Source organism: Balaenoptera musculus, chromosome 17 (genome assembly GCF_009873245.2).
Source record: "Balaenoptera musculus isolate JJ_BM4_2016_0621 chromosome 17, mBalMus1.pri.v3, whole genome shotgun sequence".
Lineage (NCBI taxonomy): Eukaryota > Metazoa > Chordata > Mammalia > Artiodactyla > Balaenopteridae > Balaenoptera > Balaenoptera musculus.
Genome location: NC_045801.1, coordinates 46,188,540 through 46,260,628, shown reverse-complemented (window position 1 = coordinate 46,260,628; position 72,089 = coordinate 46,188,540).

Sequence of the window (72,089 nt, the reverse complement as noted above, 5' to 3'; positions counted from 1 at the left end):
CCAATCTTCTCTTTAGTTATTTGAGCATCTTTATGATTAGTACCTTGAACTCTTTATTGGGTAGATTGCTTATCTCCACTTTGTTTAGTTCTTTTCTGAGGTTTTGTCTGGTTCCTTTGTTTGTCTGTGTCCTCATTTTGTTTAATTCTCTATGTTTATTTCTATGTATTAGGTAGGTTGGTTATGTTTCCTAATCTTGGAGAAGTGGCCTTAAGTAGGAGATGTCCTATGGAGGCCAACAGCGCACTCCTCTCTGGTCACCAGAGCCATATGCTCTAGGGGTGCCCCCTATGTGGGCAGTGTGAGCCCTCCTGTTGTGATGGGATCAACTCCTGTGGGCATGCTGGATTGCAGGACTGGCCCCAGGTGTGTTGGCTACCATGCTCTGTCTTGTGTGGAGGCTGCCAGGCTACTGATGGACAAGGCCAAGTCCTGGATGACTGGCTGCACAGCCTGAGGGTCCTGGTGCTGGTGCTGTCCTGCTGTTGGGTGAAGCCACATCCCAGAGCAGCTGACTGTGGGGCCCTGGAAGTTCTGGTGCTTGTACTGGCCCACTAGTGGCAGGGCTTGGTCTCCATGAGGCAGGCTGCTCAGCCTGGGGGAGGGATCCTAGGACTGGTGCCCACTGGCTCGTAGGTGGGTAAGCTCACAGCATTAACAGGCTCTAGGGAGGACTCCAAAATGGCTCTAGCCAGCACCAGTGTCCTTGTGGTAAAATAAGCTACCCCAAATTGCTGCTCTCAGCATCCTTATCCCCATGGGGAGTCCAAGCTGCTTCCTGCTTCTCTGGGAGCCTCTCCAGGATCAGCAATAGGGTCTAACCTAGACTCCGTTCAAATTACAGCTAGTGTGTTGGGTCTTGGAGCATGTGAGATTTTGCATGAGCCCTTTAAGAGTGAAGTCTCCATTTTCTACAGCCCACCAGCTCTCCTGTATGCAAGCTGCACTGACCTTCGAAGCCAAAATTTCTAAGGCCTCATCTTCCTGTTTCAGAACCCCTCGGCTGGACATTGCAATGTGGTGCTTGTGTTCTTGGCCAGCAGTGAGTGGTGGCTTGAAGCAAGATCGTATTTCCCTGCCCAGGAATTGAACCTAAGTAGACTGGACGAAAACCAGGAGTCTTAGATTCCAGTCCACCAGGGGCTAGAAATTAGCAGCAAAGTAGCTCTGACTCTTGCCCCCTTGTAACGAGAATGTTTCAAGGAGGCAAAAACTGCAAAAACAGGTGCAAAGTTTATTATTAGAGACACAGCACAATGTATGGGAGAGCACACAGATAAACAGTTTATTTAAGACAAATTCAAGGCAGAAATACCCAGAAAGAAAGGATGTGGGCATCCTCCCTAATGAGGAGGAGTTCAGTAAAGAGACAGTTAAATCATTTATATAAGAGCAGTTCTTCTGAGTCTTTGTTCTTCACTGGCCAATTATTTCACTTCTTTTTCCACATCTGACCTGCCTTAGGGCTCTCCCCAATATGTGTGTGCACTTTTTTTTTTTTTTGCCAAGATAGATTCCAGAGCAGATGCTAATGGGGGTTTGACAACACCTATCACGGGATGACACCCCCCTCCCATTTTGACCCCCAGGAGCCTTTCTGCAAGTGGGCAGTCAGGGAAGTTTCCTTGACCTGAGGAGTGATAGATGTGGTAGCCTTATCTCTTTACTCTAGCAGAGCTCAGCTCCCGCCATTAATTTTGTCCTTGGAGTTTCTAGGGAAAACAAATTTCCAATTTACTCTGCCTGACAAACTCCAGCTGCTCAGCCCAGGGGACCATCTACCTCCTACCTGACTTGGACCGCCCTTGCCTTGGGGAGAACTCTGCAATTGTGATTATCCTCCCATTTGTGGGTTGCCTACCTGAGAGTGTGGGTCTTAACTATACTGTGTCTCCACCCCTCTTGCCCATCTTGTTGTGGTTCTTTCTTTACGCCTTTAGTTGTGAAAAATCTTTTCTGCTTGTGTTCAGGTGGTTCTCATCGATAGCTGCTCTGTAAATTGTTGTAATCTTGGCATGCAGGGGTGGAAGTGAGTTCAGGGTCTTCTTACTTGGCCATCTTGGCCAAACCTGGGGTGGGGGCAAGTTTTATATATAGAGCTAAGTTCAATGCTTAGTGCTTTTCACACTCAGAAATCCAGGTTTTACCCTTTGATAGCCAGTTACAACCACGGAGAATCAGATTCCATATCTAAAATTAAGTGTCAAGACTGAAAAGACTTGTTTTTTGCTAAGAAACCCAGATTCACTATTTCATACCTATATGAACAGATTCCACAGCTGATGGATTAGATATGACCATCCCTTTAGGTTTAAGTTTCACTCTCAGAAGGCTGTGTTGCAAGCCTGAAAAAGGAGATATCATACAGTCATGATTTTCCTGGAAGGCTTAGTTCTATGGCTAAAGGGCACTGATCCACATATAGAAGCCCAAATTCTAGACCTAGAGGGAGTGACTCCATGTCTGGAAAGGCAGGGTCCACATTTAGATTAACTTTTCATGCCTATAAAGTCAAATTCCATTTTGGAGGGTCAGGATCCAATTTTAAATAGCTATATCAAAGCTTAAAGGGCTAATATTCATCTTTTGAGGGGTAAGTTCCACCCCAGAAACTTCAGACTCCAAGACTGTAAGGCTGAGTCTCATGTGCAGAACCAACTTTTATGCCTGGAAATGCAGAATTTACACCTAGAAATAAATTAATGACTGAAAGTCTAGATTTCACACAAGAGGCAGCAGATTCCAAGCCTGGGAGACCTAGGTCCTTGAAGTGTCAACTCCTATGTCTCAAACCCTGGGTAAAAAGTCTGGATTGCCACGTGCCAGGCTTGTAAGACCATGTTTCATGCTTGGGAAATCAGATTCCACACAGGGAGCACGAAGTTCCATTCTTTTAAGGCCAGGCTTAATGCTTGGAGATGGAGACTTCAAAGATGGAGTACCAAGTTTGCTACCCAGAAATCCAGTTTCCATGTCTTGGGGAGCCAATATGATGGCAAATTCTATGTCTAAAGTGCCAGGTTTGTCACATTAAGGTAGTGTTCCATGCTTGGACTTTCAAACATGGAATATCAGAATTGATGTTTGTAAGACTGAGTTCCATTCTTAGAGATTGAGATTTCACATATGCAGTGTCACATTCCATGTTTAAAGGGTTAGGTTCTATGCTTAGAGACAGAGTTTCCACCCATGGGATGCCATGTTCCTTGTTTATATGGCAAATATCTGTGCTTAGGATTTGAAATTCTACATATGAATTGTCAGCTTCCTTGCTCATAGGGTTGGGTTCTATGCCTGGAGATCGAGATTCCATACATGATGTGATAGGCCACTTAGGAAATCAGGTTTTGTGACGTGACAAGCTGAGTCTTTGATTAAAATACAAAGTTCCATTGTAAGGATTATAAGGCCAAGTTCCATATTAGCAGATTGAGATTCTAACATGATGCACGTATTGCATGATGGATTTAGTGTTTCCCTATAGGGAATGAGTGTCCATGACTGTTCAGTTTCCATTTTTGAAGACTGAGATTTCATGCATATAGAATCAGATTCTCTGCTTGTAGTTCCAGGTTTCATGCTTGGAGATTAAATGCCACAAGTGGAATGCAGTTTCCATGCTTGCAGGTTCAGGTTCATGCTTAAAGATGGATATTTCAAGTGTGGTGTTCCAGGTCTTATGTATTTAGAGCTAGGCTCCATGCACAGAGATTGAAATTCCACAAATGGAGGGTCAGATTCCATGGAGATTGAGATTCCATATTTGGTGTGCCAGGTATGATGCCTGAAAATCTATGTTCTATCTTTGGTAGAGGCAAGGTCTGTGATTAAATACCAGTTCCCATGACTGGAGTTCCAATTTACACACATATCAAGTCCTGTTCTATGCTTGTAGTTTGAGATTCCACACATTAATATCCAGTTTCCCTGTTTGAATCACAGAGAACATGGAGATTCCACACTTGGTGTGTCCAATCTCCATGCTTGGAGATTGAGATCCTATGTCAATGAGTGACAAGCAACTTTCTACGCCTAGATGCCATAATCTACACTTCTTTGGACAAGTTTTATATCTGGAGATTTAAAATACATACATGGCGTGCCATGTACCATCATTGTTGGTCCACATTCCATATGTGAATTTTATATTCCACACCTAGTGAGAAAGATTCCATGCTCATAGCGAGGCAGGAGATAGATGGACCCCTGGCTGAACAGTTTCTCCCCTGTAGACAGAAACTCCATAAAAGCTGGGCCCTGCCCAGATAAGAGATAAAAGACCACATATACTTCATCCTTGAAGTCAAGGAGACCTCCCCAACTACACATGCACAGAAAGGCTCCTTGGAGGTCAAAAAATGAGGGTGCCCTACCTCATAGTAAGTGATGTCAACTACCCATAGGCCTCTTCACTAGAATCCATCTTGGCTAAGTGATGCACATGCACACAAGGGAGGATCCTGAGATATACCAAACACAGACTCAGAACTAGGCAAAACAAGATGATTGGTCAAAGGGAAGAAATGCCCCATAAAAATGATTCAAACTACCACAAAGGTGTGACTCTCTCTCTGAGTCTACCTGTGTGTCTATCCACACATACTCTTTTTCCTTCTAATAAACACTTTACTTGCTTCACTACTTTCCATCTCTATGTGGAAATTCATTTTTACACAGCTGATGGGCCAGGGCCTTGTCACTGGCCACTGGTCCCTGGTGGTCTAGTGGCTAAGATTCAGTGCTCTCAGTGCTGTTGCCTGACCTCAGTCTCGGGCTGGGAACCAAAAGCCTGCTTCAAGCTGCTGCAGGACGGGGCCACCTGAGACCAATAAGTCCATATTCCATCTAAAGACCTAAATCGTTAGAATCCATTTGGGTAGTACCAAGTTCCATTCTTGAGACAAGTTTGCATATCTTGGAAAGCCAAATTCTAATAGCAAAAGCCTATGTTCTTTGTCTGGACTGACAGATTTCAAACATATGAAGGCAAGTTAAATGTTTGCAGGTAAAGATTCCAAACATTGAATGTCAAATTGAATGCTTTTAGGGACAGATTCTAGCTTGAAGATTGAAATTTCTCACATGGAATGCCAGGTTCCATTGTTTTGGGGGCCAGATTCCATGTCTAGTGATTGATAGTCCATATGTGAGGTTCCAGCTTCCATGTTTGTAAGGTCACGTTCCATGTTTGGTGATTGAAATTCTATATACAGAATGCTATTTTTCCTGTTTTTGGGGCCAAATTCGTGTTTGGATGTTGAGAATACATATGTGTATTTAATGCTCCATGCCTGGGAGCGAAGGTTCCTTGTCTTAGAAAGCCAACAGCTATAACTCACATCAATGTCCAGTACCTAGAGTGCCAGGTTTCACCCATATAAGACATGTTCCATGCTTTTAGTCTGAGATTATATATACTGAGTGCCTGACTCCACACTATTGCAACCAGGTGAAATTCTTGTAGATATAGTTTCCACATATAAAATGCTAGTTTCCATTCTAATTGGACAAATTTCCATGCATAAAATTTGAGATTTCAGACATGGAATGCCAGGTAGCACACATATGGAACCTAGTTCTTGCTTGGAGATTGAGATTCCTCACATAGTTTGTCAGTATCATGCTTATAGGGTCTGGTGTCATGTTTAATGATTGAGATTCCACACTTGGAGAGCCAGGTTGCATGATTTTAAGGCTAGGTTACACACTTGGAGATTAAAAATTCACATAGAATAACAGGTTTAATTCTCATTGGGCCAGAATCCATGTGTGAAGATTGAGATTCCACATATGGTGGGAGGTGCTAAGCTTGTAGAGCCAATCTAAATGTTTGGAAATTGAGATATTATATATGTACTGTGTAGAGGAGCAAAATTTGTCACCCTAAAATGTGTCTCTTTGGCATATTCTTTTAAGCTGTTTATTTTCTAAGAAATAGCAGACATGGGAAAAACTCTGAAAACCAAATAGGATTTACACTTCTGTAAGAAACATTTGCATTTATAACGGAAATCTTCATTTGTAAGGACGTCTCCCTCCTTGTACCAGGAAGAAGAGGATGATCAAATCTCTAGAAACTCTTATCAGTGGAGAAGACAATGACTTAAATCTGCATAAAAACCTTACCTTTTTTTGCTGTGTTTTTCCTGGTAGCTTCCACCACCGACTCTCCCCACCCTCAACATCCTCTTTTGTCTTTAGTTAAGGATGGTATTTAAGGTGAGGGCTTCAGCCATTCTAGCAAGATACTCAGTTATCCTGGGTCTCTCCCATGTATACATGCTATTAAACTTTTGCTTGATTTGCTCCTGTTAATCTGTCATGTCAATTCAATTCTTAGGCAAGCCAGAAGAACCTAAATGGATAGAGGATAATTTCTTCCTCCCCAACACTACAAATATTATGCATAGTTTCAAGTATTGTAGAGCCAGTCTCTATGACCTACACGCCAGGTTCCATATCTTCAGGACAAGGTTCAGTACACCCAAGGCTGTGCTGTGTCTCATGCACGGAGATTGAGATTCCACACATGGAATGCTAGGTTCCATGCTTGGGGGTCCATGTTTGATCCCTGAATTTGAGATTCCACTTTGAGAACCTGGAGTACCAGTTTCCATGTTCATAAGTCCAGGTTCCATGCTCAGAGACTGAGATTCCTCAAGTCCTTTGTAGTGTAGGTTTCATGCTCAGAGATTCAAATTCCATAAATAGTGTAGTGTGCCAGCTTCTATGCTTATAGTGTGGAGATTTAAATTCCTTATGGTGTATGTCTGTTTGGGTTGCCATAACAAAATACCATAGACTGAGTGCCTTAAACAACAGAAAGGTATTTTCTCATAGTTCTGGAGGCTAGAAGTCTAAGATCAACATGGCAAAAATTCACATTCTGTTGAGAGTTTTCTCCCTGGCTTGCAAATAGCCACCTTCTCACTGTATCTTCACATGATCTTTCCTCTGTACACACACAGAAAGAGAATGAACTCTGGAGTCTCTTCTTCTTATAAGGACATCAGTCCTATAGGATTAGGACCTCATCATTATGACCTCGTTTAACCTTAATTATCTCCTTAAAGTCCTATCTCCAAAACCAATGACATTGGGGGTTAGGGCTTCAAAATATGAATTTGCAAGGGGATAAAATTCAGTCAATAACACATAGTGTGGCAGGTATGATACCTCAAAGAATAGTTTCCATGTTTAGGAGAGCCAATGTTTATGATTCAAATATCAATTTCCTATGTCTGAAATGAGAGGTTTTAAACATGCCTAGTCATGTTTCTTTTTTATAGTCCACACCTGGAATGGAATCCATGCCAAGTTCCATGCTTGTAGGTCCAGGCTCCACACTTGGAAATTGAGATTCCATACATGGAATGCCAGTTTCTGTACTTAGATTGCCATATTCCATCCCTGGATGTTGAGATTTCATACATGGAGTTCCAGTTTCCTTGCCAGGAAGACCAAATTCCATATGTGGTAAGCCAAAATCTATGAAAGAAATACAGGTTTCTATACATTGGATATCAAGATTCACACTCTGAAGTGGTCCATGTTTGGAGATTGAGAATCCACACATGTGGTGCCATTATCCATGATTATAATGCTAGGACCCCTGCATGGACATTGAGATTACATACATGGAGTTCTAGGATCCATGACTAGCAGACCAGTTTCCAAGTTTTGGCAAGCCCATGTGTATGACTAAAATATAATGCTATATATCTGTAGCATGCTCCACACTTGAGCCAAGTTCCATGCTTTGAGAGTGATAATCCATACATGAAATGCCAAATTCCAAAACTGTAAAGCCTAGTTTTTATACATGGAATTCACAAGTCTATACATACCAGACTAGATTCTATGCTTGTTGAATCAGTTTTCATGTTTGGTTGTTGAGCATGCATGCATGGAAAGTGAAGTTCCACACTGGCAAGACATGGGACCATGTCTTGCTAGGACAACTTCTGTGACTCAGATACCAGATTCCAAGTCTGGGATACCACATTCACCAAGGTAAGTCCAGGGAGATTCAGATTACACACATGGAATGCCATACGGCATGTTTGTAAGGCCAGGACCATAATTGGAGATTGTATTTTTACATATGGAATGGCAGGTCCATGCTTGTAGAGCTAAGTTTCATATTTTGAGATTGAGATTCCATACATGAGTATCAGTTTTCATGTTTGTAGTGCTAAATTCCACATTTGGAAATTGAGATTATACATGTGTTGCAAAGTTCCATGACAGCGTGACAGGTATTATTGTATTGAGTAGTCAACATCTATGCCATACCTAAATGTCCAGTAGCGACATGTAGAAGTCAAGGTTCCACACCTAGAGGATCAAATTCTATGCTTAGAGAGGCAGGAGTCACATTTTAAACTAGTTTCCATTTCTGGAAAGTCAAATTCCATAGTTAAAGATTTAAGTTCCATGATTAAAGGGCCATATTCCATACGTGGAGAGACAAGTTTCATACTTAGGGGGCTAGTTTCCTGTCCTGGAGATCTAAGTGCATACCTGTTAGGCTGGGCCTCATTTTAAAAACCACGATTTATGCCTGGAAAAACAGAATTAACATCTAAAAGTTTTAAATCAATGTCTGAAAGATCAGATTCCATAATTGGTTGGTTAGACTCCATTTCTCTGGGCTCATGTTCTACACAGAAAGTCCTAAGGTCTTTATTTATTGGGTCCAATTCTATGTTTAGGGTAAGGTTCTACAGCTTGACTGTGAGGTTTCACACCTGATGGCCAAGTTTTACAACTGGATGATGGTGCTTCATGCCAGATAGTTTGGGTTATGTGTTTGGAAGTACAGGTTCCATGCCTGGTGTGCCAAGTTCCATAATGTACTATAGTTCCATGGTACAAAGGCAGGTTACAAGGCTGTAGCAGCTGAAGTGTTTCTTTCCATGTCTGAAAGGCCAGATTTCATGATGAAAGGACAGAATTCATGCCTGTAGGGGTTGAAGCCCTGTGTGGAAGACATGTTCCATGACTGCATGCAACCTACCATGCTTAGAGAGTTCATTTCCACACTGGAGAGTCACATTCAATGCAGGGGGCCAGGTTTCATACCTGAAGGTGAAGGGAAGGGAAAGTCTATTCCATGTCTGCAGGGCCAAATTCCATGTTTTGAGAACCAGGTTCCTATGAGTGGGAGACTATTTCCAGGCCTAAAGAACCAGGTCTGGAGCCTGGGTTGCCTAGTTTCATAACTGGAAGTTCAGAGTCCATATGCTAAAAGCAGGTAGCCCAGACACAGCTGTGCTTTAGCGAGGAAAGATTTACCTTCAAATTTATTATTCCAGAAATGACCTAGATTGCCAAATTGAAGCTGTGTTGTGATATGTTACCCAAGAATAAACAGAAAAATTATAAAACTTGCCAGGAGTTTTATTTAGTGACACAGTAAAACAAAACAAAACAGACAAACAAGAATCAACAACAAAATAAACAATGCTTCTACTGAATAAATTTATTTGAAGGGGACAGTGGGAGACAGAAATCAAATATTGTGGTTACACACAATAGTTGTAACTGTTCAACTTAGTAGTGACACCAGCAATTACTGAGCACTATTTTAGTCTATACTGGCATTGCTAAGTCTATACAAGAACTGTATCTTTTAGGTCCGTAGAATAAGTCCTACCTATTATCTGACAGATAAGAAAACTTTGGCACAGAGTTTTACTGAATTTCCCGGAGTCTCCTAACTGGTATACAGTAGAGGGAGAATATGAACTCTGCTAAATTTTATGTATTTTAAATGATAATCGTGTATGTCTGAAGTCTTGAATCAACCCAAAATGAGAAGTAGTTAGTGCTATTTCCCTGGCTGCACAACCAGACTCAGCTATACCTGTGGTATGAGACACAAAATCTACGTTTTGAACTGCAAAATAATTTTGCATAGTATAAGAAAGAAATGGTATATCAAGTCCAAAAGCTCTTTCTTATAACAATAAAAAACAAATTCCATTCAACTTTAGAGGTGTGAATTTATGGCATGCACATGGTGTGATTGTCATAATTAATTCTTATAAAGCAATTTTCATCCCTGAAGCATTTTATAAAATTAAGTAATTAGTCTTCACCACATCCTTTAGAGAGAGATAATTGTACTCTGTCTGCAAAGAACCTCTGTCATGGGACTCAAAATACTTTATGAGTATTATGTATAGTGAACAGCAGACTTCAAGCACTTCAGATACATACAAGCTGACACTGAGGATATTAGAATTCATTCATTCACTAAGCAAATGTTTATTTAGTGTCATTACTAGAAATCTATAACTGTGTGGCTGATGTCCCCAGGAGGTACGACATTGTCTGCCTGGCTGAATGCAGTGGAGATTATGAGGGTGGGGTGTTCTCTTTAGAAAAGACAACAAATCCCTCTTGAATTCTTTGTCCCAGATAAAGAACTGATATTATGAGGGCAGTTCACCAAATGGCATGGTCTTCCCCTTCCTTCTGTTCACATTTTCCAAACTGTAGAGCTTATTTCTGACTTGGCTAAAGATTATGGATTGCCTCAAACTTGTAGCACAGACTCCCAATGTTTTCATTCCTCTACTCATCATAACTAGCAACACTTCCCACTGCCACATGTCCCCCTTTATTTTCAACCCGGTGTAAGTCTCTAGCACCACTCTCAACTATAGTCTGAAAGGATTTCTAGCCCATAAATCTGAGGTTTAGTGAAAATTCAATCATCATTTAGTCTAATAACACTTTCTGAAAGCTAGGTTTTTGTCTTGTCTTAGGTGAGATTCCCTAGAAACAGAGTCTAAAAGGGGATATTTGTGCAAATGAATTATACGGGAGAAACCAGAGAGTGAGAAAATCAGTATATCAGAAAATCACAAATTCCCCAAGAAGTTCACTGAAAATGATGGTGATTGGGGCCATTTCTGCTTCTGCACCTTAGTTTGCAGACCCATGCGTTCTATCTGTTGGGGACACAATAGCATGTAATCGATGTTAATAGAGGGCATATACTGCATCCTTAAGAAAAATGTCCCCAAATCACAGATCCTTTGTATTTGTAAGATGGTATGTTGTAGGAGCAGTGGATCTCTTCATCATGTACCCAAGGCTATATCTACTTTTCTATAAAGTGAGTCTTTTGTCCCAAGACAATGTTATATAGGATCCCATAAAGAAAAGTCCATTACTCTGATTATGGTACTAGTTCAGACACTGTGGGAAGAAAAAGTAAATCCCTACTGCTACCTCAGGAAGAATTGCTGTCTTTCTTAGGGTAGAAGAGGTCCATATAATTAACTTGCATTACGGTCTCAGTTTGCAATTGAGTATCATTTTCAAGCAGGTTTTGTTCCTGTCACAAGAAATGATAAATTTGTATATTTGGAACTGCAAATTTAGTTGTTCATACTTTATGTAAGCAAATTAAATTCTTCTTTGAGATTATTAGCAATTTTTAATACTATGAATTCTACTGAGATTTGAAGAATAATTTAAATGATTACAATAAGTTATATAATAGGTTCATTGATCAGAGGACATTACCAAGAAGAGGTAACACATGAACTGAGACTTGAAGGATGACTTCAAGTTCCCCAGGTGGAGATATGGGATTGGGGAGAGCAGATACTTGGATATGTTGGAGCTAAGGTGTGGAAAAGGGAAAGAACAGGGTTAGTGTGAAGAATACCTACTGTCTAGTTTGACACAGGTAAAACAAATGGTTATAAAGATAGTATGGTGACACATGTATAGAAGGACATGAATAGAATAGTGGGCTTCAGAGTTAAATCTTCATTAAATGAATTCATATATGATAATAATATCATAGGTGATGATATTGTTTATTGATATACATACCAAACCTTTTGAGGTTAGAGTCACAGTAGACCTACCAGAGCATGGCAGACTCAGAATGGAAATTCTCCTGTTCTTATTTATCATGAGTGCCAGGGTATTATTATTTAAACATTTCTCTTAATATGAACTGTCTAAAAACTATAAATAACTTTGCAATATTTCTGATTATTGGATCTATAAATTGGATCTATATAGATTCACGCTGTATATTTATTGTAACATGATTACAATAACATACAATCATTATAGTTTTTTAAATATAAGAAAATATTAAGAAAAAAAACTTAAAAAGTTACTTGAACTATTACCCAGATAAAATAGCCACTAATATTTTGTATTTTGGTAACTTTTCTTCCCAATATCTCTGGGCTTACACAGACACATGCACACACACAGTCTCACTCTCTTTACATGCTTGTATACATTATATCATACATTAAATATCTTTTTAAAACTGACTTGATGCAGTTTTGAATATATCAAAATTTATTGGACCAATCCTCTATTCATGGACATTTGGGGGGACATGATCTACATGGTGGAGTCGTAGGATGTGAAACTCACCTCCTCCTACAAATGCAACAAAAATACATCTACATGAGGAACGATTCTCACAGAATATCTACTGAATGCTGGCAGAAGACCTCAGACTTCTGAAAAGCCAAGAAAATCTCCACGTAAACAGGCAGGACAAAAGAAAAAAGAAGAAAACAAAGTGAGAAAGGAATCAGGGTGGTACCTGCACCCCTGGGAGGGAGCTGTGAAAGAAGAAATGTTCCCACACCCTGGGAAGTCCCCTCACCAGTGAGGAGATCAGGTGGGACAAAGGGAGAGCTTCAGAACCTTGGAGGAGAATGCAGCAACAGTATTGCAGCAGCCAGAATAGAGAGACCACAAATGGTCAGTGCCAACGTCCTGCACTCCTCAGCCTGGCATGCATGTCCACGGGTGTGTGCAGGGTGCTGGAACCTAAAGCTCGAGCTTCAGATATCAGACCCAGAGAGAGGGCTGGGGTTGGCTGCACAGAAACAGGCTGAAGGGGTGGAGTCTGGTATGACTGCAACTGAGGGTGTATATGGGGGAAGTCTGGGTCGCCTTAGAGGCCAGGTGCCATTGTTTGGAGGGGGTGCATGACTGGGGGAGCAGGATCCACCATTGCAGCTTCTTTCCCTGTGCATGCTCTCATGCAGCAGGACACCACGTACACAAGCCCCAGGAGCATTTGTGAGCCATTGCCGCTACCCTCACAGACTCCAGGAGTTGTTGCAAGCCACCTCCACTCCCATCACATGCCCCAGGGGTGTGTGTGAACCACCACTGTCACTGAAAACCCAGGACCAGGCACCAACCAGTGCATCTGCATACCCCTTATCAAGAGGATAACAACCAGCACATGGTGAGGAAAGAGGCAACAGGCATCTATGCAAAACAGCCCTCACACCAAAAATTTTAAACCCACACAAGCAACACAGGGCTGCTTCCACATATAAATAGCCCACCAAGACCACAGTAGATAATTGTTTCTTCTAAATCACAGACTATGAGAAATGTAAGTAAAATGAAGCAGAGGATCCACTCCCAGTTAAAAGACCAAGAGCATTCCCCTGAGAAAACAATGAAACAGACCACTTCAGTCTAATAGGCACTGATTTCAAAAAGGAGATAATGAGAATACTGAAGGAATTAAGAAAGGTTTTCAATAGAAATGCAGAGTACTATAAAAAGAAACTAGAAACTATAAAGAAGAACCAAGAAAAATTAGAAAACACATTTGCTGAGAAGACAGCTGAGCCAAAGGCAATGAATAGCATAATGAATAATGTAAAAGAATGAATAAGTGAGCTGGAAGATAGAATAATGGAAATCACCCAATCAGGACAGAAGTTGGAAAGCCAAATGAAAAGAAAATGAAAGCAATATAAGAGACCTATGTGATAATATAAATCATGCCAATATACACATAATAGGGATTCCAGAAGGGAAGAAGGAGAAAAGGGGATCAAAAATGTATTTCAAGAAATTATGGCTGAAAACTTCTCAAACCTAAAGAAGGAAACAGATATCCAGGTACAGGAAGCACAGAGGGTCCCAAATAAGATAAATCCAAACAGACTTACACCAAGACATCTTATAATGAAAATGGCAAAAGTTAAAGATAAAGAGAGGATTTTAAAGACAGCAAGATAAAGCAAAGAGTTAATTACAAGGAACCCCCATAAGGCAATCAGCTGATTTCTCTACAGAAAATTTGCAGACCCAAGGGAGTGACAAGATATATTCAAAGTCCTGAAAAGGAAAAATCTGCGGCCTAGGATACTCTACCCAGCAAGATTATCATTTAGAATAGAAGGAGAGATAAAGAATTTCTCAGACAAACAAAAACTAAAAGAATACAGCAGTACTAAACTTATCCTAAAGTAAACATTGAAAGATCTTTTCTAAATAGAAAAGAAGTAAGAATCTATAGAGAAAAGAGAAATCACAATTGGGAAATAAATCACTTAAATAAGCTAGTACACAGATTTTTAAAAAATCAAAAAATTTTTCTGTGAAAGTGTTGATAACCACAATGAACAGCCAAAGGATGAACATGACGATGTAAAAGAGGACATCAAAATCACAAAATGTCAGGGAGTAGAGTAAGAAAATGTGGATTTTTTTTTCCTAGAATGTGGTTAAGCCTATATAACTACCAGTCTGAGGAAAGTAGATATAAGAAGGGGTTAATATGCTTGAAAAACAAGGTAGCCACAAATTAAAAACATACAATAGATCCACAAAAACCAAAAAGAAGATAACATAAGTATAACACAAAAGAAAATAAACTACAAAAGGAAAAACAAAAAGAAAAAGAAAGGGACAAAGAAGAAATATAAAATCAATGGGAAAACAAGGTTTAAATTGGCAATAAATACATATCTATCAATAATTACCTTAAATGTTAATGGACTAAATGCTCCAATAAAAAGACACAGAGTGGCAGATTGGATGAAAAACAAGAGTGTACAATATGATGCCTACAAGAGACCCACTTTAGGGCAAAGAACACACATAGATTGAAAGTGAGGGTATGGAAAAAGATGTTTCATGCACATGGAAATAGCAAAAAGGTGGGGGTCGCAATACTCAGACAAAATAGACTTTAAAACAAAGGTCATAAAGAGAGATAAGAAGGACACGGTATAATGATAAAAGGATCAACACAAGAAGAAGATTTTACACTCATCAACATATATACACCTGATATAGGAGCACCCAAATACATAAAGCAAATACTAACAGACATAGAGGGAGAAATTGACAGGGATACAATAATAGTAGGAGACTTCAACACCTCACTCACATCAATGGGCAGACTTTCCTAGACAGAAAATCAATAAGGCAACAGAGATCATAAACGATACAATAGAACAGTTAGACTTAATTGATATTTTCACAATATTACATCCAAAAAAAACCCCCAGAATACACATTCTTTTTAAGTACACATGGAACATTCTGTAGGATTGACCACATACTAGGGCACAAAAGAAGCCTCAACAAATTTAAGACTATAGAAATTATCTCAAGCCTCTTTTCTGACCACAGCAGCATGATACTAGAAATCAACCACAGAAAGAGAAACAAGAAAAAAACTATTACATGGAGACGAAATGACATGCTACTAAAAAACCAATGAGTCAATGATGAAATCAAAGGGGAAATTTAAAAATACCTTGAAATAAATGACAATGAAAACAGAACTGTACAAAATATATGCGATACAGCAAAAGCAGTTATTAGAGGGAAGTTTATATAGAGGGTGGGGATGAAATGGGGAGGCAAACTGATGAGGGACATATGAAAGATGGAAAGGAGATGACAGATGAATTCACCACCCCTCTTCCTCTGTCCCAGGAGAGTTCCCAGGTACAGTGGGTCTACACAGCCGGACCAGAGAAATCTGGCATGAGCCAGTGACTAGGTGTATTTTCTTGTGAAACTGTGGCCACCTCACTAAGTATCATTTTTTATTCTTTCTCCTTCCTTTTTTGCCTGGCTTCCCTTTTCCATCACTTTTGCTGCCCGAGTATTGTAGCTCCCAATAAAGTTTACCCAAGTAAACTTTGCCTCAGACTCTATTTTTAGATAATCTGTGCTAAGATATTTTCTTTATGATATTGTCTGCTCCTTAGAGGGAAGTGCCTAGAAGTAGAAGTACTGGACTAAATGGATCAACATTTTAACTTTAATACAAATTGCCTAACTACCTTCCACAGAAGTTGAATTAGTTTACCCACCTCATGAAATGAATGCTGATTTCTTTTTGAGGCTGAAAATGATGGACTGTGAAATGAATTCATTTTGCTCACCTTTAATCTTTCTTGTCTTTTCCTAAATTAACACTAAAGTCATACTGTTTCTGAAAGAAAAGTTCAATAAGTTCAAAAGTTCAATAACTTTAATATGCAGTCAGCCTGGGGAAAAGTGTTCCATGGTAAACTGCATTTTACTTGTTTACCAGTTGTCCTCATGCATTTTTCCCATGAAAGAAACTGATATATAACTCATCTAATTTAAATATTCCTTTTTATATGAGGTACTGATTTGCTGAATTTACTTATTTATTTAATTTATTTATTTTGCCAATATCCCATTTTATTTAATATTCATAACCATTTTCTCTTTTCAAGGTTTGTGTGTTTTCATCAGGTGTGTATATATATATATATATATGAATGAACATGGCAGTTTATCATGTAACAGATTTTATTCAATAATACTTGCTAAGGCACTCTGAAGCATTAGGTGCTTAATACACAGTGGAAATAAAGCAAGGTAACAGATCTCCACTTTTTTTGAGTTTACAATCCACAGACACAACAACAGACAGGTTGCACGGTTTGAGTGTCCACATTGGAAAAGTATTGAGTCATTGAAAGGCTGCCTAAAGCTTCCGAAGGGAAGTGAGCTCTAAACTGAAACCTAAGGAATGAATAGGAGTTGAGGAGGCAAAAGCATGGAGATGAGGAACTGAAGCAAACGCGTGTGAGTTTGTGTGTACACACAAATACATGTGTATGTGTGCGTCTGTAAATGCATGTATAAGTGCATGTGTGTGTGTCTAGAAGGTGGGCTCCTAGGGAGAGATGAAACTGGATTTTTCAGGATCTTGAGAATATCACAAAGGCCAAAAATATTGAATCCTAAGGTTTATGGTGGCCACTGAATATTTGTGAACAGGGAAATAATTAAGATCATATATTCCAGATCATTGCTCTGACATTGGTTGAAGTATTAATAGGTGAAGGAAATATGAGAGATATGGAGTTCCAGAAAGAGGCTCTAGCTCCAGAGGGAGGATGTCCCTGGGGACAGAAATGTAGACAAAGGTAGGGCTATATATTCCAGAACTCTTTTTGTGTTAGAATTCATAAGCCCTGGTGAATGCCTGGATTTCTGAGGGGTTAGGGAAGGCAAAGATGATTCCCATTCTTCTTTAAAAAGATTAATATTTTCCATCAAAGTGTGTCCTGTTCTTTTGGTTGTATCAACAGGAACCATGAAGAGATTTATGTAACTGCTTGTTACCTAAATTAATGATTAACTTTTGTTGAGTAACTATTTTGAGCCAGGCATGGGATATTCCATTTAGTCCTCATAACTTTCCATGAGGTAAGTGTTATCATCAGCCCACCTTCAGATGAAGAAACTGAGGCACAAATAGGCTAAATAATTTGCCTAAAGTCACACAGGTCAAAAGTGGAAGAGCCTGTGCATGACCCAGTGCTCTCTACTTCTCTTTCTCTCTGTCTCAATACCTCACATTATTATGATGACTTCTGTTAGAGAGGTAGAGAACCCAATAAAATTAGAAAAATATTTTAAACCTAAAGCAAGTTTGCCCATTGGAAGATGAGCAGTTCATTCAAAAGAATGTTAAAGGCCCAATATCTTAGAAATTGTCAATTAATGTAAGTAGGGCAGAACTTTAGAATTACATATCAGTTTTTGTTTTTTCTTCTTTTTGAAATGTGACTGGAATTGCCAATTTTTAAAGTGTTATTCCTTTAAGCCAAATCCTTCCCATTCCATATTTTTTCTAACAGACAAATTTGAAGCTGGGAAGGAAATTTGAAGGAGGAAGTCATTGCTGTTGTTAAGCTCTGAGAATTTTCCCAAGTGTAATTCAGTTTGCAAATTGCTTTAGTAAATTAGACTGTTTTGAAAAATTTTCCTGATGTAAATAAAATGGTGTATTTTATATGGTATTTAATAGAATTGAATCTACTTACCTCAAGGATGTACTACAGTCCAAAAGGACTAGTTTTCTTCATAAAAAGTTATAAGAGTTGTATGTTGTGGATTCTGAAACATGTACAAGAAGAAGAGCTGTATAATTGGAATATGGTTTCCAACTTTTCTACAGTGAAAAGTAGTTTAATAATTTAAAAATCACTTTCAAACAATTGTTTCAAACAACCTTGGCTCATCTACAATCTAGGCAACATATTTCAGTTTGTGGGGCTCTGTTCTGAAGAAATTGTTGAGTAATCAGTCTGTTTTTACATATTTCCCTAATTAGAGGCTTATCTATTTTTAAGGGGAAACATCAAATGCATTTTGGAAGCCCCTATCATATGAGGGAGCAACAAAGAAGTGAAAATGCTAAAAAGTGTGAAACCGGGCACTTTTCATCTTCTACATGACTGTGGACATATGATTACTAGGACAGTGCTTACAAGGTGAAGAATGGGTGCATTCACAGTGTTCACATTCTCTATTTACACCTCATTGAGGTTAGTAAAATTCACAGTGTTGCACACGTAATGAAGCCCCTACTGTCCGCTGGTTACTGGCTTACTCAACCAGTGTGACTGATCACTTCTTCTGCTTCAAGAACAATGCTAAGTGCTGGGAACACAGTGATGAACAAAAAATTCAGGGTTTGCCCACAAAGTGCTCACAGACAGATTTATGTCCTTTCTCATTAATCCCACAAAAATCTTACAAAATGGCCATTAAGATTCAGACAGATTAAGTTCCTTGCTCATGACTCCAGAGTTGGATTTGGATCCCCCATTCCCACCCCTACTACACTACCTAATACTGGTTCCTCTGGGTTTAGTGACACATCACTAGGAATTCATTGTGAGATCCCTAAATGTCCACACTTGTAGAGTCCGAATCACAGGGGGATGAAGCCTGTTTCTAGGGCCTGGTTAAAGCCTTTGGGGCATCTACACAGAGTTGTCAGGTCCTCTTTCCCACCTCCCTACAAGCCTGAATTTTTTAAATGTATAGATGCTTATTAAAATTATAATTATAATTTCCTATATTTTCTGATTGTGAAATGGTAGCTAAATTGATCAATGTTTAACCTTTCTCTTTTTGGGGGGTTAAGGTGCCCCTGCTGTGTTTCCCTAAGCACACTCTTAGTCTGCCACTGATGACCCAGCACCAGTCCTGCCCAGCTTTAGCAGCTTATGCTTACAATGCTTCCTTCAGATATTGAGGCCCTTCTGCTTTGTCTCGGTATCTTTTTATCATCAACTCATGTAATTGGATATTATGACAAGGAAGCAACTAAGATCCTTCATTCTTTTAATCTGATTCCTATATTCAGTGTAAGAGTCATTTCATCTTTCTTTCTTTTTTTCATTCATTTCACTTTTATTGAGTGCCTGCCATGTGTTTAGCAATTTGCCAGATATAAGATATAAATGAAAAATGCAATTCTTACTCTCTAGCATTTCAGAGTTTAGACAGGCAGGTAGAGAGGATACTAAAAAAAATATTTTTTTAAAAATATAAGACACATGAAAAGGGTATGTAAGAGTGCTATGGAAAGGAGGAGGGAAAACCAATCCAGCTCTGGGGATTGCTGGGGGCACTGGGAGAAGAAGACTCTTCTGAAGAGGAAATGATGTCTTCTTAAAACCCACTGTTAGTGGGAATGTAAATTGATACAGCCACTATGGAGAACAGTATGGAAGTCCCTTAAAAAACTAAAACTAGAACTACCATATGACCCAGCAATCCCACTACTGGGCATATACCCTGAGAAAACCATAATTCAAAAAGAGACATGTACCACAATGTTCATTGCAGCAGTATTTACAATAGCCAGAACATGGAAACAACCTAAATGTCCATCGACAGATGAATGGATAAAGAAGAAGTGGCACATATATACAATGGAATATTACTCAGTCATAAAAAGAAACAAAACTGAACTATTTGTAGTGAGGTGCATGGATCTAGAGTCTGTCATACAGAGTTAAGTAAGTCAGAAAGAGTTAAACAAATACCATATGCTAACACACAAAAAAAGATTCTGAAGAACCTAAGGGCAGGACAGGAATAAAAATGCAGTCATAGAGAATGGACTTGAGGACACGGGGAGGGGGAAGGGTAAGCTGGGACAAAGTGAGAGAGTAGCGTTGACATATATACACTACCAAACGTAAAATAGGTAACTAGTGGGAAGCAGCTGCATCACACAGGGAGATCAGCTCCGTGGTGCTTTATGACCACCTAGAGGGGTGGGTTAGGGAGGGTTGGAGGGAGATGCAAGAGGGAGGGAATATGGGGATATATGTGTGCATATAGCTGATTCACTTTGTTATACAGCAGAAACTAACACAACATTGTAAAGCAATTATGCTCCAATAAAGATGTTAAAAAAAAAAAAAATTAAGTAAGGAACAGGCCAGTTAAGGAAAACTGTATTCTAGGCAGAGAATGCCAAGGCAACAGCCCAGGAGCATGGGATAATGGCTATTTTTTGGCCCAATGGCACTTACTACTCTCAAGTCCTAATTTTGTGATCTACAGTTACATAAATGGCCATGCAGAATAGGTGCTAATGGGGAGCTGTGCTGTCCTGTGTCTTCTCTCAGCATTTACTGCAAGTCTCTGGTGATACTCTTGTCTCACTGTATTAAAGTTATCTATTAAAATAGTGTCTCTTTAAGTCACACATGTTCTGCAAGAGCGAGGACCAGTCTTTTTCATCATTTCCTCAGCTATGTGTGTCAGTTGGTGGCATGAAGCAGGCACTTAACAGAGAGCCAAATAGAATTAATTTTTCTAACCAATTTTTTCCCCAATGACTTACCAAATGGTTCTCTTTAACAGGAGAAATTTAGACTGAACTTATCAGAGTTAAAGCATCAAAAACTAACTTTCACTAACTTTTCAGAGTTTTCTAACTAACTTTTCCATAGTGTAGCTACCACAAAAAATGGAGGTTCCTGAAAAAATTAGAACTAGAACTACCATATGATCTAGCCATCCGACTTCTGGGTATATATCCAAAGAAATGAAAACAGGATCTTGAAGAGATATTTGCATCCACATGTTCATTGCAGCATTATTCACAATAGCCAAGATATGGAAACAGCCTAAGTGTCCACTGATGGAAGAATGAATAAAGAAGATGTGGTTTATATATACAATTTAATATTATTCAGCCATGAGAAAGAAGGAAATCCTGCTGCTTGTGACAATATAAATGGACCTTGAGGGCATTATGCTGAGTGAAATAAGCCAAACAGAGAAAGACAAATATTCTGTATTTTGGATGGATACCAAGTCACTCAGAAAGTCGATAGGAAGGCTGGAGATTAAGCTTGGAGGACAAGACTGCTGAAATCACAGCCAAAGTTCCCTTATTATATCAGTTAACTTGTCTTCAGGGGTTCCATTGGCTTTGTGGCCACTTGACACTACACTGCTTTTGCCCACTGATATTAATGTTTCCTTTCATGTACCTTGATACAGATTTAAAGTCCCAAGTGAAACATCCTAGATCTCAGACTCTGCTCCAGCTGCCAGGGGAAAGGGAGAGGGACCATCTTCCCTCCTTGGAAGAGGTGAGTCCTGCCCCTGAACAGGATCCATACCATGGAACAGGTGCCTAGATGAGGAAGACGGTTTGATCTTAGGCTGCCAAAGCAACACAAATGTCCACCAAACTGCCTGAAAGTATTCTGAGTCATCGTTCCAAACGATGGCCTTCTGTAAAATTTTAAAAATGTAAATAAGATAGATTCCTGGCTGTCTGATATGGTTTAGATAATAGTTCCTCCATGAAGCAGAGACGGATTGAAATACAATACGTCCTCACATGGCTATCATCTCCTGAAATGCTAGAAATACCTTCGTGTCAAAGTCTTATAAGAAGCCCAAGAGTTGGAATTTAGAATGACATTACTCTCCACCCACTCCGCCCCGCCAACCCCCCAACCAAGATTTTGCTACAAGAAGTTGGTCAGAAGATGCATTTCCTCTCTCAAGTTGGTTGTCTCTTGTTTGTGATTGATACTATACACAGTGAAGCATCTGTGTTTCAGAAAAATGATGTGTGAAAACAGTTTTCAAAAATGCACACTGTCTGTATAAAAAGAAAACCAAAAGTATGGTTACCACATTGTAGTGCCTATTGAATTTGTCTGTGAATGGAAATCTAATTGCTATCCATTTCTACTGAAGCCTTCTACTAACATTACATTTCCATTAAATAAAGAACTCAGCTATAGCAATATGGTGTTCATGTTGAAACAGTAAAAAACATTAATGACTAGTTGGTTGTTTAAAAATTTATATTTCCTCTTGACAGATCATTAGAGGAAATAACAGAAAATATCATTCGTGTCAGCAAAGGTAAAAGGAACATATTTTCTGAAATGTTACAAATAGCTCCCTGGTTTTGAATGATGACTACTGATTATTCTCCTATTCTTCATTTATAATCACAGAAACTCTTCTTCAACACCTGCTGTTATTACCATGGGATTGGCATAAAAATATTATCACTTGCAGGGCTGAATTTAAGGACTGAGGGACCCACAGCTTGGGTTAGAGGGATCAGACCTAAACTGCACTTGTTGCAGAAAAGTCTATTCAACACTCCATCCAATGGCAGGAACAAATAATATTGTATTTTTATAAACTTGGTAACAATGGTCATGATTAGTTCCCCTCCTCCTTCTCCTTCTGGTTTTTCTTCTTCAGTGATGTGAATGACCAGTATCCTTTTGATGAGTTGGTCAGTCCGTTTTTTAATGATTTTGTATTTTCTTTTGATGAATATTTGGCAAAAGAAAGGGGCAGTTCAGATAATGAGATTTGCAGTTAATAAGGTAAAATCACAAAAAGATGTTAGATTAATATTTCTAAAGTACAGCTCTAATCAATATCTGCCCTTAGTCTGAAGTCTTTCACATCTCTAACTAATTAAGTCCAGAGTTCTGGACTTCAAATGTCTTCAAGCCTGTCTTCTGATATTTTATTCTGTCCTGTATGTATAGTACAGATCAGTTCAGTGGTTCTTAATCTTGGCTGTACATCATAATCACCTGGGAAGCTTTTCTTTTTTAAACACTGATGCCCAGGTGCAGCTGCATGCTAATTGAATATGAACCTGGAGGTGAAGCTCAGGCATCAATTTGTTTTTTCTGTGTTTTTTTTGTAAAGCTCCTTATGTTTGTTATCTATTGTCACAAAACAAACCCATACCAAGACTTATTTGTATAAAACAGTAACCATTTTATTATGCTCCTGAATTCTGTGGGTCAAGAATTTAGACAAGGCACAGCATTGATGGTGTGTCTCTGCTCTACAATATTTGAGATCTTGGCTGAGACAACACAAATGGCTAGGTGTGTCTCAAACAGCTATGTGCTGGAATCATCTAGAGGCTTCTTTATTCACTTTTCTGCCACTTAGGCTGGGATGACTCAAAGGCTGAGCTCAGATAGTACTGTCAGCCAGGGTGTCTACTCTGCTCCTGCATACAGCTTGGGCTTCCTCAAAGCATGGTGGCTCAAGGTAGTTGGATTTCCTATAGGAATCTCAGGACTCCAGGAGCAAATATCCCCCTGAAAATGGTGGAATTGTGAGGCTTTTTATATACCTAGACTCAGAAAGCATAGCATCACTTTTGCTGCATTTTCTTCATTGAAGCAGTCACAATTCTTCAGATTCAAGGGGAGGGGACTCACGTCTCTACAGGAAGAGTGTCAATGAAATTGTGGCCATAACAAAAGTTGCCATACACCCCCTGGTTAATTCCAATGTACAGCCAAAGTTGAGAAGAGCTGGATCCATTTCTTGCAAACACTGATCTACAGAGCAGGGCTGGGACTTGGGTGAGGTGAATGAGATACCTAGGGTGCAAAGGCAGTCACTCTCAGGATCATGCAAGTGCAGGGTAACACCTCCTTACATTTTGTGCCCAAGGCAATTTATCGGTTTAACCCTAGTCTTGCCCCTGCTACAGAACACCAGTGTATGAATCATGGGTGAAAGAAGGACTTAGATTCTTGGGTCTCATACTTTGATATTCTGATTCAGTAAGCCTGTGATGTAGACTGGAATTCTGTATGTTTTCAGAGATTCCAGTAGACTAATTACAGATTTCCATGTACTTTCCTCGGTACCATGCCTTTGCTCATGCTGTTCCCTCTACCTGGAATGTTTTTTCCTTCTATTTCTATCAACTATGGAATATCTACCAATTTTTAAGATCTAAGATCAGGAGTATTTCAAATACTACCTCTTTTATCGAGCCTCTCTTGGTCCCATAAGCTAAATTATAAACTGTTCGTCCTAAGAAACCCATAGCACTTTTTTATATGCCTTAAGGAGCTCACATTTTGTCCTGGTAGTTTGTGCACTTGTCTTATAGAAAGAACATATTCTCTTTTCTTGGAGGCCACCAAATGCAGATCTGGATCCACCCCATCAATTCTCACAGGCAGAGTCTTGTTTGAAAAAAGTGCTATTTTCTTTGACTCATCTTGCTCTGAGACAGTTCAACTTTGTAACCCACACAGCAACTGGCATGTGCTGTGCACATTTTAGAAGCCCAATAAACAGTGGATATCTATCCTGATAAAAGGTGAGATTACCATTTTTGCAGACCTCAAATGTTGAATAATTCTTAAGCATAGATAGGTATTGCATCCTTTATTGTGACTTCACCTTTGGAAAATTTGCTTGAACATTACCTGACAATCTTTTCTCTATAGAAAACTTTTTTTTTTTTTTTTTTTGATGCTCACTGTATGCAGAGTTCATACCCTTGACCATGGCACTACCACATTTAAGCCACAGAACCCTTTGAGGTAAGCACTGCTATTGTGATTCATTTTCCTGATGAGGAAAACCGAGGCTAAACGATTTAGTAACTTGCTAGATCACAAAATGGCAAATAAACCAGGGCAGGTTCTGAACCCGGGCATCCAAGATTCCAAAAATGTGTGATTTTATCCTCACACTAATCCAGCCCTTCTTTGGTTAGTGGTATCCATTTATTGGTCTTTGGGGAGGGTAGGAAAGACAGGTGCACTTGTTCAAAAGCAAAGTTGGCAAAACCTCTTGGAATCGCTCTAACTCATACGGTTTCCACCCAGGGTGAGCTTGGGGACGTCAGTACTTTGTGCTCTTGCTGCTCAGGACACCTTTCCATCTGTTCCCCATCTCTGTCTGGGCTACCTCCTTTCTCGCTGCATGTGGGACTGTTATGGAGTGGGCAGATACCTCAGTGTTACATTCAGCCAAGGCCGACGGCGGTGCAGGAAGGGGAGGATGTTCAGAGTCCACTCCCCCACAAAGTGGAGCAGCGCTTTGCTACGTGAAGGGATGAGACTGATCCAGGCGCTGCAGCCAAGGGAAGTGGGGGAGGCGCGAGTTAGAGCGCGTGGGAGCGCGGGGGGACAGAGGTAAGGAGGGGGAGAGCAAGCCAGAGAGAGACAGGAGTGAGGCTCGCCGGGAAGCGAACACCAGCTCCGGATCCCGAGCCCAGCAGCAGGCGGGGCAGAGACGGCAGTGCGGCATCCTTTGCCTGAGCCTGTGCAGCCGCCAAGACCCACTCCCGCTCCCGGTCATCAGGGCTCCCAAGAATGGAGGATTCCCGGGAGACGTCGCCGTCCTCCAACAACTCCTCGGAAGAGCTCAGCTCTGCGCTGCAGCTGTCAAAGGGCATGTCGATCTTCCTCGACGTAAGTACAGAGGGAAGGTATTAGATCAGTGCCCCCCCGCCCCCACCCACCGCCAGCGTCTTTTTTCTTACTCGGGAGGAGGGGTGTCGGCCCAGGAGCTGATCAGCCAGTGTTTTGCCCCCAGAACACCGGAGAGAACTACTTCCTACTTCGCTTCCCTCTCTCCCTGGTAAACCACCCAGGCAAATGCTGGAGAAATGACCACCACTCAACTTGTAAAAAGGGCTGTCCCAGACCTAAAACCTGGGGCTTAACAACCCTTAATAAATTCCAAAAGTTAAATTTCTCAACAGCCTGGATTCCAATAGGGACTAGGTTTGTAAATACAACAGTCTCCATAGGGGTGGGGGGCGTTGTACCAACTCATCTCTAATGTGCTCTATTTGCAGCACCCACCTCGCAGATTCTCTATGGTGACCGAGGGAATCGGTAGAAGTGGCAATGCCCCGCCTCCTCCTCCAGCCCCCTAGAAAACACTTTGAAAACATATTTGTTTTTCATTTTTACCAGCGGTGGCCAAGAGCTCTTTCATAATGATTCTTATTTCACCGTCATCTCCTATTTTTCCATTTTCCTGCTCTGTTATTGGCCTTCTGTACCTCTCCAAGTTGTAATTACTGTCATTATCTTCATCAATTCAAGCATTTAGCTGTTCTTCTTTTGGTCCTCTCCCTGGCTTCGGTATTGATTCTCTTCCTCCATTTCCCTGCTGTTGATGATCAGTTTTGTTCATTCTTTATTTCCCTTTCTCTGATATTTTTCTGCCTTCATGTTGTGGTTTCTATCTCTATAGCAGTTTTATTTCTTATTTGTTTCTCGATTTTGCTTTACTCTCCTTCCTGCTGGTCTCTATATTTCTCACCCTTTTTTTCAGCTCTTTTCTTTGTCTTTAGGTTTTGTGGTTTTCCTATCCCTCAGTTGCCTGCGGGGCACCCAGCTCTCTCAGCCCCTCAGTTGTCACATTCATGCTGTCCCCTGAGGTAGTTTCTGGCTCAGTGGGGACAATTCTGGCATGAAAAAAGATGGGCAAAGGGCATTGAAGAGTGATTCGTGCTCTTCGCTCTAACTTCCTCTGAGTTATCATTTCTTATTAAAATCAAGGTGAGGGGGCCAGAGGCCAAATACATTTATTTATTTGTGGAGCAATGAAAATATGAGGAAACCAAATTATTAGTATCATGATGGTGAAGCAGAAATGATGAATATAAGGGAGAGGAGGCAAGGAGCCCTCCCAAGTTTATTTTGAATGGATTAGCTTGAATTTTTTAACTGGGAGAGAAACCCCTATCAATAATTAAACCTAGTGTAAGGCAAAAATATAGATAAGGTTCAACTTTGTTTCCTGGCAGCCTTCTCTTCTCATCACCATGCAGCTGCAATTGGGGATACAGGCACTCTGGGCAGGTCATCTCCTTCCCATCAATACACATGTGGGATTCCAATTTCTTCCACTCAATAGGATTGTTAATACCTCATTCTTAATGAGGTATTAACAATGCTAATGAGCACTCATCTCTGCTTAGTTTGGGTCAATCAGATGATGTTATTGGTGCTAATGGTTAAACTGGCTGATATTATTCCTTTTAAGTCTTGCCATTCAAGGTAAAAAAGCCCCTGAGGAATTAAGCAGGTAGAGGAGGAGGCACACAGCACATCAGAGAAGGAAATCCTCAGGGATAGAGAGTCAGGACCCCTGAAAATCATCTCAGTTATAAGGTTGATGGCTAAACTGCCATGAAGTTGATTCAGAGAGAGAAAGAGGGGCTTCCATTCATTCTGAGCTGATCTCCAGCCTGTCCCTGAAGGATAACAAGTGCTTCCCTAAGACTTTTATTTTTCTGGAAAAAAGTGTATTTAATTTATTTAATTAATTAATTTATTAGTTATTTATTTTTCTTCCAGTTTTATTGAGATATAATTGACTTACAGCACTGTATAAGTTTAAGGTGTACAGCATAATGTACACTTTAATATATCCATAATGTGCACTTACATACATCATGAAATGATTACCGCAATAAGTTTAGTGAACATCCATCATCTCGTATACATACAAAATTTAAAAAATTGAAAGAAATTTTCCCTTGTGATGAAAACTCTTAGGATTTCCTCTTTTAACAACTTTCTCATATAACATACAGTGTTGTTGATTATATTTATCATGTTGTTCATCACATCCCTAGTACTTATGTATCTTATAACTGGAAATTTGTACCTTTTGACCACCTCCTCCAATTTCTTCTCCTCCACCCCTGCCTCTGGTGATCACAAATCTGATCTCTTTTTCTATGAATTTGTTTGTTTGTCTGTTTTTGAATATAATTGACTTATACCACTATGTTAGTTCCTATTTAACAACACAGTGAACTGATATTTCCATACATTTCAAAATGATCACCATGATAAGTCTAGTTAAGATCTGTCATACAAAGATATTACATAGTTATTGACTATTTCCCCACATTTTAGATTTCATACCTGTGACTCATTTATTTTGCAAATGAAAGTTTGTACCTCTTAAACTCCCTCAGTTATTTTTCCCCCACCCCTTTCTCCTCTGTCAACCACCTTTTTGTTCTCTGTATCTATAACTCTGTTTCTCTTTTGTTATGCTTGATCATTTGCTTTGTTTTTAGATTCTACATATAAGTGATATCATACAGTATTAATCTTTCTCTGCCTGACTTATTTCACTTAGCATAATACCTTCTAGGTCCATCCATGTTGTCACAAATGGCAAGATTTCATTCTTTTTTTATGGCATATATTTTTATATTGCATATATATACCAATTCTTCTTTATCTATTCATCTATTAATGGCCACTTAGGTTGCTTCCACATGTTGGCTATTGTAAATAATGCTGCAATGAACATAAGGGGGCATATATATTTTCTAATTAGTGTTTTCTTTTTCTTCAGATAAATATAGGAGTAGAATTTCTGGATCATATGATAATTCTATTTTTAATTTTTTGAGGAATCTTCATACTGTTTTCCATAGTGGCTGCACCAATTTACATTGTCACCAATAGTACATGAGTGTTCCCTTTTCTCCACATCCTCTCCAATACTTGTATTTGTTGTCTTTTTTGATAATAGCCATCCTAACAGGTGTGAGGTGATGTTTCATGGTGGTATTGATTTGCATTTCCCTGATGATGAGTGATGTTGAGCATCTTTCCATGTGCCTGTTGATCATCTATATGTGTTCCTTGGAAAAAAGTCTATTAAGATCTTCTGCCCAGTTTTTAATTGGGTAATTGGTTTTTTTGATGTTGAGTTGTACAACTTCCTTGTATATTTTGCATATTAACCACTTATCAGATATGTCATTTGCAAATATCTTCTCCCATTCAGTAGATGGACTTTTCGTTTTGTCAATAGTTTCCTTCACAGTGTAAAAGCTTTTAAGTGTGTAGTCCCATTTGTTTACTTTTGCTTTTGTTTCCCTTTACTGAGTAGACATATTCAAAAATGTATTACTAATAATGATGTTAAAGTGTGTACTGCCTATATTATCTTCTAGAATTTATATAGTTTCAGTCTTACATTTAAGCCTTTAATTCATTTTGAATTTATTTTTGTGCATGGTATGAAAGAATAGTCCAGTTTGATTCTTTTGTATGTAGCTGTCCAGTTTTCTCAACACTATTTTTTTTTTTTTTTTTTTTTTGGCCACACCATGCAGCTTGTGGGATCTTATTTCCCTGACCAGGGATCAAACCCGGGCCCCAGCAGTGAAAGCACTGAGTATTAACCACTAGACCACCAGGGAATTCCCTTCAACACCATTTATTGAAGAGGCTTTTTCCTCATATATATTCTTGCTTCCTTTGTGGTAGATTAATTGGCCATATAAGTGTGGGTTCATTTCTGGACTCTATTCTGTTCCATTGATCTATGTGTTTGTTTTTGTGCCAGTACAATACTGTTTTGATTACTGTGATTTTGCAGTATAGTTTAAAATCAGGAAGCATGATACCTCTAGCTTTGTTCTTTCTCAAGATTGTTTTGGTTATTTGTGGTCTTTTATGTTTCCATACAAATTTTAGAATTATTTTTTCTAGTTCTATGAACGCCATTGGTATTTTGATAGGGATTACACTGAATCTGTAGATTGCCTTTGGTTTTAACAATATTAATTGTTAATATTGTTAACATTAATTGTTAACATTTTAACAATATTAATTTTTCTAACCCATGTTTCTAACATGTTGAAATGTTTTTCATTTGTTTATGTTGTTCTCAATTTCTTTCATCAGTGTTTTATAGTTTTCTGAGTACAGGTTTCTTACCTCCTTAGGTTTATTCCTAGGTAATTTATTCTTTTTGATGTCACTGTAAATGGGATTGTTTTCTTACCTTCTCTTTTAGATAGTTCACTGTTAGTGTATAGATATGCAACAGATTTCTATATATTAATTTTGTATCCTGGAACTTTGCCAAACCCATAATGAGTTCTAGTAGTTTTTTTGTGATATATTTAGGATTTCCTATATATAGTATCATGTCATCTGTGAACAATGACAATTTTACTTCTTCCTTTTTTGTGTCAGCCTGCTGGTGGGCAGGGCGAGGGCCCAGGGTGCCCTGGGGTTGGTGCTAGCCTGCTGGTGCATGGGGTTGGTGGACACTTAGGTCACTTCTGTATCTTGGGAATTGTAAATAATGTTTCTATGAACATTGAGCTGCATGTATCTTTTTTAATTAGTGTTTTTGTTTTTTTCAGATATATACCCAGGAGTGGAATTGCTGGGTCATGTGATAGTTCTACTTTTAGTTTTTTGAGAAATCTCCATACTATTTTTCACAGTGGCTGCACCAATTTATATTCCCACCAACAGTGTACAAGTGTTCCCTTTTCTCCATATCCTTGCCAGTATTTATTTGTGTCCTTTTGGATAATAGCCATTCTGATGGGTGATATCTCATTGTAGTTTTGATTTGCATTTCCTTGATGATTAACAATGTTGAGCATTTTTTCATGTGCCTGTTGGCCATCTGCATTTCCTCTTTGGAATAATGTCTATTCAGTTCTTCTGCCCATTTTTAATTTTTTTTTTGATGTTGACTTGTATGAGCTGTTTATATATATTGGTATTAATCTTTTATCAGTCATATCATTTGCAAATATATTCTCCCAGTGAGTAGATTGTCTTCTCATTTTGTCAATGTGTGGTTCCTTCTTTATATTTTTGGTGTATAAGATCTTTTCTGCTAGATTCCAGCCTTTCTCATCAATTGTTTCTCTGTAAATAGTTGTAATTTTGGTGCCCGTAGGAAGAAGTAAGCTCAGGGTCTTCCTACTCTGTCATCACGGTCATACCACTTCTCTGTGACTGTTCAAAAGCAGTGTACAAATCCTAGTGATACTGAAGAGATGAATGGATTGAGTTATGTAAATAGAAAGTCATCATCTCTGACATAAACACCTACTTGGCCCAAGTGTTCAAACTGCTACTTAAAAAGAAGAAAAAAGAAGAGATTAAAATCTCATTTATTATTATTTGCATATGTATGATTGTTCCCAAGTTCTGTAAATAAATAGTATCAAGTTTCTGTTCCGAAGGAGTGCATACTCTATAAATAGGACAGCCTTGTCTTCGTGTATTTATTTCTATAATTAAAAAATAAAATTATAAAACTGATTTCACATGACAGGTGTTGACATGCTTTGTTGCCAGTAAAATGGTTGAGTCTACAAAAAAACTGCCACTGGATTTTATCTTGAATAGAAAAAATTTTGTTTACACTTTTCTTTGAGATATTTTGTGAAAAATCTAGCACTCTGGTGAAATAGGTGATTGAAAAAGAATTTGTTATTTAGGGATTTTTGAATTATTTATTTCTGGATCATATTGCTTTTAGCAGAAATAAAATGTGGAATATAAATACATAATTTTATTTGATCAGTTTTAATGTATTCTAGTAGCACTGCTATGAAAGATTGCTTTTTGAATTCTACTCACGTTATACTAAGTAGGTGATATATATTCCCTTTTCCAAAGAGGAACAGAAATGAAATTGATTAGACGCTTCTGCATCACACAGACTAATTTCTAAATTTGAGGAAAACTTTGATTTTCAGTGTTTATATTCCAGTGTCACTGCAATAATCATTCCTCTAAGAAATGATTTAAACTGCTTTTGAGGATACTGTTACTGACATGACTGTATATGTCCAACTGGTTAGAAACTAGACATAGATCAGAAAATCCAGGAGAGATTTACCACAACTGTTGGCTTTTGCTTCATTTTCCTTATCTCCAATTCAGCAATAATAATGAGTATGATATTTAATGTAAATGTTATTGTGAGTATGAACTAACAGTTCATAGTAGAGAAAACTGAGAAAAAAAGGATATGTGCTATGTAAATTCGAACTACTCTTGTTACATCAGTATTCCATGTTGAATGTGTAAATAACAGTAGCAAAACCCACAAGCTAATACAGGCAAAATTTTGTAAATCTAATTTGTATGATTTTCTTTCCAAAAAATGTCAGAATTAAGTATCAGTTCATCATAAATACTCTTTAATATCTTATTGGGGGGCTTAGAAAACCTAGTGCTGGTACCAACTCATGGCTGTGCACTGAGGCTGCTGCAGTGCATTTGCATAGGGCACAACTGCCAGCCACTGGACGGGGCTGAACTGGTTCCAGTGTGCAGCAACACGGAAGGACATGGAGGATTACAATTATTTTCCTTTTTACATCCATATGCTATCTTTTTTTAAGGTTGCTGCATTCCAGATAACAGAGAGTAAACTCTAATTTAGAATACTAGTCTGTATAGCATGTGGGCCCTCTTTTGAGTCATCAATCAACTCTACTACTGTGCAAAGGGAGAAAAACTAACCTTCAGCTAATCCCCGAAAGCAAGATGAATCCCAAATGAAGTTAGTTGCAGTTTCACCCATTTGATGCTGCTGCCTTCTCCCAAACAGATTTCGATTTTTAACTGGAAGGGAAGTGGTGAGGTAGAAGTGGGGTCTTGAATGTTGTGAAGGAGAGAGATGACTTTATTGTTTGTCTTCCCTTCCTTCCTCTAAGCAAGCATGCACATCCATGAACACCCAGAACAAAAGGCACATTCCTTTGATGGTCAGAGACTTTGTGCAAAAGAGTAATCTTTTCTGCTTGCAAAGATACTTAATCCCAATGTCCTGTATATATTCATCTGTAGAGAGGACTGTCAGAGCAGAAACAGTTTTCCAGGTACAGTGGTTCTGTGACTGAATTCTGTTACAGTTACACCTCCTATCTTGCCTAACGCACACTTGTTTATTTGAGTGAGATTAATAACATGCACAATTTTTAATTTGATATTGTCCAGTTGGGACAATGGAAATTAACACATCACTGTCTACTTTAATGGCAATGTCACTCTACTAGTTTCAGGAAGCAGCAGAAATAAGGAAAACTTAGTTTTACTGTTATCATACATTATAAATTATAAATTACTTTCCTACGTGGCCTACATTAGGCAAAATTGAGAAGACAGTGCCCACTTACCTGCATCTTATCTCAGGGTGACTAATCTCCTGGTAGCAAAACTACCTGCAAGATGTCCAGGCCCACACACTATGACTCACCTACTAGGTCTTCCTTTCTGGATGGTACTCCATGTTCTGGATGAGTCCCTACTCCCTGCCCTATGTCTCAGTTTCTCAGGAGTCCACTAAGTGACTGATAGCTCATCTCATTACCTAATTAACCTGGTATATGAGAGGAGGCACTTAGCAAACATTAGTTCAGTGAATGGTGATGATGTTAGTGTTTTATGCCTCCAAGACAACATTTGCATTTTAATACCTACCTTCGATAACTTAAAATGAAAAGTGAAGAACTTCAGTCAAGGCCATTAAAGAATATCTTTCAAGGTAAAAGATGCTATTTGATAAAACTAAAAGGGTTTCAAAAACATAGCACCACCTGCATTAAGCTTTAAGTTTGGTCATGATATTTAAATCTATTTACTATCTTGTGATAGCAACTAGTAAGATTAGCTGACCCAGAGTACTATGGTAGCATAAGATGATGAACTCAATTCTCATTCGCAGTACATTTTTTATTAGTCTGAGAGCTCAGAGGAAAAATCTGCAGCAGAGACACTGCCGTTCATATTCAATTAATTACAAAGAACTGTCTTAATAATGAGTGTCTATCTTAATTTCATCTATAAGAAGCTGAATGCTATTTAAGATTGTTCTTTATGAAATGAAATGTTGGAAGTCCTGGGTCTGAGTCTCTGGTGTTTTGTTATTCCTATTTTAATCACTTCAAACTCATAAGGGTACAATAGAACTTGAAACAGAATCTTAGAGTATATCACAGGTAAGAAATAGACTGTGTTTTATGTCTCCCCAACTCTATGCCTTCATGTTTCAGAGGAGAGAAAGAAACTGGTTATGATGGAGAGATGGATTCACAAAATCTCCACTAGAAATTACTTCCAGCATGGTAAAAAAGAATCTGTGTCTCATTTTGCTCTAAACATAGAAGCTCTTACTATTGAAAGCAGTCTTCCTGCAATAATTAAATAAATTTAGTTTAAAAAAGTGCACTTTTTATGCACTCAAGTCAGGGTGATACATATCTGTTATTGGAAATTTTTCACGGGAGAGGGTTTTAGTAATAATATTAGTATTTTATAATAAAAATACATTGTAATAATGATTAGATTTATCCATACTTCATTTCCATGAAATCAACAGAAGGCAAGGAGGATCAAGTCTGTAGTGGAAAGCAGTAAAACAGAAAATTTTGGTAATAAAAATTATTGCTCATGTTTCAAGCTAGCCACCAAGAAATGATGACCCAAATATAAGAGTAGCTCTTGTTACTTAAGCATAACTATAAATTTCTCAGGAAAAAAATCATCCTTAAGTGCTCCTTCACTTAATTAAAACTTGTCTTTGCAATATGGTAAAGTGACATTTTCTTTGGTACTGTGTATAACATAGCTGTGTATTATATTATCCAGATTTTTTTCTAGCAGTATACAGTATCAATTAGGGCTAATTTGATTGCTGTTAATAGAAAAAAATAACCCAAACTATCAAGATTTTAAAAAATAACAATTTATTGACTCTTGTAATGAAAAGCAGAGATCATCTTTTCAGGATGGCTTGATCAGGGGCTCAGAGAGTGTCATCAAGATCCAGTTTCTCTCAGCCTCTGGATGCTCCTTTCTTGAATGTTAGTTATTTCCAGGTTGTATATTATATTAACTTCCTAGGGCTTTTATAATAAAGTACTAAACAAATGGTGGTTTAAACGACAAAATTTACTCTCTCAGTTCTGGAGGTTAGAGGGGTGAAATCAAGGTGTGGGTAGGACCATACTCCCTTTGAAGGCTCTAGGGGAGAATCTGTTCCATGCCTGTCTCCTAGCTTCTAGTGGTGACCATCAGCCCTTGGCATTCCTTGGCTTGCAGCTGTATCACTCCAATATCTGCCCGTTATCACATAACCTTCTTCTTTGTGTCTCTGCATCTCTGAATTGCTCTCCTTATAAAGTCACCAACCATTGGATTTAGGGCCCAATCCAGTAAGGTCTTAGTTTGATTACAACAAAGACTGTATTTCCAAACAAGGTCACATTCACAGTTACTAGGGATTAGGACTCCAACATTTGTTTTGGGGCAATGCAATTCAACCCGTGACATATACAATTACAAAAAATCAGCTCCTTACCTATATTTTCCTAGGTTCAAAGTCAACAGAAGATAATATGTTTCTCTCTTGACCACTCAAGGAAAACCAAGTCTTCATTGGCTTTATTGTGCTAATGCCTGAGTAATCACTGTGGCCAGAGGAGTATGATGCTCTGTTTACTAGGCTTGAGTACTCTGCCCAACCCTGGAACACATGGGCCAAGAGTGGAGGAAAGATTGGTTTCCCAGAAGAAAATTAGAAATCTTTACTAAAGATACTGGATGGTCAAACAGTTCATATCCATCAAAGACAATTTAAGATAGTTCCAGATAATAAATTAACTCATAAAAGTAAGATGTACTATAGATGCAAGAGCTCTTATTTATCCACAATTTATTATTTTTGTTCCTGTTTATTCCCCATGTTATTATATGATTGACTTACATTAAATAGCACATATTTAAAGTGAAAAGTTGATGAGTTTTCACATATTTATATACCTATGAAACTTTTACCACAATCAAGAAAATAATTATATCTACCATCCTAAAAAATTTCCTCATGCCCTCTTGTAATCCAGCCCTCTCTGCCCTTGCATTCCTACACAACCCTTAATCTGCTTTCTGTTACTATTTGCATTTTCTGGAATTTTATATAAATGGAATAATATATCTTCTTTTGTGTCTAGGTTTTTTACTCAGCATAATTGCTTTGAGATCTATCCAAGTTATTGTATGCATCAAGAGCTCATTCCTTTTTATTGCTCAGGAGTATTCATTGTATGGATACACTATGGCTTGTTTGTCCATTCACTTGTTTATGGACATTTGGGTATTTTTAATTTTTTACTATTGTAAAGAAATATTTCAACTGGGAAAACTTTATTTTAAATTGGAATTTCTTTCATTTAATAATGGGTAAATTATGTGTGGGAGTATAATGTCCACTGCAATATTTACAAAAATGGTGATAAAATATTTCCTTTTTCTTTTCCAGATACTGAGGAGAGCAGACAAAAATGGTAAGAGCAAAAATCTAAAGTTTCTATTTATTAATCTATTACTGTTTAGATCACTTTATATAGAATAATATGGAAGAGAGAGGGGAACCCAAGAAATTGACACATAATATGTCAGTTTCTTGTACCAGTAAGAGTTTTAGGCGAGTTCATGGCTCCAGAAGTTTAGGCAAGTTCATTAGAAGTTGACAGAGGTATCTGCATTTGACAGGAAGATGGAATTTATGCCTTTGAAGTGAGGAGCCATCATACTTGGGCTCTGGCTTTCCCTTTTGTGTTGTGATTTAAATTAATTTTAAAGTAATAATAGCTTCTATTTGTTGAGTAGATACTGGGGTAAGTGCTTTGCCTTCATTATTTCTTAGAGTTATAAGATATAGATCTGAGACTTGAACTTTAGTCTGTGTGGCACCAAAGTCCAGGCTCTCAACATTGAACTTTATAGTGGCCTTGGGGCTACTACACTCTAAGATGGTTACCTGGAAGCATGTATTACAGACTTATCTCTACTCCATGGCTCTTGAGCATAGCTCTCCCAGTCAAATTGTATGCACTGAGAGTGATAATCTATAGAGGCAGACAAGTAGCAGAAACCAGAAGGAAAAATTGTTTTGTGAAAAGAACTAAAGTTGAAATGACGCCTGCACAAAGTCCAATTATAAGTTGTCATAAGCAATATCTTTTGACTCCTTCATTCCACTATAAATTTTGTTCCACAGAATACCAAATCAGAGATTATTGAATTTATTCTGCTGCCGTAGCATAAGTACATAAGAGAGCTATACACTTGACAAGAATTTCTTGACAAATTTAGGGTTCAAAAAGTCCTTTTCTTGAAATCCTATTTCTTATATATGGGGAGAAATTGCAGGCAGAATCTAGATCTGACAGACATGTGTTGTAGTCTAGTTAGCCATTAAGCTGCCAGATCAAGGAAAGCTTGACTGGCACTCTACACCTTTCCACACAACAGAAAAGATATAAATCTAAAGAGCAATAAAATAGTGCCCCAAATCCTGATAATATTTAACTGTGCCTACCCAATTAAATGTTTTCTCAAACCATGTGGCAGTCAAAGGGTTTTTTTTTTTTTTTCACTTGAACCACTTGATTAATTTTTAAGACAGACATAATGATGCTATCATCTTGTCTCCTTATTCTACTCATTGGCCTATGCCTGATATCTACCTCCAGTGATGCTGAAAGCACAACTGAGTAGTCCATATGTCTCCATGCTACCTGCCTCGTACTTTGGCAGCCATTTTCAGCTCAGAAATACCTGTCTCCCTCTCTAGCTAAGATCCTAATTCTCTCGAGGCTACACTTTCCTTTCCTTGGACCCCAATGCTCTGATAGAGGGTCAGTACTACCTTTGTATCTATCACTTTTCTTTCTATCAAAATTTACCTCTTTGGCAGCCCACTATCATAACCCATAGTCATAATAAAAAGCATCTGAAAAAAAAACAATGTGCACGATTTAATGGATTTTAAGATAATTTCATATGTTATACCATGTAGAGTGGTCATTAGCACTAGCAACCCCATGTGGTCCTGTTCAGTTTCATGTTTCCTCATCTGTCTCATCCCCCCCATATGATACCTCTCCCCTTCTTGTTCCCTTTCCTAGTGCCCAATCCCAACGTGTTGTCAAAGCTACCTGTCCTTCTGCTCTTGTTCCCACAATCTTCACCATGCATCCTCCTCTGCAGCCCTCTGAAGCACTTGGGGCTCCACGTGCCACACTTCTGTGGTGTTGTCCCTGCTTTCATCTCCACCTGCTCTGGCCTTTCAACCCTTAGCCAGCTTGAGAACTCTGAGGTATTTCTTACATTCCTGGTCAAAGGCACCTTATCTGGGAATCACTCATCAACTCCTCCAGACAGAGCCCCACCCTCTCTCTCCATACTTTGGCATGTATTGATTATTGCCCTTTGAGAGGACTAAAATTGTTTGTTGGTGATTCTACTTCTCTAAACCAAATGTGCATTTCTATGGTAAGGAACTTGTCTTATGAGTAGACACTATACCTAGCCAATACTAGGTGCTCAATGGATTTTTTTTAATGAATTAATAATAATTAAGTACATTCTACTCCATTATCCATCTCCCTTCCATCTGTCCACTCTTCCCTCTGCCTTTCATCCCACTTTACTCTTCTCCCTCATTCTCAATGTAAAGTGAGGAGAGGACAGGGTCAGGCAGGTATGGGTTTAAATCACAGCTATGCCACCAAGTAGCTTTGTGACTTTGGGTAAGTAACAAACTCTGTACCCTCAGCTTTCTCATTTACAAAATAGAGATAATGACATCTACCTATGTCATGGGGTTTTAAATAATAAATGAGATAACATATGAAAATTTCCCAGGGCAGTGCATATCATATAGTAAAAATTTATACCTGCTCATTTTACTGGTATTATTAGGATTAATGTGATCAGTATACTACTGAAAGCCTGAGTTGTTTTTGTGTTGTGGTGCTTTGGAGACACTTGGTGACATTCTAGTCATTTTTATTTCAGCGGAGTTTAGTGGAAAAAGCAGACTATTTACCATGCAAGCAGAATTGAAAAACAGGAAAAGCATAGGAATAATCTAATGTAAATGAGAGGATATTAGCATAAAAAAATCTTTCTTTACCATGTGCTCATCACATTCTGTATTGGCAAATAAACAGGTGCTACATGTACTTCTCACATGATAGAATACCTTATGGACTGCATAATTGGTGATGGAATAACAGAGGAAATAAGAGACTATAAGCAGTATGATAGATAGCCTGCCAGGGTACAGATTTAATTTTGGAATCTATCTCATATGAAAGAGAAGCTTCTGGAGAAATTGGAAAAAATAATACATGATTAGAGAGATCTTGGGGGGCGGGGTTGGTTGTTGTTTTTAAATCATAGACTAGGGTCCTAGACATAAAGATAGACCTTAAAATAGTATTGTAGAGGAGAGACACAAGTGCTTTGATCTAAAGAGCCTAGAATTAAACACAGAAATGCAAAACTTACTTCTATGCAGGTCGAATGAAAATGGAAATGGTAACATGGGCATTTGTAAAATATGCAAAAAGAATTTTTTTAACATTTTCAAAAGGCAAAATAAAAAGGCTCATTGTAATGAATAACATCATCTAATTCCTCTTGTAGATGTGCATTTGCTAAGATCTGCTGCCATCCTTGATCTGCCTTTCTTGGCAGATCAGCAAATAGGCAGGCTGTATGAATGACACTTTTGATCCCAATGTAATGACTGATCTAAGAGATCATTATAATTCTCCTCAGTGGCCTTTAGACCACTCCAATAACCTGTACATTGTAAATCTGTGAGGGCAGAGACCATGCCTATTACACATAGCACCAGGCCCACAGTGGTGAGCCAAATGCCTGTCACAACATTGGTGCTCAATAAATATTTGTAACTTTATTTGTAAGAAGTGCATTACCAACAATTTGACCTTGAAAACTGAAGAAACTTAATCATATATATCAGTTAATCAAACTAAGCACTGTTATTGTTTATCTGTTTATTAATCAATAGTATGTGTAAAATTTATTGAGGATATATTATGGGCTACGCCTTACACTAGATGCTTTGTATATATTGTCTTCAGTTTTTATGAAAAGTCTACAGAATAGCCAGTTTAGATTAGTGGTAAGAACATAGGCTTTAGTTTTATGACTTTGAGCAAGTTACTCAACTTCCCCTTGCCTCAGTTTCCTCATCTGCGAAAGAAGGGTAATATTCTCTTATGCCTCTAAAACACTTAGTCTTGATCTTGCATATAGTAGTAATTGTACAATATTTTTAGCTATTTTTAATATTTCCCTTTTTTTTAGGTGAAGCTCAGAGAGTTTAAATAATTTTTCTGGGTTATATTGTATGTTAACAGCAGAATTTTGAACTCAGGTTTATCTGATTCCAAATTTGGTGATCTTTTCACTTTATTGTATATGCACATATATATGTACTTCAGTCTACAAATATATAAATTTAATTATAACCTGAATTTGCAAAGAGCTTGAATATGATATTCTGATTTCCCAGTACACTAGTTTTCTTGACTTAATGCACTAATTTTCTTGGTAATATGAAAGAATTATGACTCTTTGAATGACTAATCTACTTCAAGAAAATAATGCTGGCATTAAAACCCCTGGTCTAAGAACAGTTGTTGTTGTATATGTGTACTTAGAAATATTTTGAAGATAATTTCTAAGAGTCTTTCGATTTGGTTACCCAAAGTTTGGTTTATTCAGTTAAAATGTGAAAATATGACCTCAAGTAGAGGGGTGAAACAAAGGTTCTGGTAAGTAGGAATACTTTTTTTGAAGACATAGAAACTTTCAGAGTACCATCAAGAGGCCAGATTCTATGTTTCCTGTGTATTAATAACAAGGCTGTCCTTTGATAAGAGCTACTTAGTCAAGTTTCACTGGCCCTCCCACTGTATGCCACAGTCCCTCTGATCTTCTAATAAGGGATATGAGTCACAAATAAAGATGACAAGATTAAGGACTGGGTGCTGTAAAGTAGGGTTATTGGCATAAGGCGGATTTTCATTTCATAATGCCTCCCTATTTCTCAAACATTTTGGTGAAAATTAGTGAAACTGAGAATCAGATAGCTTATTATGGAGGAGGGGTCTCAGAGGGCTCTAGACTCATGTTTGCTCTCAGGCATATGCAAACTTGCAAATGCTTCCTACACATCTGCCAGCTTGAAAGTCAAAGAAAAGTCTCATAAGAGTGATTCATTAAACAAACAAGCAAACAAACATACAAAAAACACCTCATTCCCTAACAACGACCCTACTGGGAGAAGTGACTCATCAAGGAGTTCAATATGTGGGAGTGCACGAGTGAAAGTCCTGACTGTAATGATTTGTTTTAAATTAAAAAAAAAAAAATTTATTGAAGTATAGTTGATTGACAGTATCGTCCAGTTATACATACATATATATATATATATATATATATATATATATATATATATATATATATATATATATATTCTTTTACAGATTCTTTTCCCATATAGTTTATACATAATACTGTGTATAGTTCCCTGTGCTACATTGCAGGTCCTTTTTGATTATCTGTTTTATACATAGTAGTGTTATGTTAATACATAGTAGTAAGGTTAATCCCAGCCTCCTGATTTATCCCTCCTCCCACCCATCTTTCCCCTTTGGTAACCATAAATTTGTTTTCTATGTCTGTGAGTCTCTTTCTATTTTGGAATTAAGTTCATTTGTGTCTTTTTTTTTTCTTTTAGATTCCACATATAAGTGATGTCATATGATATTTGTCTTTCTCTGTTTAGCTTACTTCACTTTGTATGATAATTTCTAGGTCTATCCATGTTGCTGAAATGGCATTATTTTATTCTTTTTTATGGCTGAGTAATACTTCATTGTGTGTATATATATATATATATATATATATATATATATATATATATATATATATATATATATATATACCACATCTTCTTTATCCATTCACCTATCAATGGACATTTAGTTTGCTTCCATGTCTTCACTATCGTAAATAGGGCTGAAATGAACATCGGGGTGTATGTATCTTTTTGAAATATGGTTTTCTCTGGATATATGACCAGGAGTGGGATTGCAAGATCATATGGTAGCTCTATTTTTAGTTTTTTAAGGAACTTCCATACTGTTCTCCATAGTGGCTGTACCAGTTTACATTCCCACCAACAGTGTAGGAGGGTTCCCTTTTCTCCACACACTCTCCAGCATTTACTGTTTGTAGACTTTTTGATGATGGCCATTCTGACTGGTGTGAGGTGATACCTCATTGTAGTTTTGATTTGCATTTCTCTAGTAATTAGTGATGTTGAGCATCTTTTCATGTGCCTTTTGGCCATCTGTATGTCTTCTTTGGAGAAATGTCTATTTAGATCTTCTGCCCATTTTTGATTAGGTTGTTTGTTTTTTTGATATTGAGCTGCATGAGTTCTCTGTATATTTTGGGTATTTATTCCTTGTCGGTCCTATCATTTACAAATATTTTCTCCCATTCTGTGGGCTGTCTTTTCGTTTTGCTCATGGTTTGCTTATTTTGGAGATTTATTCCTTGTTGGACATATCATTTGCAAATATTTTCTCCCATTCTGTAGGCTGTCTTTTCGTTTTGCTTATGGTTTCCTTTGCTGTGCAAAAACTTTTAAGTTTAATATGTCCCATTTTTATTTTTTATTTTATTTCCATTACTCTAGGAGGTGGATCCATAAAGATATTGTTGCAATTTATGTCAGAGAGTGTTCTGCCTATGTTTTCCTCTAATAGTTTTATAGTATCCAGCCTTACATTTAGGTCTTTAATACATTTTGAGTTTATTTTTGCACATGTTGTTAGAGAATGTTCTACTTTCATTCTTTTACATGTAGCTGTACAGTTTTCCCAGCACCACTTACTGAAGAGACTGTCTTTGCCCCATTGTATACTCTTGTCTTCTTTGTCATAGATTAATTGACCATAGGTGCATGAGTTTATTTCTGGGCTTTCTATCCACCTCCATTGATCTTAATTTCTGTTTTTGTGCCAATACCATACTGTTTTGATGACTGTAGGTTTGTAGTATAATCTGAAGTCAGGGATCCTGATTCCTCCAGCTCCATTTTTCTTTCTCAAGATTGCTTTGGCTATATGGGGTCTTTTGTGTTTCCATACAAATTAAAAATTTTTTGCTCTAGTTCTGTGAACAGTGCCATTGGTAATTTGATAGGGATTGCATTGGATCTCTAGATTGCCTTGGATCTGTAGATTGCCTTGGATAGTGTAGTCGTTTTGACAATATTGATTCTTTAAGTCCAAGAACATGGCATATCTTTCCAGCTGTTTATGTCTTCTTTGATTTCTTTTATCAGCATCTTATAGTTTTTAGAGTACTGGTCTTTTGTCTCCTTAGGTAGGTTTATTCTTAGGTATTTTATTATTTTTGATGCAATTTTACATGGGATTGTTTCCTTAATTTCTCTTTCTGATCTTTCATTGTCAGTGTATAAAAATACAAGAGATTTCTCTTTGTTAGTTTTGTATCCTGCCACCTTACTGAATTTATTGAGCTCTCATAGTTTTCTGGTAACATCTTTAGGATTTTCTATGTAGAGTAAGTCTCCTACATATGAACGAGTTCCATTTTGAGAGTGTGTTCATATGTCCAATTTGTTCGTAACTCCAACAAAATTAGCCTAGGTACCCAACTAACACAATCAACTATATAGTACTGTACTGTAATAGGTTTGTAATACTTTTCACAGAAATACTATACAACAAACAAACACAAAAAATACAGAAAACATTTTTATTCTTACAGTGCAGTACCTTGAAAAGTACAGTAATATAGTACAACAGCTGGCATACAGGGGCTGGCGTCTTCAAGTGAACAGGCAAGAAGAGTTATTGACTAGAGGAGGGAGAGGAGGTGGGAGATGGTAGAGCTGAAGGATCGTCAGCAATAGGAGATGGAATGAAAGCTGCAATTTCACTCAGGCCTGACGTTGATGGAATGCACATTCGCATCTTTGGAAGTTCACAACTTGAAGGTTTGTATGTAGCCGACTTACTTATAGTATCATGTCATCTGCAAACAGTGACAGTTTTACTTCTTCTTTTCCAATTTGGATCTCTTTTATTTCTTTTCTTCTGTGATTGCCATGGCTAGGACTTCCAAAACTATGTTGAATTAAAGTGGTAAGAGAGGACATCCTTGTCTTGTTTCCGATATTAGAGGAAATGCTTTCAGCTTTTCACCATTGAGTGTGATGTTAGCTGTGGGTTTGTCATATACAGCCTTTATTATGTTGAGGTTGGTTCCCCCTATGACCATTGTCTGTAGAATTTTTATTATAAATGGATGTTGAACTTTATCAAAAGGTTTTTTTGCATCTATTGACATGATCATATGGTTTTTATTCTTCAGTTTGTTAATGTGGTATACCACATTGATTGATTTGCAGATATTGAAAAATCCTTGCATCCCTGGGATATATTCCACTTGATCATGGTATATGATCCTTTTAATGTATTGTTGGATTCGTTTTGCTAATATTTTGTTGAGGATTTTTGTGTCTATATTCATCAGTGATATTGGCCTATAATTTTCATTTTTGTGGTATTGTTGTCTGGTTTTGGTGTTGGTGTGATGGTGGCCTCATAGAATTAGTTTGGAAGTGTTCCCTCCTCTGCAATATTTTGGAATAGTTTTTGAAGGATAGGTGTTAACTCTTCTTTAAATGTTTGATAGAATTCACCTGTGAAACCATCTGGTCCTGGGTTTTTGTTTGTTGGGAGTTTTAAAATCACAGATTCAATTTCAGTACATATAATTGGTTTCGTTTTTGGGGGGTTTTTGGTATTAAAGCCAGATTTATTTAGAGTAAATATTTAACAAGTATCATTATTTTCTCAAATAGCAATCTCAGGATATCTCACCCATGAAGAAAAGTTATTATGTCATTTCCATAACTTCTGGAGGTTTAGTAACAGTTCTCTCCCCAATCTGATCATACTGGCCTTGATTCTAAATCAAGGCCAGTATGGAAAGGCAAAGAAGATAGCTTGGTTTACCCAGACAGACAACCTACAATAAGAGGGAAAGTCACTGTAAGTTAAAGTGACCCTATCTCTGCAAAGGTATGACTTTAGACTACACAAGCAGCAACATCTGTAAATATTGAATATGCCCACAATGAGACACCTTTGAACAAGAATGGCAGGAAATTCCATTGAGTGACCTTCACATTTTTCCTATCTCTGGTCCAATGACAACTTCAAAGTTAAGAATGTGGACAGGGAGTGAGAAGACATGCAGTTTTACTCTGATCCTACCTCCTTGAAAAACTCACAAGGTTTCCTTGCCTCAGTTTCCCAATCTGTAAAATGATTGTATTGGATTCATTCTAGTGTTACAATTTTGGAAGAAAATCCAGTTATGCAACTCATAGTTTCCAATTAAATTTGCTGTGACACTCTGTTGAACCAGCCATTTTTTATTCCTTTCAACATGTCCATGCTTTCAAAGTTCAGGTTCAACCATCATTTTTATTTTATTTAATTTTTAAAATTTTTTATTTAAATGATAATTTTAATAGTTAAAATGATTGAGTATCCTGCATATGTCAAGATTGCTATGCATTTTTTTCTCTTTATAATCTCAACAAATCCATTAAGCACATTTTAATATGACACATTATTGTTATCCCTATCTATATTAGTTTCCTAGGGCTGCTGTAATAAAATTATCACAAATGGTGTGGCTTAAAACAACAGAAATTTATTCTCTCACAGTTATGGCTGACCAAAGTCCAAAGTCATGCTGTTGGCATAGTCATACTCCGGAGGCTCTAGGGGAGAATCCTTCCTTGCTTCTTCCAGTTTATGGTGGCTGTGAGGTCACCATAAACTTGGTCTGAGGCCACATTAGACTTGGTCTGAGGCCACATCACTGTAATCTTTACCTCTGTTTTCACATTACTTTCCCTTTATATCTGTGTCTTCTCCTTTTCTGTCTCTTTTTATTTTTTGAATTTTATTATATTTATTTAATTTTTATACAGCAGGTTCTTAGTAGTTATCTATTTAATACATATTAGTATATATATGTCAATCCCAATCTCCCAAATCATCCCACCACGACCATCACCCCCCACCCCCACTTACCCCCTTGGGGTCCATACATTTGTTCTCTACATCTGTGTGTCTACTTCTGCCTTACAAACCAGTTCATCTGAACCATTTTTCTATACTGCACATATATGCATTAATATATGATATTTGTTTTTCTCTTTCTGACTTACTTCACTCTGTATGACAGTCTCTAGGTCCATCCACATCTCTATAAATGGCCGAATTTCGTTCCTTTTTATGGCTGAGTTATATTCCATTGTATATATGTGTCACATCTTCTTTATCCATTCATCTGTCAATGGACACTTAGGTTGCTTCTATGTCCTGGCTATTGTAAAGAGTGCTGCAATGAACATTGTGGTACATGACTCTTTTTGAATTATGGTTTTCTCTGGGTATATGCCCAGTAGTGGGATTGCTGAGTCATATGGTAGTTCAATTTTAGTTTTTGAAGGAACCTCCATACTGTTCTCCATAGTGGCTGTATCAATTTACATTCCCACCGACAGTGCAAGAGGGTTCCCTTTTCTCCACACCCTCTCCAGCATTTACTGTTTGTAGAGTGTTTGGTGATGGCTATTCTGACTGGTGTGAGGTGATATCTCATTGTAGTTTTGATTTGCATTTCTCTAATAATTAGTGATGTTGAGCAGCTTTTCATGTGCCTCTTGGTCAACTGTATGTCTTCTTTGGAGAGATGTCTGTTTAGCTCTTCTGCCCTTTTTTGGATTGGGTTTTATTTTTTTAAAATATTGAGCTGCATGAGCTGTTTATATATTTTGGAGATTAATCCTTTGTCCGTTGATCTGTTTGCAAATATTTTCTCCCATTCTGAGGGCTGTCTTTTCGTCTCGTTTACAGTTTCCTTTGCTGTGCAAAAGCTTTTAAGTTTCATTAGGCCCCATTTGTTTATTTTTGCTTTTATTTCCATTACTCTAGGAGGTGGGTCAAAAAAGACCTTGCTGTGATTTATGTTAAAGAATGTTCTTCCGATGTTTTCCTTTAAAAGTTTTATACTGTCCCATCTTACATTTAGCTCTTTAATCCATTTTGAGTTTAATTTTGTGTATGTTGTTAGGGAGTGTTCTAATTTCATTCTTTTGCTTGTAGCTGTCTAGCTTTCCTAGCCCCACTTATTGAAGAGAATGTCTTCTCCATTGTATATTGTTGCCTCCTTTGTCATAGATTACTTGACCATAGATGCATGGGTTTATTGGGCTTTCTATCCTGTTCCATTGATCTATATTTCTGTTTTTGTGGCAGTACCATATTGTCTTGATTACTGTAGCTTTGAGTATAGTCTGAAGTCAGGGAATCTGATTCCTCCAGCTCTGTTTTTTTCCCTCAAGATTGCTTTGGCTATTCGGAGTCTTTTGTGTCTCCATACAAATTTTAAGATTTTTGTTCTAGTTCTGTAAAAAATGCCATCGGTAATTTGATAGGGATTCCACTGAATCTGTAGATTGCTTTGGGTAATATACTCATTTTCACAATATTGATTCTTCCAATCCAAGAACATGGTGTATCTCTCCATCTGTTTGTGTCATCTTTGATTTCTTTCATCAGTGTCTTATAGTTTTCTGAGTAGAGGTCTTTTACCTCCTTACGTAGGTTTATTCCTAGCTATTTTATTCTTTTTGTTGCAGTGGTGAATGGGATTGTTTCCTTATTTTCTCTTTCTGATCTTTTGTTGTTAGCGTATAGAAATGTAAGAGATTTCTGTGCATTAATTTTGTATCCTGCAAATTTACCAAATTCATTGATTAGCTCTAGTAGTTTTCTGGTAGCATCTTTAGGATTCTCTATGTATAGTATCATGTCATCTGCAAACAGTGACAGTTTTACTTCTTCTTTTCCAATTTTTATTCCTTTTATTTATTTTTCTTCCCTGATTGCTGCGGCTAAGACTTCCAACACTATGTTGAATAATAGTGGTGAGAGTGGACATCCTTGTCTTGTTCCTGATCTTAGAGGAAATGCTTTCAGTTTTCACCATTGAGAATGATGTTTGCTGTGGGTTTTGTCATATATGGCTTTTATTATGTTGAGGTAGGTTCCCTCTGTGCCCACTTTCTGGTGAATTTTTTATCATAAATCAGTGTTGAGTTTTGTCAGAAGCTTTTTCTGCATCTATTGACATGATCATATGGTTTTTATTCTTCAATTTGTTAATATGGGGTGTCACATTGATTGATTTGTGTATATTGAAGAATCCTTTCATCCTGGGATAAATTCCACTTGGTCATGGTGTATGACCCTTTTAATGTGTTGTTGGATTCTGTTTGCTAGTATTTTCTTGAGGATTTTTGTATCTACATTCATCAGTGATATTGGTCTGTAATTTTCTTTTCTTGTAGTATCTCTGTCTGGTTTTGGTATGAGGGTGATGATGGCCTCATAGAATGAGTTTGGGAGTGTTCCTTCCTCTGCAACTTTTTGGAAGAGTTTGAGAAGGATACATGTTAGCTCTTCTCTAAATGTTTGATAGATTTCACCTGTGAAGCCATCTGGTCCTGGACTTCTGTTTGTTGGAAGATTTTTAATCACAGTTTCAATTTCATTACTTGTGATTGGTCTGTTCATATTTTCTATTTTATCCTGGTTCAGTCATGGGAGGTTATACCTTTCTAAGAATTTGTCCATTTCTTCCAGGTTGTCCATTTTATTGGCATATAGTTGCTTGTAGTAGTCTCTTATGATTCTTTGTATTTCTGTGGTGTCCACTGTAACCTCTCCTTTTTCATTTCTAATTTTATTCATTTGAGTCCTTTCCCTCTTTTTCTTGCTGAGTCTCACTAAAGGTTTATATGTTTTGTTTATCTTCTTGAAGGACCAGCTTTTAGTTTTATTGATCTTTGCTATTGTTTTCTTTGTTTCTAATTTGTTTATTTCTGCTCTGATCTTTATGATTTCTTTCCTTCTACTAACTTTGGGTTTTGTTTGTTCTTATTTCTCTAGTTCCTTTAGGTGTAAGGTTAGATTGTTTATTTGAGATTTTTCTTGTTTCTTGAGGTAGCATTGTATTGCTATAAACTTCCCTCTTAAAATTGACTTTGCTGGGTCCCATAGGTTTTGGATTGTTGTGTTTTCATTTTCTTTTGTCTCTAGGTATTTTTTGATTTCCTCTTTGAATTCTTCAGTGATCCATTGGTTGTTTAGTAGCATATTGTTTAGCCTCCATGTGTTTGTGGGTTTTTTTGTGGTTTTTTCCTGGTTGTTGATTTCTAATTTCAGACTGTTGTCAATGGAAAAGATGCTTGATATTATTTCAGTTTTCTTAAAATTACTGAGATTTTCTTTGTGGCTCAGCATTTGATCTATTCTGCAGAATATTCCATGTGCACTTGAAAAGAATGTGTATTCTGCTGCTTTTAAATGGAATGCTCTATAAATATCAATTAAGCCAAGCTGGTTTAATGTGTCATTCAAGGCCTATGTTTCCTTACTGATTTTCTGTCTGGATGATCTGTCCATCGATGTAAGTGGAGTGTTAAAGTCCCCCACTATTATTGTGTTACTGTCAATTTCTCCTTTTATGTCTGTTAACATTTGCCTTACATATTGAGATCCTCCTGTGTTGGGTGCATATATGTTTACAATTTTTTAATCTTCTTCTTGGATTGATGCCTTAATCATTATGTAGTGTCCTTCCTTGTCTCTTGTAACATTCTTTATTTTAAAGTCTATTTTATCGATATGAGTGTTGCTACTCCAGCTTTCTTTTGATTTCTCTTTGCATGGAATATCTATTTTCATCTCCTCACTTTCATTCTGTAATTGTCTCTAGAACTGAAGTGGGTCCCTTGTAAACAACATGTATATGGGTCTTGTTTTGTATTCATTCAGCCAGTCTATGTCTTTTGGTTGGAGCATTTAATCTGTTACATTTAATTATCAATGTGTATGTTGTTGTTGCCATTTTTAAAATTGTTTTGGATTTGTTTTTGTAGATCTTTTTTCTTCCTTTCCTCTTTTGTTCTCTTCTCTTGTGATTTTATTACCATCTTTAGTGTTGTGTTTGGATTCTTTTTCTTTTTGATTGTATATCTATTATAGATTTTTTGTTTGTTGTTACCATGAGGTTTTGATATATCAGTCTCTATGTATACATTGTTATTTTATAAAGTTGCTGATTTCTTAATTTCAAATGCATTTCAAATATCTTGCATGTGTACTCCTCTCCTCTTATATTTACTGATTTTGATATAATATTTTTGTGTGGATGATTTCCTACCTTTACTGTATGTTTTTCTTTACCAGTGAGCTTTCACATTTTGTAATTTTCTTGTTTCTAGTTGTGAACTTTTCTTTTCTGCTTATAGAAGTTTCTTTAGCATTTGTGTAATTCTGGTTTGGTGGTGCTGAATTCTTTTAGTTTTTATTGGTCTGTAAAGCTTCTTATTTCTCCATCAAATCTGAACAAGAGCCTTGCTGGGTAGAGTATTCTTGGTTTTGGGCTTCTCCCTTTCAACATTTTAAATATATCCTGTCACTCCCTTTTGGCCTGTAGAGTTTCTGCTGAAAAATCAGCTGATAGTCTTATGAGGATTCCCTTGTATGTTATTTGTTGATTTTCCCTTGTTGCTTTTAATATTTTCTCTTTGCCTTTAATTTTTGAGAATTTTATTACTGTGTATCTCTGCATGTTCCATCTTGAGTTTATCCTGCCTTGGGACTCTCTGTGCTTCCTGGACTTGGGTAACTGTTTCCTTTCCCATGTTAGGGATATTTTCAGCTATTATCTCTTCAAATATTTTCTAAGGTCCTTTCTCTCCCTCTTCTCCTTCTGGGACCCCTATAATGTGAATGTTGTTTGACATTGTCCCAGAGGTCTCTTAAACTGTCCTCATTTCTTTTCATTCATTTTTCTTTATTCTGTTCTATGGCAGTGATTTCCACCACTCTGAATTCCAGCTCACTGATTAATCCTTCTACCTCATTTATTCTCCTATAGTTTCATTCTAGTGTGTTTTTCATTTCAGTTATTGTATTCTTCTACTCTGTTTGGTTGTTATTTATATTTTCTGTCCCTTTACTAAGAACTTCCTGTAACTTCTTGATCTGTGCATCCATTCTTTTCCCGAGTTCTTGGATCATCCTTACAATCATTACTCGGATCTCTTTCTTGGGTAGATTTCCTATCTCTACTTCACTTAGTTGTTCTTCTGGGGTTTTGTCTTGTTCCTTCATCTGAAACATATTCCTTTGCCATCTCAATTTGTCTAAATTTCTATTTGTACTTTTATGTATGCAGTAGCTTAGTTACATTTCTCAGCCTTGGAGAAGTGGCCTTCGGTAGGCAATGTCCAATGTGCTTCAGCAGTATACTCCTCTCTCATCACCCAAGGACCAGGGACCAGCTGGTCCCAGGGTAGTTTCTGACCTGCATTTGTAGACTCAGTTCCACAGGCTGCAGGATCATAGTTTCCTTCCTTTTGGTTTCTGCCCCTTGGTGGGAGAGGATGGTCTAGAGGCTTGTGCATTCTCCCTGGCTAGAGGGGCTGGTGCCTGTCCATTGGTGGGTGGAGTTGGATCTTGGCCCTCTAGTGGGTAGGGTGGTGTCAATGGACATGTATAGAGGTGGCTGTTGGCTCAGGAAGTCTTTAGGTAGCCTGTCTCATGATGGGTGGGGTTGTGTTCCTGCCCTGTTGGTTGTTTGGACTGAGGCATCCAGGCAGTAGAGCTTACAGGCTGTTCGGTTGGGCCAGGTCTCCATGCCAAGGATCCAAAATGTCTGCCTCCAGCCAGAGGTCACATAGGTGGCTGCTATGTCCACCACCAGCTTTTATGACCCAAGAGAGAGCCACAGCTGTGCCCTGCCTCCCCAGGAGACCCTACAAGACCAGCAGATAGGTCTGGCCCAAGCCTTTATGATGTCATTACTTTTGCCATGGGTTTTGAAGTGCACGAGACCTTGTGTGCATCCTCCAAGAGTGGAGTTTCTGTTTCCCCTAGTCCTGTGGCTCCCCTGCAAACAAGCCCCACTTGCTTTCAAAGCCAACTGCTGTGGGGACTCATCATCCTGATGCTGGACCCCTAGGCTGGGGAGTCTGGCATGAGGCTCAGAGCTCTCACTCCTGTGGGAGAACTTCCGCCATATAATTATTCTCCAGTTTGTGTGTCATCCACCCAGGTCGTATGGGATTTGATTATACAATGAGTTTGCTCCTCCTCCCTTATCATGGTTTATTCTTGAAGTCTTTGGATGTAGAATATCTTTTCTTGGTAGATTCCAGTCCTTTTGTTCAGCAGTTAGTTGTGATTTTGGTGTGCCTGTGAGAGGAGGTGAGCTCAAGGTCCTTTTATTCTGCCATATTGTTGAAACTCCCCTGCTGAAACCTGTGATTCTCCAGTTTTAGATGCTCATTAACAACAGCCAGTTGAAGAGATATGTAGGGTGAGGTCTTGAACAAAGTAGCTTCTGTGGTTATGGAGTTTAGGGACCTGCACAATGGCATGTGGAAGTGTTCTGGTTCCCCAACCTGGAAGCCCGATTTATTTATTTTTTCTACAAAGTAAGAGAAAACAAATTTTCTATTTCCATAGTATATATATATGTATATATATATATACATATATATATATATATGTATATATTTTTTTTTAAATGTAAAACAGTTTCACACTCATAATTATTTTTTTCTACAAAGTAGGGGAAAACAAATTTTCCATTTCTGTAGTATAGTTTTTTTTCTAAAATGTAAAGCAGTTTCACACTCATAAATGTGTTACTTTTCTGCCAAAAGCAGAAAACTGTTAAAATTTGTATCTTCACATAGCTGGGCTTATCAGTTGTCACAGAAACAATTAGAAAACTTAGATTCAAATTACTGAGCTCATCATATGACTACCATGGGCAGCCAAAAGCTGTGAAGTCAGACCCTGCTCCAATAACAGGTCCTGAAGTATATAAAGCACAATGTCTACCCTAAAATGTGGCTTCTTCCTTAAGCACTTTCTGTAATCCAGATCTATGGATTGGTAGCTCAACATTCCTTTCCCTTTCTGTTTTGAAATGTAATCATTTCCTGTACACCATCTATATCCAGGAGGCCTGTAGCATTGTAGTTAAACTTGTGACTTTGCAGTCACATTTCCTGGGTTCAAATTCCTGTTCCACTTACTCTGTGAACTGGGCAAGTTATTTAACTTTCTCATCTGTAAAATGGAGATAAAGACAGTGCCTCTCTCACAGGTTTGTTGAAAGATTAAATGAGATAACACACAAATTTCTTGGAAAGGTGCTTGACCCTTAAGAAGTTCTTAATAAGTGTTATCTATTTCCATTTTTTATCTTAATGCTTATTCTTATTTGGTGGGACTGTCAATCACAGTGTCCTTCCCACCCTCCCACTGGTGCTGAATTATTCACCTAACAGTGCCCAGATGTCCTGTCCCTGATAACCTTACTAAGCCCCCCGAGCTGCCCTGGTTCTTGTCCTACCTTTGCCCTGCTCATTCAGTTTTTCCTATTGTTTGCAAACCAGTAGTCCTAATATAATTTCTATCTGTGCTTGGAGATGCCCTATATGCATAAGACAGCCTTTGGGTTCTATACTCTACACTCTAAACTGAAGAAACTCATTTCATCTTTATTTATGGTTTTTAAATAAAATAAAGAAGTGGGAAAAAATCAAATGTATGTGATACATTCAGTATCTAAGGCTCTCCTTGATATCAAAAATATTGCAGTGCCGGATTATGTTGGCTATGTCTTCATGGTGTCAAAATAACCAGTGGATCAGTGTATTTCTTTAAGAGTAGCAATTTTTTTTTTCACATAATAGCTCAACTGGTCATTACTTATTACTTATTAAAGCTAATGAGAACTATGCATAGATAAGATAGTGTAAGATTTGGAGTTAGAAGATCTTAAGTTTTAGCCTCAGCTCTCCCTCTTTTCCTCTACCTTTCTTTCATTCATTCAATCGTTACTAGGCAATGCTCTTATTTGCCAGATCCTATTTTGGGGACTAAAGATAGAAAATAAATAAGGCTTAATTAAGTCAATACTACACACACACACACACACACACACACACAGAATACAGGGAATGGAATGGAGTTCAGTTAAATTAAAGTTCATATTCTAGAGGGGGAGATAAACATGAATTAGAAAATAATTATATACTGTAATAAATGCTGTGATGTAAGTTTATATTAGGTTCTATATTGGAGCAATCTTCCTGTAGTATAAATCTGATTCAATCACTTATATGTTCAAAATCCTTCATTTGTTGCCTATTGCCTGCAGGATAAAATCTAGACTCCTGAGCATAGTATTACCTGTCCAGCTTCCTCTTACCCTGTTATCTCTGAAGGATACTGCTTCTAACTCCCCCAGCCCTCTGTCAGGAATGGCTTTCATCTCTCTTGTTTCAACCCAAGTTTATCCCTCCTATGAAGCCTCTTCTGAATTTGGTTTGGCAGAGAAATATCAAAGCAGTAGGCATTGATTTTTAAAGTAGTTCTGTCATATGCAAGTTGTATAACTTTGGGTAGGTATTTATACCTTTATGCCTGGCTTATAGGGTTGTTGTGATAATTAATTAAATCACACAATTAAAGTACCTTACATGTGACAAATACATAACCAATAAATATTTTGCCTGAGTACCCACCACTCTCTCCACTTACCACATTATACTGAATAGTTTGTGGGTATGCTCCCCTACCTTCTATGAGATTGTAAGCTCTTTGAGGTCAGGGACTATACATCTTTACATAATTAGTGATTAATGCTTGATTCATGGTTAGTATTTCATAAACATTACTAAATTCCTATGGGGAAATAGAGGAATATAAGTCTAATTCTACCTGGGATGTTGTGGAAACCTCCAGTTGAGTTGTAATTCATTCGAGTAAGTGTGGGTTAGGCAGGGATCAGGTAATTTCAGGTAAAGGGAAAAGCAAGTACAAAGACACACAACTTGAAAAAATTCATGGGAATTTGTTACTGAACACAATTTCAAAATTAGTAAAAATATATATTGAATACCTACCATGCTCATATCTCAAACAACACTCTTAATCCCAACTGCTTGACTTGCTCCTTCAGCAGCACCCTCCATCTCAGGAAACGGCACCACCATTCAGCAATTGCTCCAACCAAAAAGTTTCAGAGGCTTCCATGATTATTCTCTTTCTCTGATAACTCCACATCTAATCCCTTTTGTCTCTCTGTTAAAGTATCTTCAAAATCTAATCACTTTTCACTACTTCCAAATCTCCACCCTATTAAAGCCTCCATAATCTTGCATCTGAACTACTGCAAAACCCTCCATGTTAGAGCTATTGAAGGCTTCAATAAAGTCATGATAAAGGTAAAAACCAAATTTGATATTATTTGTTGTATAATTAGCAAAAACTTGGAAAGTAATTGGAACTATTTAATGAATAAGATGAAGGTATTTAATGGCATGCATTTAAATGGGGAGGAGGGAGTCAGATTTCTAGTTTCTGGCTTGGGTAAATGCATGAGTAATGAGACTGTTAAATTCTTTATGTTGGGAGTGTTTTACGTATTAATAGCTTATTTTTTTGTAATATTGAGGTCACTTTTAGTTATGAGAACTTGCTTATGAATATCTGTTGCTCTGGTGACATTTCTGTCTTTTCCCTTAATATTCTTAATCACTCCTAAATTGTTAAAAATATAATAGCTTGTACATTACCAAGACTTATATGGCCGTGAGAAAATTGATTCAGACTTCAAAAGAAAATAATATTATAGTAATAAGAGTAAATAACCCTAACAAAGGATTACAATAGGCCAGATGATATACTAGGCATACTTTCATTTAATCTCCATAATAATCTTTCAAGGGAGATGATATCATTATCTCAGTTTTATCAATGAATAATTTGAGACATAAGTAACTTGTTCAGTGCCCTACAGTAAGTAAATAGAATTTATATCCAGATTCCCCTCTAACCCCAAAGTCCTAGTACTTAACCCAGGATGCTTCATTTATTGTGGCTCATCTCTGTAGTAGGGTTATGCTGTTGAAATCTAGAAATATCAGTCTTTCCACATAAATAACACTAAGTGATTCAATGTAATTTAGAAACAAAAGACAAAAATATATGGAATTGTTTTGGCTATGATCCAGTTTGAAGGAAGCACGGCATAATGGAGATTTGAAACCAAAATGGGCAATCTTTAATCTTAGCTCTACCATTCATTATTTCACTTATTCATTTGCCTAGTATTTTATGTGTCTTTTATATGCCAGACACTGTGTTAGGTGGAGAGATTAAAAAACAAACAAAATAAAACAGCTTCCCTGGTGGTGCAGTGGATAAGAATCTGCCTGCCAATGCAGGGGACACGAGTTTGATCCCTGGTCCGGAAAGATCCCCATGCCACGGAGCAACTAAGCCCATGCACCACAACTACTGAGCCTGCACTCTAGAGCCCATGAGCCACAACTACTGAAGCCTACGCACCTAGAGCCCATGCTCCACAACAAGAGAAGCCACTGCAATGAGAAGTCCGCGCACCGCAACGAAGAGTAGCCCATGTTTGCTGCAACTAGAGAAAACCTGTGTGCAGCAATGAAGACCCAACACAGCCAAAAATAAATAAATAAAAATTAAAATTAAAAAAAATTTAGTATACATTGATTAGGATGTGATCTTGGACAAATTAACCCCCCTGAGCTTATTTTCTCATTTTTAAAGTAGGAATAATAAGGCTAAATTAACACAATAGGTGAGGATTAAGCAAGGTAAATACATTTAAAGCCCCAAGGACTTTGTTTAGTATATTATGAATAATCAAAACATATCAGTTCCATTTTGCCTTTGTTAATTTCGTGCAGGTCCTAAAGATATGGTTTCTTCACTTGTGGATCAATTATGGAAGGCTGACTGAAAACTGTGAGCCCTTACAATGCTTTGTGTTACTAGGACAAATTATATGTTTGTGTAATGAAAGTAACTAACCTTAGATTTTTGCACATAGATCTGGAGAACACTTAATTGATCACCTCTAAACTCTTAGGGACCTGAGGTGGGGAAGAGATATAGGACATGTTGTCCTCTGAGAGCTTAGCATCTTATTGATAAATGAGTGGTAAACACAGAGAAAATTGAATGATAATGTCATCAACAATGCAAAAGGTATCACTATGTTGAATGGTAAATAACTAATGTATAAGAGTTCAGAGGAACAGGTCTCTGGGCTTTGGGTGGCCTAGGTAATCTTATGGAATAATTGTCCTCAACTAAATCTCTGAAGATGAGTGAAAATTGAGATAGCTATTAAAAAAGAAAGATGGTTATCAATCAGGACCAATTCACTTTAAAGTGACAAAACTCCAATTCAGATTAGTTTAAGTAAAGTTGGGAGTTTGCTGGCTCTTGTAATTGAAATACTCAGGAAATGGTATAACTTCAGGCCCAGCTATATCTGGGTGTTCAGGAATCACTCGTTTCCTGTCACCCTCCCTCTTTCTCCATCTCCGTTTTGGTTTTCCTCTGGTTGGTCTTACTTTCAGGTAGGTTTTCTTACTAGGAGTGACAATATGGCTTCTGGAGTGGCTCCTACCAATTCAACAAGTCAGAATAGAGAGAGAGCATCTCTTTTAAAATGATTTTTGCAAAAGTCTCAAGATTTTCTCTGAGTGATCATCTAGAGTCATATGCTTATCCTTGAAGCAATAACTGAGAGATGGAATGAACTGATTTTCCAGGCTTGGATTACATACACCCCCAGAGTAGGATGGGGTGCATAAATCCTCGCATAAAATACTTAGAGTGAGAGAGAGGGCAGGTGACATCTCAAGTGAAAATCAAAGTATTTTAACCAAAATAAGGGAAATTAGATGTTGATCAGGCAGAAAAAACAGATAATCTTATTTTGGAAGTTAAATTAACTTGGAAAGCAGTGATTACCCACTGGGAATGAAGGTATAGAGGAGGGGGAAAGAAAGCAATTCAGTTATGTATTGTATTCCTTTTTCTATATCTAACACCGTATTAAAACATTTAATTTTTTATTTTGTAGCAAAATTTGCCTACAAATGGAGTATTCTTTACATTGCTAATTTTGAATCTACATTCTTTATAAATGACTAAAAGTTCCTCCAACAAACGTTTCCGCTGTCATTCTACGAAGAGGCTGAGTAAATGGGGGTATGTTTTCTTGTTGTCTTTCTCCCAGTCTCGCATAAAATATTATTGTTAACTCTCCATGGAAGTGACATTAAACATATATATATATATTTTTTTACTAAGTTAGGAGCACATCCTTTCCAGTCATGAAAAACTAATAGACACTCATTTCCTCAAGGTGAAGACAGTTTTTTTCATATTCAGAGCACAATTCTGAGTGACAAAACTATTTTGATGAAAGAAATAAGCCTTCCTGATAAACTGTCTAAATATTTGGTATCAAGTCAGTGAAGAGCCAGACATTTGACTCAATTATTTGATTTTCTACCCAATTTCTGGGTACTTGGTATATTTAAACTGAAGACAGCTTTAACGATCAGCTTCCAGAAATGTGTCACAGGAATATGCTTTCAGGGTCCATGTTTAACCTAGTTGTATTTGTTTTCTTATGCTCCTAAAAAGAAAAGTTAGAATATGAAACTACTTCAGGAAATTATTGTGGTGAATATAGTCAATAAAATTTAGAGTAAAATTCTTTTCAAGATAACAGGTCAACATTGTTTACTCGTATAACTCTGATACATAAAGCACAATTTATTCCCCCAAATAGTCTGTAGAAAGCATGGCAGCCAGGGTAGATGTCTAGAGTTAAGAAAATTAATCTGTTGAGTTGACTGAGTTAAATGTGTTAGATTTCAAGATGTAATATGAATAAACATAACTGATTTTATCATGTTGATAACATGACAAGTCAGTTTTTAATAAAGTATTTTAATTCTATATAACTTATATTCTATCATATATATATTTTAAATAAACTTTTTATTTTAGAATAGTTTTATATTTACAGAGAAACTGTGACGCTAGCATAGAGAATTATTGTATATCTGACATCCAGTTTCCCTTAATATTATAACATTTTATGTTAGTGTGGTACCTTTGTTGCAATCAATGTGCCAATATTGATACATTAATTAAAGTCCATACTTTATTAGATTCCCTTTGCTTTTACCTAATGTCCTTTTTCTGTTTCAGGATCCCATCCAGGATGCCATATTACATTTAGTAGCCATATCTCCTTAGATTCCTCTTGGTTGAAACAGTTTCTCAGACTTTCCTCATTCTTGAGATCTTGACAATTTTAAGGAGTAGTAGTCTGGCATTTTGTAGAATGTCTCTTGATTGGGGTTTGTCTCATGTTTTTCTCATGATTAGACTGGGGATATATGTTGTAGGGAGGAAGGTCACAGAAATAAAGTGCCATCACATCATATCAAAGGTATACACTATCAACATGATTTATGATCACTTAGCTGAGGTAGAGTTTGTCAGGTTTCTCCACTGTAGAGTTTACTCTTTCCTCCCCATTCCATGACTTGACTCTTTGAAAGGAAGTCATTTTGGGCAGCCCACATGTAGGGAGTGGGTAGTTGTGCTCTACCTCCTTGAAGACTTAGCATCTGCATGAATTATTTAGAATTCTGCATGGGTTTTTTTTCTATTTTTTCTATTTATTGATTGATTAAATATTTACCTATAACATTATGGACATATGGATTTTTATTATGAACATTGTATTGTAATCCAATACTACTCAAATTATTTTGTTGTTCAAATATTTCCTATATTGGCCATTGGGAGCTATTTCAGTTGACTCCTACGTGCCTTTGACATACCTTCATAATTGTGAGTGTTTTTTAAGCACTTCCTTACTTTCTGGAACTGTAAGAAGCTCCAGACTCATCTTTTATAAGTCCTGCCCCAGTCCTAGAATCAGCCACTTCTCCCAGGAGCTCTGATCTTTTTTATTGGAGAATGGCATTAGAAACCAAGATCTGAGTGATAGATGTGCTCATTGTTACTGGGGTGCTTCTAAGCTCTCTCAGCTGATGGAGCAAAGAAATATATGTATATACTAACCCATATATATGTACATTTCTATAAATATTTCCATTGGACCCATATACCCATATGTATCTATATTAAGGTAAACATGAGTTCATATCAATATCTCAGACTCTGAATGATTACCACATGAATTATTCTAGCCTCCTCTCTTTGCTTATCAGTAACATCTCTCTCCAACAGTGAGAACACTGACTCCCCTATTCAGCCATTTATTTACACCTTTTCAGACTGGCTTTTTTCAGTTATCAATACACATTTAAGATTCAGCTTTTTTTTTTGTTTTTTTTTTGCCTGCATTAGGTCTTTGTTGCTGCACACAGGCTTTCTCTAGTTGCATCAAGCTGGGGCTACTCTTCGTTGCAGTGCACAGGCTTCTCATTGTGGTGGATTCTCTCATTATGGAGCACAGGCTCTAGGCATGTAGGCTTCAGTAGTTGCAGCATGCAGCCTCAGTAGTTGCAGCATGCAGGCCCTAGAGCACACGGGCTTCAGCAGTTGTGGCACGTGGACTCAGTAGTTGCAGCATGCAGGCTCTAGGGCACGTGGTCAGCCATTTCTTTCCATGGCTCGATAGCTCATTTTTCCTTTTTAATTTTTATTCAAGTATAATTGATTTACAATGTTGTGTTACTTTCAGGTGTACAGCAGTGAATCAGTTATACATATACATATACCCACTCTTTTTAAGATTCTTTTCCCATATAGGCCATTACAGAATATTGAGTAGAGTTCCCTGTGCTATACAGTAGGTCCCTATTAGTTATCTATTTTATATATAGTAGTGTGTATATGCCCATCCCAATCTCTCAATTTATCCTCCCCCCACTTATCCCATGGTAACCATAAATTTGTTTTCTACATCTGTAACTCTATTTCTGTTTTGTAGATAAATTAATTTGTACCCTTTTTCTAGATTCCACATGTAAGAGATATCATGTGATATTTGTCTTTCTGTGTCTGACTTACTTCACTCAGTACGACAATCTCTAGATCCATCCATGTTGCTGTAAATGACATTATTTCATTATTTTTAATGGCTGAGTAGTATTCCATTGTATTGGTTAGGCCAAAGAATTCATTCAGTTAGTGAACACGTTGTTCAATAAAGTTCTTTGTGAAAATGAAAAATGTGTCCTTTATTTTTACTTAAAACCAAACGACCTTTTTGTCCAACCCAATATATATGTACAACATCTTCTCTATCCATTCCCTTGTTGATAGACGTTTAGGTTGCTTCTGTGTCCTGGTTGTTGTAAATAGTACTGCAATGAACAATGGAGTGCATGTATCTTTTTGAATTATGGATTTCTCCAGATATATGACCAGGAGAGGGATTGCTGAATCATATGGTAGCTCTATTTTTAGTTTTTTAAGGAAGGTCCATACTCCTTAGTGGCTGACCAATTTACATTCCCACCAACAGTGCAAGAGGGTTCCCTTTCTCCATACCCTCTCATGTATTCATTGTTTGTAGATTTTTTGATGATGGCCATTCTGACCAGTGTGAGGTGATACCTCATTTTGGTTTTGATTTGCATTTCTCTAATAATTAGTGATGTTGAGCATCTTTTCATGTGACTCTTGGCCATCTGTATGTCTTCTTTGGAGAAATGTCTATTGAGATCTTCTGCTCATTTTTTGATTGGGTTGTTATTATTTTTATTGATATTGAGCTTCATGAGCTGTTTGTATATTTTGGAGATTAATCCCTTGTTGGTTGGTCCATTTGCAAATATATTCTCCTATTCCAAGGGTTGTCTTCTTGTTTTGTTTATGGTTCCCTTTGCTGTGCAAAAACTTTTGTTTCATTAGGTCCCATTTGTTTATTTTTGTTTTTATTTTCATTACTCTGGGAGACAGACGAAAAAGACGTTGCTGCACCTTATGTCAGATAGTGTTCTGCCAATATTCTTCTCTAAGAGTTTTATAGTATCCAACCTTACATTTAGGTCTTTAATCCATTTTGAGTTTATTTTCATGTATGGTGTTAGGGAGTGTTCTAATTTTATTCTTTTACATGTAGCTGTCCAGTTTTCCCAGCATCACTTATTGAAGAGACTGTTTTTTCTCCATTGTATATTGTTGCCTCCTTTGTCATAGATTTGGTGACCATAGGTGCATAGGTTTATCTCTGGACTTTCTACCCTGTTCCATTGATCTATATTTCTGTTTTTGTGCCAGTACCATACAGTTTTGATGACTGTATGTTTGTAGTATAGTCCGAAGTTAGGGAGCCTGATTCCTCCAGCTCCATTTTTCTTTTTCAATATTTATTTGGCTATTCATGGTCTTTTGTGTTTCCATGCAAATTGGAAAATATTTTGTTCTAATTATGTGAAAAATGCCATTGGTAATTTCATAAGGATAGCACTGAAACTGTAGATTACTTTGGGTAGTATAGTCATTTTCACAATATTGATTCTTCCAATCCAATAACATGGTATATCTCTCCATCTGTTTGTGTCATCTTTGATTTCTTTCATCAGTATCTTATAGTTTAGTGAGTATAGGTCATTTGCCTCCTTAGGTAGGTTTATTCCTAGCTATTTTATTCTTTTTGATGCAATGGTAAATGGGATTGTTTTTATAATTTCTCTTTATGATCATTTGTTGTTAGTTTATAGGAATGCAAGAGATTTCTGTGTATTAAGTTTTTATCCTGCAACTTTACCAAATTCATTGATAAGCTCTAGTAGTTTTCCGGTAGCATCTTTAGGATTGTCTATGTATAGTATCATGTCATCTGCAAAGAGAGACAGATTTACTTCTTCTTTTCCAATTTAGATTCCCTTTATTTCTTTTTCTTCTCTGATTGGCATGGCTAGGACTCCCAAAACTATGTTAAATAAAAGTGGTGAGAGTGGACATCTTTGTCTTGTTCCTGATTTTGGAGGAAATGCTTTCAGCTCTTCACCATTGAAAATGATGTTTGCTGTGGGTTTGTTGTATATGGCCTATATTATGTTGAGGTAGGTTCCCTCTATGTTCGCTTTCAGGAGAGTTTTTATCACAAATGGGTGTTGAATTTTTTCAAAAGCTTTTTCTGCATCTATTGAAGATGATCATGTCGTTTTTATTCTTCAGTTTGTTAATATGGTGTATCACATTGATTGATTTACATATATTGAAGAATCCTTGCATCCCTGGAATAAATCCCACTTGTTCATGGTGCATGATCCTTTTAATGTGTTGTTGGATTCTGTTTGCTAGTATTTTCTTGAGGATTTTTGCATCTTTGTTCATGAGTAATATTGGCCTGTAATTTTCTTTTTTGTTATAGCTTTGTCTGGTTTTGGTATCAGGTTGATGATGGCCTCGTTGAATGAGCTTGGGCATATTCCTTCCTCTGCAATTTTTTGGAAGAGTTTCAGAAGGGTAGGTTTAACTCTTCTTAAATGTTTGATAGAATTGTCCTGTGAAACCATCTGGTCCTGGATTGCTGTTTTTTGGAAGATTTTTAATCACAGTTTCCATTTCAGTCCTTGTTCACATTTTCTATTTTTTCCTGGTTCAGTCTTGGAAGGTTGAACCTTTCTAAGAATTTGTCCATTTCTTCCAGGTTGTCTATTTTATTGGCATATAGTTACTTGTAGTAGATTTTTATGATCCTTTGTATATCTGTGGTGTCAGGTGTAACTTCTTTTTCATGTCTAATTTTATTGATTTGAGCCTCCTCCCTTTTTTTCTTAATGAGTCTGGCTAAAGATTTATCCATTTTGTTTATCTTTTAAAAGAACCAGCTTTAGTTTCATTGACCTTTTCTGTTGCTTTCTTCATCTCTATTTCATTTATTTTTGCTCTGATATTTATTACTTTCTTCTAATAACTTTGGGTTTTATTTGTTCTACTTTCGTTAGTTCCTTTAGGTGTAATGTTAGGTTGTTTATTTGAAATTTTTCTTGTTTCTTGAGGTAAGATTTTATTGCTATAAACTTCCCTCTTAGAACTGCTTTTGCTGCATCCCAAAGGTTTTGGATCATCGTGTTTTCATTGTCATTTTTCTCTAGGAATTTTTTGATTTCCTCTTTGATTTCTTCAGTGATCTCTTGATTATTTAGTGACATATTGTTTAACCTCTATGTGTTTGTGTTTTTTACCTTTTTTCCCCTGTAATTTATTTCTAATCTCATTGTGTTGTGGTCAGAAAAGATGCTTGATAAGATTTCAATTTTCTAAATTTACCAAGGCTTGATTTGTCATCCAAGATGTGATCTATCCTGGAGAATGTTCTGTGTGCTGTTGAGAAAAAAGTGTATTCTGCTGCTTTCAGATGGCATGCTCTATAAATATCAATTAAGTCTATCTGGTCTAATGTATCATTAAGCTTTGTGTTTCCTTATTAATTTTCTGTCTGGATGATCTGTCCATTGGTGTAAGTGGGGTGTTAAAGTCCCCCATTATTATTGTGCTACTGTCAATTTCCCCTTTTATGGCTGTTAACATTTGCCTAATATATTGACGTGCATATATATTTACAATTGTTATATCTTCCTCTTCCTTGATCATTATATAGTGTCCTTCTTTGTCTCTTGAAACAGTCTTTAATTTAAAGTCTATTTTGTCTGATGTGAGTATTGCTACTCCAGCTTTCTTTTGATTCCCATTTGCATGGAATATATTTTTCCATCCCCTCACTTTCAGTCTGTATGTGTCACTAGGTCTGAAGTGTGTCTCTTGTAGACAGCATATATACTGGTCTTGTTTTTGTATCCATTCTGCCCATCTATGTCTTTTGGTTGGCTCATTTATTCCTTTTACAGTTAAAGTAATTATCGATATGTATGTTCCTATTGCCATTTTCTTAACTGTTTGCGTTTGTTTTTGTAGGTAGTTTTTCTGCCCTTCCTATTTTATTCTCTGCTCTTGCTGTTTGATGACCATCTTTATTGTTGTGTTTAGGTTGCTTTTTCTTTTTTTGAGTGTGTATCTATTGTAGTTTTTTTGTTTGCATTTCCTATGAGCTTTTGATAAAGCAGCATGTATATACAAGGTTGTTTTAAGTTGCTGGTCTCTTAATTTCACATGCAAACCCCATTTCCTGCATTTGTACTCTCCTCGTCTCATGGTTGCTTGTTTTTTGTTTGTTTGTTTGTTTGTTTGTTTTTAAATTTTATTTATTTATTTATTTATTTATGGCTGTGTTGGGTCTTCGTTTCTGTGCGAGGGCTTTCTCTACTTGCGGCAAGTGGGGGCCACTCTTCATCGTGGTGCACGGGCCTCTCACTATCGCGGCCTCTCTTGATGTGGAGCACAGGCTCCAGACGCGCAGGCTCAGCAATTGTGGCTCACGGGCCTAGTCGCTCCGCGGCATGTGGGATCTTCCCAGACCAGAGCTCGAAACCGTGTCCCCTGCATTGGCAGGCAGATTCTCAACCACTGCACCACCAGGGAAGCCTGGTTGCTTGTTTTGATATCATATTTGTGTATGGATGATTTCCTGCTTTTACTGTTTCATTGATCTTTTTTACCTTTACCAGTGAGCTTTCCCTTTAGTGATTTTCTTGTTTCTAGTTGTGTCCCCTTTTTTCCCTCTTCCTAGAGAAGTTCCTTTAACATTTGTTGTAAATCTGGTTTGGTGGTGTTGAATTCTCTCAGCTTTTGCTTGTCTGTAAATCTTTTGATTTTCCATCAAATCCGAATGACAGCCTTGCTGGGTAGAGTATTCTTAGTTGCAGGTATTTCCCTTTCATCACTTTAAATATATCCTGTCACTCTCTTCTGGCCTGCAGAGTTTCTGCTGAAAAATCAGCTGATAACCTTATGGGGATTCCCTTGTATGTTATTTGTTTTTTTCCCTTGTTGCTTTTAATATTTTTTCTTAGTATTTAGTTTTTGTAATTTTGATTAATATATGTCTGGGCATGTTCCTCCTTGGTTTATCCTGCCTGGGACTCTCTGTGCTTCCTGGACTTGGGTGACTATTTCCTTTCCTGTGTTAGGGAATTTTTTGACTATAATCTCTTCAAATATTTTCTCAGGCCCATTCTCTTTCTCTTCTTCTTCTGGGACCCTTATAATTCAAATGTTGGTGCATTTAATGTTGTCCCAGAGGTCTCTGTGACTATCCTCATTTCCTTCTTTTTTCTATATTATGTTCCATGGCAGTGATTTCCACCATTCAGTCTTCCAGGTCACTTATGCATTCTTCTGCCTCAGTTATTCTGCTATTGATTCCTTCTAGTGTGTTTTTCATTTCAGTTATTGTATTGTTGATCTGTTTATTTGTTCTTTATTTCTTCTATGTCTTTGTTAAACATTCCTTCTATCTTCTTGATCCATACCTCCATTCTTTTTCCAAGATCTTGGATCATCTTTACTATCATTACTCTGAATTCTTTTTCAGGTAGACTGCTTATCTCCTTCATTTAGTTGTTCTTGTAGGTTTTTATCTTGTTCCTTCATCCACAACATATTTCTCTGTCCTCTCATTTTGTTTAACTTACTCTCTTTGTGGTCTCCTGTCCACAGGCTGTAGGACTGTAGTTCCTCTTGCTTCTGGTGTCTGCCCACAGTGGGTGAGGTTGGTCCAGAGGCTTGTGCCATTATCACCTCGATAGGGGGTTTGACTGGTGTTTTGTTGACCAGAACCTGCCCTATATAGTGAGCCAGGCCTCCCCTTTGCTCTGTGGTTGTCACTGCTCTGTCAGGGGTGGAGTCTGCTCCCTCGTTTTTGGAGTAGAGTCCCCCAGATATGTTTCTTAGCTGTGTTTCTGATCTGTGATGCAATATAGGCAGGACTGGAACACTCCCACTGGGAGAGAAGCCCCTGAGTGTTCCTCCTCTGGAGCTGTTTACCTGTGACTGTGCTCTGTTGTGCCCCCTTTCTCCTGTTGTGCAGGCTCACAAAGTACACTATTGTTGGTGCTTGGCCCCACCTTAACTATGAGTATGCCAGCAGTTGACTCTGGTATTTCTCAGGCATTGTCTTCACCAGGCCACCAGTGCAGATCCACTGATGTCAGGTCCCAGGACAGCAGTAGTCATGCACCTTGACCTGCTGTTGGAGCTATGGAGGAAGCTCAGACTCTTGTCTGGCCCAATCTCCATGTGTACGTGCCCACAAACCTACAGCTGCTAAAGCCAGATGCATCTCTACTGCAGGAGCACTTATTGTCTGTACAGATGTTCTGCAGGCACTGAATTTAGGAAGCCGTCAGCAGAGGTGTAACTCCACGGTTCACACAGCTGTGAGGAGAGATTTCAGCTCTTCTTCCTTAGTCACAGCTCAGCTTAGGTCAGCTGTGGTTTCAACCTCACTTCTGCATGTGTTCCTCACACTGGAGTCTGCTCCAGAGGTTGCTGGGACACATGAGTTCATCAGGTGGGAGGGGGCTAAGGTGGTGATCAGAGCGAATGGGCTGCCCAGGTGGTAGCATGCGGGGGTGGTGATCCAGACATGCTTGTCCATTAGGCGGGAAGAAGCCAAAGTGGGGATTGGGGTAAATGGGTTGCCCAGGCAGGGATGGGTGCAGAGGAGGCATTGGTGGTGTTGCATGAGCTAGCTCCAGCCTGAGCTCTTTCTAGTGCCCAAGGAGGCTGGGGTCAGTGTGTGAGGAGAGAGGCTGCAATGGCGGCCCCGCCCTTTGTGTGTCACTCAACAAAGGTGCTTCACTTCTATGGCGGTCTCCACTTCTGCCATGAGCTTTCACATTTGCAGAGCTCCTCACTCCCATCCCCTCAGGCTGTCTCCTTGCAGCCAACAGCAGTCCCCTCCCTGGGTCTGCTCTCCAAACCCCATGTTCCAGCCCCCAGCCCCCATGCACACTGGCAGACAGCCATTTCAGGCTGCTGCATACAGGGCTGTGGCATGGACCATCTGTGTAGGTCTCGGTCTGTCCTACCTGCCACTGACAAGTTGCTGCACTCTCTTCTGAGACCCCCGAAGCTCCCCTTCTGTCCCAGCTGGTCTCCCTGCCAGTGAGGGGGCTTCCCCAGAGCAGAAACCTCTCCTCACCTTCAGCTCCCCACCAATGGGTCCCATCCCACTTCCTCTCCTCTTCCTTCTCCCTTCTTCCTTCTTTCATCCTACCTGGCTACATGGGGATCTTTCTTGTCCTTTTAGGTTTCTGAAGTCCTTTACTAGTGTTCAGCAGGTGCTCTGTAAGAATTGTTCCATTAGTAGATGTATTCTTGAGGCGTTTGTGGGAGAGATGAGCTCCACATCTTCCTACTCCACCATGTTGAGAATCTCTTCCTTCAACTTTAATAAGCCATTTTTATTTGGGTGTGTCTCAGGGAGGACACATCCAAGGTCTTGTCTGAAGCACGGTTTAATTCCAATTTTCACAAAATAGAGAGGCTGAGTCCGCTGATCCCATGCCCCCACTGGAACAGCCTCAGGAGCTGGAACAGCCCTGGGCTTTCAGGAGCTCAGCTGCAGGGAGTTGAGGGAGAAAATGAAGTCAGAGAATTTGTGGTGGTAAAACAGCTACCATTCTCCCCCCCCCACCCCTTTTTTTAAACTAACTTTTCTTTTCTTTTTATGATATGGTAAAAGTTTCCATCTCCTTGATAGCTCATTTTAAAATCACTGAATAATATTCCATTATGTGGATGCACCTAAATTACTTTTTCCATGTGCCTAATTAAGGATATCTTGGTCACTTCCATTTTTGGTGATTATGAATGAAGTTGTTTAAACATTCATATGATGGTTTTTGTATGGTCATAAGTTTTTAATCAGTTGGGTAAGTATGATTGCTGTATAAGAAAATGCCAAAATGTCTTCCAAAGCAGCTGTACCATTTTATTTTCCCACCAGCAATGAATGATGTTCCTGTTGCCCCAGATCCTAGCCAGGGATTGGTGTAGTCAATTTTGTTTTGGGTGGGAGGGGGTGAATTTTAACTACTATAATGGGTATGTACTAGTATCTCATTAAAATTTAAATTATTAACTCCCTATGACAAGCTATTAAAATATTTTCAAATGATTATTTAACATCTGTATATCATCTTTATTTTTTGTTATATTCACTAGTTTGTTGTATCTTTTAGATTCCACATATAAGTGATATCATACAGTATTTCTCATACATATGCACATCTTTATCCATTCATGTCTTGATGGCACTTATGTTGCTTCCATATCTTGGCTATTATAAATAATTCTAACATTGGGATGCACAAATGTTTCTGAATTGGTGTTTTCATTGTCCTTGGATATATAACCAGGAGGTAGGTTGTCTTTTCAGTTTCTCAATGGTTTCCTTTGCTGTGCAAAAGTTTTTAAGTTTAATTAGGTCCCATTTGTTTATTTTTGCTGTTGTTTCCTTTGGCTTAGGAGACAGATCCAAAAATTATTGCTATGATTTATGTCAGAGAGTGTTCCACCTATGTTTTCTTCTAGGAGTATTATTCAAGAGACTGTCTTTTCTCCATTATATATTCTTACATGTTTTGTTGTAGATTAATTGATCATAAGTTCATGGATTTATTTCTGAGCTCTCTATTCTGTTCCACTGATCTATGTGTCTGCTTTTGTGCCAGTACTATGCTGTTTTAATTACTGTAGCTGTAGTTTTGTAGTTTAGTCTGAAGTCAGGGAGCATGATACCTCCAGCTCTGTTCTGCTTTCTCAAGGTAGTTTCAGCTATTCAGCCTTCTCTGTTTCCATAAATAAAATAATTCCAAAAATTATTTCTTCTAATTCTGTGAAAAATGCCACTGGTATTTTGATGGGGATTGCACTGAGTCTGTAGATTGCCTTGCGTAGTATGGTCATTTTAAAAATATTAATTCTTTTAATCCACAAACCTTTCCATCTGTTTGTGTGGTCATCAATTTCTTTCATCAGTGTCTTATAGTTTTCTGAGTACAGGTCTTCTACCTCCTTAGATAGGTTTATTCTAAGCTATTTTATTCTTTTTGATGTAATTGTAAATGAGATTGTTTCATTAATTTCTATTTCTGATAGTTTGTTGTTAGCATATAGATATGCAACAGAATTCTGTGTATTAATTTTGTATCCTGCAGCTTTACCAAATTTATTGATGAGATCTAGTAGTTTTTTGGTAGCATCTTTAGGATCTTCTATGTATAGTGTCATGTCATCTGAAAACAGGGATGTTTTAATTCTTTATTTCCAATTCGAATTCCTTCTATTTCTTTTTATTGTCTGATTGCTGTGGCTAGGACTTCCAAAACTATGTTGAGTGGTGAGAATGGGCATCCTTGTCTTGTTCCTGATTTTAGAGGAAATGCTTTCAGCTTTTCACCATTAAGTATAATGCTAGCTGTGGGATTGTCATATATAACCTTTATTATCATGAGGTTTGTTCCCTCTGTACCCCCTTTGTTGAGAGTTTTTATCACAAATTGATGTTGACTTTTGTCAAAAGCTTTTTCTACATCTATCAAGATGATCATATGGCTTTTATTCTTCAGTTTGTTAATGTGGTGTATCACATGGATTGATTTGTGGACAATGAACCATCCTTGCATCCATGGGGTAAATCCCACTTGATTATGATATATTCTTCTTTTAACTTCTTTTAACTGTTGGATTTGGTTTCCTAACATTTCGTTGAGGATTTTTGCTTCTTTGTTTATTAGTGATATTGGCCTCTAATTTTTTGTGTGTGTGATATCTTTGTCTGGTTTTGGTATCAGGGTGATGCTGACCTCGTTGAATGAGCTTGGGAGAACTCCTTCCTCTGCAATTTTCTGGAAGAGTTTCAGAAGTGTAGGTGTTAACTCTTCTCTCAATGTTTGATGGAATTCTCCTGTGAAGCCATCTGGTCCTGGACTGTTGTTTGTTGGTAGGTTTTAATTACTGATTGAATTTCATTAGTGATAATCGGTCTGCTCATATTTTCTGTTTCTTCCTATTTCAGTCTTAGGACATTGTACATTTCTAGAAATCTGTCCTTTCTTTAAGGTTTTCCATTTTATTGGAAATTGTTCACAGTAATGTCTTATGATCCTTTCTATTTCTTCAGTGTCTGTTGTAACTTCTCCTCTTCCACTTCTGAGTTTATTAATTTGGGCCCTCTCTCCTTTTTTCTTGATGATTCTGGCTAAATATTTTTCAATTTTGTTAAATTCTTTTCGAAGAACCAGCTCTTAGTCTCATTAATCTTTTTTTTTTTTTACTTTTTTTTTTTTTTTTTTTTAAACATCTTTATTGAAGTATAATTGCCTTACAATGGTGTGTTACCTTCTGCTTTATAACAAAGTGAATCAGTTATACATATACAATATGTTCCCATATCTCTTCCCTCTTGCATCTCCCTCCCTCCCACCCTACCCATCCCACCCCTCTAGGTGGTCACAAAACACCGAACTGATCTCCCTGTGCTATGCGGCTGCTTCCCACTAGCTATCTATTTTACATTTGGTAGTGTATATATGTCCATGACACTCTCTCACCCTGTCACATCTCACCCCACCCCCTCCCCATATCCTCAAGTCCATTCTCTAGTAGGTCTGTGTCTTTATTCCCGTCTTGCCACTAGGTTCTTCATGGCTTTTTTTTTTCCTTAGATTCTGTATATATGTGTTAGCATACTGTATTTGTTTTTCTCTTTCTGACTTACTTCACTCTGTATGACAGACTCTAACTCCATCCACCTCATTACAAATACCTCCATTTCATTTCTTTTTATGGCTGAGTAATATTCCATTGTATATATGTGCCACATCTTCTTTATCCATTCATCTGTCGATGGACATTTAGGTTGCTTCCATGTCCTGGCTATTGTAAATAGAGCGGCAATGAACATTTTGGTATGTGACTCTTTTTGAACTATGGTTTTCTCAGGGTATATGCCCAGTAGTGGGATTGCTGGGTCGTATGTTAGTTCTATTTGTAGATTTTAAGGAACTTCCATACTGTTCTCCATAGTGGCTGTATCAATTTACATTCCCACCAACAGTGCAAG